Below are 72089 nucleotides of genomic sequence, written 5' to 3'. Positions count from 1 at the left end.
TTCTGAATTTTTAGGGCCATTTGAATCTTGGTCAAATCCTTGGTTTGACCAAGATTTAAACAAGTTTAAAACATGAAAATGAAAAGGGAAGTCTGTATCCTTCTTATTTACTCTAAAATGAAGCTTTTGGGATGTTCTTGAAATTTCCATGTTTGAAACCCAAAACGACTTCCCTTCATGCTAGACTTCATAAGATCGACAAGGGGTAGATACATGATTTGTCTGGTTTGGATATATTTAGACCTTGTTTATCAACTTGAATGCTTACGATATGACATAAGAAGACTATGTGATTTGGTTTTCCATTTTTCTGATTTTTTTGAATTTTGTGCCCACCCATTTGTATCTTCGTCAAATCCTAGGTTTGACCAAGATAATTAAAACAAGTTTAAAACATGAAAATGAAAAGGGGAGCATGTATCCTTCTTAGGCACTCTAAAATGAAGCTTTTGGGAGGTTTTTGAAATTTCCATGTTTGAAACCCAAAACCACATCTCTTCACATGCTTGACTTCATAAGACAGAGTTTAGGGGTTAGGGGTATAGATACATGATTTGTCTGGTTTGAATATGTCTAGACATTGTTTATCAACTTTAATGCTTACTATATGACATAAGAAAAATAATGTCATGTAAATGAGTTAACTTGGATTTCCTACCCTTGAATCCATAGGAAACTTTGTTCTAATGCACTATAATAATCAACCGAGTTTTTACACCAACAGGTCTGTCACTTACGTGTGGTGCCCACGCGTGAGGTCCCACACTTCAGTGAGCACAAGTCACGTGCAATAGGTACGCAAACTCCCAGCCATCTTCTTTGTCAAGAGAAGACGCATCAGGATGCGTATTGGAAGCCTGTGGGTCCTTCTGGATCCTTCGGTTGTCCCTCTCACAAAAAAAAACAAATCTCTCTCATTCTCGGCCTCGCTCGACTCGCTCGCTCGCTCGCACCTCCTGCTCACTGACAAACCCCTGCACAAAAGTCAACATCATCACCCGAAAAAGGGAAGACACCATAATGCTCTCCCTTCTTCTCTCCTTCCGAGTGATCCCTCTTCCTCCGAGTTTCACTCGACGGGCAAACACACATGTGCTGCATAGTAATAATAAAAAGGTAGAAAAATCAACCTACGAATCTATAATTAAATAGGTTAAACTAGGGTTTTGCCCAGTACTACAGATCAAGGTTCAAGCCTTGTTTATCAACTTGAATATGCTTACTATATGACATAAGAAGACTATGTACTTTGGTTTTCATTTTTCTGATTTTTTTAATTTTCTGCGCATTTGAATCTTGGTCAAATCCTAGGTTTGACCAAGATTTAGACAAGTTTAACACGTGAAAACGAATAAGTAAGCCTGGATCCTTCTTAGTCACTCTAAAATGAAGCTTTTGGGATGTTCTTGAAATTTCCATGTTTGAAACCCAAAACGACCTCTCTTCATGCTAGACTTCATAAGATCGACTGAGTTTAGGGTTAGGGGTAGATACATGATTTGTATGGTTTGAATATGTCCAAACCTTGTTAATTTATCAACTTGAATGCTTACTATATGACATAAGAAGACTATATGCTTTTGTTTTTCATTTTTCTGATTTTGTTTGAATTTTATGCCCATATATATGAATCTTGGTCAAATCCTAGGTTTGACAAAAATTTAAACAAGTTTAAATTATAAAAATGAAAAGGTAAGCATGGATCCTTATTAGTCACTCTAAAATAAATCTTTTGGGAGGTTCTTGAAATTTCCATGTTTGAAACCCAAAACCACTTCTCTTCATGATTGACTTCATAAGACAGAGTTTAGGGTTTTAGGGGTAGATATATACATGATTTTTCTGGTTTGAATATGTCTAGACCTTGTTTATTAACTTGAATGCTTACTATACATATGACATAAGAATGCTATGTGCTTTGTTTTTTCATTCTCTTTTGATTTTTTTCTAAATTTTTAGGCCCATTTGAATCTTGGTCAAATCCTTGGTTTGACCAAGATTTAAACAAGTTTAAAACATGAAAATAAAAAAGGAAGTCTGTATCCTTCTTAGTCACTCTAAAATGGAAGCTTTTGGGATGTTCTTAAAATTTCCATGTTTGAAACCGAAAACGACTTCCCTTCATGCTAGACTTCATAAGATCGACAGGGGGTAGATACATGATTTGTCTGGTTTGGATATATCTAGACCTTGTTTATCAACTTGAATGCTTACGATATGACATAAGAAGACAATGTGATTTGGTTTTTCATTTTTCTGATTTTTTTGAATATTGTGCCCACCCATTTGTATCTTCATCAAATCCTAGGTTTGACCAGGATTTAAACAAGTTTAAAACATGAAATGAAAAGATAAGCCTGGATCCTTCTTAGTCACTCTAAAATGAAGCTTTCGGGAGGTTCTTGAAATTTCCATGTTTGAAACCCAAAACCACTTCTCTTCATGATTGACTTCATAAGACAGAGTTTAGGGTTTTAGGGGTAGATATATACATGATTTTTCTGGTTTGAATATATATGTCTAGACCTGGTTTATCAACTTGAATGCTTACTATACATATGACATAAGAATGCTATGTGCTTTGGTTGTTCATTCTCTTTTGATTTTTTTTCTAAATTTTTAGGCCCCCATTTGAATCTTGGTCAAATCTTTGGTTTGACAAGGATTTAAAGAAGTTTAAAACATGAAAATGAAAAGGGAAGTCTGTATCCTTCTTAGTCACTCTAAAATGGAAGCTTTTGGGATGTTCTTGAAATTTCCATGTTTGAAACCGAAAATGACTTCCCTTCATGCTAGACTTCATAAGATCGACAGGGGGTAGATACATGATTTGTCTTGTTTGGATATATCTAGACCTTGTTTATCAACTTGAATGCTTACGATATGACATAAGAAGACAATGTGATTTGGTTTTTCATTTTTCTGATTTTTTTGAATATTGTGCCCACCCATTTGTATCTTCATGAAATCCTAGGTTTGACCAAGATAATTTAAACAAGTTTAAAACATGAAAATGAAAAGGGAAGCATGTAACCTTCTCAGTCACTTTAAAATGAAGTTTTTTGGAGGTTTTTGAAATTTCCATGTTTGAAACCCAAAACCACTTCTCTTCATGCTTGACTTCATAAGACAAAGTTTAGGGTTAGGGGGTATAGATACATGATTTGTATGGTTTGAATATGATGTACTTTGGTTTTTCATTTTTCTGATTTTTTTAATTTTCTGCGCATTTGAATCATATCTTGGTCAAGTTTAACACGTGAAAACGAATAAGTAAGCCTGGATCATTCTTAGTCACTCTAAAATGAAGCTTTTGGGAGGTTCTTGAAATTTCCATGTTTGAAACCCAAAACCACTTCTCTTCATGATTGACTGAGTTTAATTTGGGTTTTAGGGGTAGATATATACATGATTTTTCTGGTTTGAATATATATGTCTAGATCTTGTTTATCAACATGAATGCTTACTATACATATGACATAAGAATGCTATGTGCTTTGGTTTTTCATTCTTTTGATTTTTTTCTGAATTTTTTAGGGCCATTTGAATCTTGGTCAAATCCTTGGTTTGACCAAGATTTAAACAAGTTTAAAACATGAAAATGAAAAGGGAAGTCTGTATCCTTCTTATTTACTCTAAAATGAAGCTTTTGGGATGTTCTTGAAATTTCCATGTTTGAAACCCAAAACGACTTCCCTTCATGCTAGACTTCATAAGATCGACAGGGGTAGATACATGATTTGTCTGGTTTGGATATATTTAGACCTTGTTTATCAACTTGAATGCTTACGATATGACATAAGAAGACTATGTGATTTGGTTTTCCATTTTTCTGATTTTTTTGAATTTTGTGCCCACCCATTTGTATCTTCGTCAAATCCTAGGTTTGACCAAGATAATTAAAACAAGTTTAAAACATGAAAATGAAAAGGGAAGCATGTATCCTTCTTAGGCACTATAAAATGAAGCTTTTGGGAGGTTTTTGAAATTTCCATGTTTGAAACCCAAAACCACATCTCTTCACATGCTTGACTTCATAAGATAGAGTTTAGGGGTTAGGGGTATAGATACATGATTTGTCTGGTTTGAATATGTCTAGACATTGTTTATCAACTTTAATGCTTACTATATGACATAAGAAAAATAATGTCATGTAAATGAGTTAACTTGGATTTCCTACCCTTGAATCCATAGGAAACTTTGTTCTAATGCACTATAATAATCAACCGAGTTTTTACACCAACAGGTCTGTCACTTACGTGTGGTGCCCACGCGTGAGGTCCCACACTTCAGTGAGCACAAGTCACGTGCAATAGGTACGCAAACTCCCAGCCATCTTCTTTGTCAAGAGAAGACGCATCAGTATGCGTATTGGAAGTCTGTGGGTCCTTCTGGATCCTTCGGTTGTCCCTCTCACAAAAAAAAACAAATCTCTCTCATTCTCGGCCTCGCTCGCTCGCTCGCTCGCACCTCCTGCTCACTGACAAACCCTGCACAAAAGTCAACATCATCACCCGAGAAAGGGGAGACACCATAATGCTCTCCCTTCTTCTCTCCTTCCAAGTGATCCCTCTTCCTCCGAGTTTCACTCGACGGGCAAACACACATGTGCTGCATAGTAATAATAAAAAGGTAGAAAAATCAACCTACGAATCTATAATTAAGGGCTCCTTTGATTCAAAGGATTTGCATAGGAATTGTGTAGGATTTGGTTCCTATGGGAAAAATTCCTTTACATGTTGTTTGATTCATAGGAATATATCCTATAGGAAAAATTCCTATAGGAATCTTCTAGGGCTCCTTTGATTCAAAGGATTTGCATAGGAATTGTGTAGGATTTGGTTCCTATGGGAAAAATTCCTTTACATGTTGTTTGATTCATAGGAATATATCCTATAGGAAAAATTCCTATAGGAATCTTCTAGTGTAATTCCTATAGGAAAAAAGCATTAGCTCATACCTCATGGAAAAATTCCTTTGCTACAATCAAACAAACTTCATCTTCCTATAGGTTTTAAGTAGACATGCCATTCCAATCCTATACCTTTCCTATTCCTATGCTTTTCCTATCCTTTAAATCAAAGGAGCCCTAGTGTAATTCCTATAGGAAAAAAGCATTAGCTCATACCTCATGGAAAAATTCCTTTGCTACAATCAAACAAACTTCATCTTCCTATAGGTTTTAAGTAGACATGCCATTCCAATCCTATACCTTTCCTATTCCTATGCTTTTCCTATCCTTTAAATCAAAGGAGCCCTAAATAGGTTAAACTAGGGTTTTGCCCAGTACTACAGATCAAGGTTCAAACCTTGTTTATCAACTTGAATATGCTTACTATATGACATAAGAAGACTATGTACTTTAGTTTTCATTTTTCTGATTTTTTTAATTTTCTGCGCATTTGAATCTTGGTCAAATCCTAGGTTTGACCAAGATTTAGACAAGTTTAACACGTGAAAACGAATAAGTAAGCCTGGATCCTTCTTAGTCACTCTAAAATGAACTTTTGGGATGTTCTTGAAATTTCTATGTTTGAAACCCAAAACGACCTCTCTTCATGCTAGACTTCATAAGATCGACTGAGTTTAGGGTTAGGGGGTAGATACATGATTTGTATGGTTTGAATATGTCCAAACCTTGTTAATTTATCAACTTGAATGCTTACTATATGACATAAGAAGACTATATGCTTTTGTTTTTCATTTTTTTGATTTTTTTTGAATTTTATGCCCATATATTTGAATCTTGGTCAAATCCTAGGTTTGACAAAGATTTAAACAAGTTTAAATTATGAAAATGAAAAGGTAAGCATGGATCCTTATTAGTCACTCTAAAATAAATCTTTTGGGAGGTTCTTGAAATTTCCATGTTTGAAACCCAAAACCACTTCTCTTCATGATTGACTTCATAAGACAGAGTTTAGGGTTTTAGGGGTAGATATACACATGATTTTTCTGGTTTGAATATGTCTAGACCTTGTTTATCAACTTGAATGCTTACTATACATATGACATAAGAATGCTATGTGCTTTGGTTTTTCATTCTCTTTTGATTTTTTTCTAAATTTTTAGGCCCATTTGAATCTTGGTCAAATCCTTGGTTTGACCAAGATTTAAACAAGTTTAAAACATGAAAATAAAAAAGGAAGTCTGTATCCTTCTTAGTCACTCTAAAATTGAAGCTTTTGGGATGTTCTTGAAATTTCCATGTTTGAAACCCAAAACGACTTCCCTTAATGCTAGACTTCATAAGATCGACAGGGGGTAGATACATGATTTATCTGGTTTGGATATATCTATACCTTGTTTATCAACTTGAATGCTTACGATATGTCATAAGAAGACAATGTGATTTGGTTTTTCATTTTTCTGATTTTTTTGAATATTGTGCCCACCCATTTGTATCTTCATCAAATCCTAGGTTTGACCAGGATTTAAACAAGTTTAAAACATGAAATGAAAAGATAAGCCTGGATCCTTCTAGTCACTCTAAAATGAAGCTTTCGGGATGTTCTTGAAATTTCCATGTTTGAAACCCAAAACCACTTCTCCTCATGATTGACTTCATAAGACAGAGTTTAGGGTTTTAGGGGTAGATATATACATGATTTTTCTGGTTTGAATATATATGTCTTGACCTTGTTTATCAACTTGAATGCTTACTATATATATGACATAAGAATGCTATATATGTGCTTTGGTTTTTCATTCTTTTGATTTTTTCTGAATTTTTAGGCCCATTTGAATCTTGGTCAAATCCTAGGTTTGACCATGATTTAAACAAGTTTAAAACATGAAAATGAAAAGGTAAGCATGGATCCTTCTTAGTCACTCTAAAATGAAGCTTTTGGGATGTTCTTGAAATTTCCATGTTTGAAACCCAAAACGACTTCGATCTCTTTATGCTAGATTTCATAAGACTGAGTTTTAGGGGTTAGGGGATACATGATTTGTCTAGTTTGAATATGTTCATAGTACTCCCTCTATAGGAACTTGGAGAAAGCAACTGTTGTGCCACACAATTTTGTTGTTTTCCTATTTTTCTTTCATGAAGCTTTACGATGTGGTTCGTGTGTGGGGATCAAGCTCGTAATCTCGTCTCAATTACACAACCAACTACTCTGCTCATCCTTGCATGTAATTAACCAATATAGGAATTTGATTCCACGGAACTTTTTCAGTACATAAGTCTCCTCCTTAACTCCTCTAGTCTCTACCAAGCCGGCCGCCTCGCTACTTCCCTAGCTTCCTCCCTACAGCACACCTCGCCCCCGTACGCGAGCTAGGTCCAGCCGGAGATGGGGCACAGCCGCCCCCGCTGGAAGAATGCTCAGAGGAAGTCCGGGCAGGAGGACAAGGGTGACGCCATCCCGGATGAACTTCTCGGGCTGGTGTTCCTGCGCCTCACCTCGCCTCTGGATCTCGTCCACGCCGCGTTCGCCTGCAAGAGCTGGCGCAAGGTCATCGCGGCGGAGGACTTTCGTGTCCTCTCCGCTCGCCACGGTGCACCATCCTCCATAGTCGCCGGCCACTACCACATCAGCTTCTCCCATTGTCACTATCGGCCGTCTGGCTTGCTGCCCCACTTCGTTCCCTCTTCCTCGTCATGTTGGGCCGGGGTCGCCGCAAATAATCTCGCGCTCGACTTCCTCCCACGGGCGCCAAACGGCGACCTCAGTTTGGAGCTCGCCGACTCTCGGGGCGGCCTCCTACTCCTTGCGGACTTCGACCACACCGAACACGGAAAGCCTTTCGAGCAACCTTCACGTCTCGTCGTCTGCGATCCCCTGGCAGGTCAGTACGTGACGGTCCCTCCACCCCCTGCTGTTTCGCACACAACATTCGTAAGCTTGTTCCTGGGCGCCGCCCTCCATGGCGAGGACGCTGCGGCGCGCATCAGTCTGTCAAATTACAGGGTGACGTGCCTGATCTATCATGACGGCATGTTCAAGACCTGCGTGTTCTCGCCTGGCCCTGGTGGCCACGCTTGGACCTCCTCCGGCGCCATCGTGCCTCTCCACGCCACGCACACAGGCCTGTCGGATATCCTCTTTGTGGGGTGCAACGCCTGTTTCTTCCAGTGGTACGTGTTCGGTGGGCTCGGAAACTTCATTCTTGCTCTCGACAGAGAATCCGGCGAGCTCTCACGCTTCGAGAGAGCTCGAGACGAGGACTGGCTTCACACCATGCCGATTGAGATGCTGGGCGGGCCCTCGCGCGTGCTGAATTGGTACGTGCTAGAGCTTCCGTGGCCACCTACCTTTCGAGCTTGCTTATCCTAGGATTCTGGCTTCCTGGGTTGGATTAGTGTCGGCCATGGTGCTGTCGACACGGTCTGGAGGTTGAAGACGAAGGGCATCTCAAGGATTTTGTTGTAATTTTGTTTTTGTTCAGGTGTTTTGTACTATTTGATGTTTCTCTTAATGCCAGAGGGTTTATTTGCACTAGTCATACTTGACATAGCTGAACGTTTTGAACATTACATTTAACTTGTTCATCATGATCTGAACTTCTAACATACTCTTAATGCCAGAGGGTTTATTTGCACTAGTCATACTTGACATAACTTCTAACTTGTTTTGAGTAATACGTAGTATGGTATACTAGAATAGGAGGAGTAACACTTTTCGCATTTGGGCCACACTACCTCCATTTCAAGGAATAAGGCGCACGCGTACTCCAAGACGTATCTTTTGGTCAGATTACCTTGACCATTGAATTGACAAGACAATACACAGAGCATTGGGGCGTGCTCGATGGTGCTAGCTGCGGCTATACAGACATGTGATAGGCATCGCGGAAGCGTCGCAAATAGAAAACAAATCATATTTTTTGGGGGAGGATGTTTTGGCTCCTGGTTGCGTATGCTCCCTTTAGTTTGAACTGCAACATCTATATATTTTGAAATGTAAAAAAATTCCAAACAAAATATTAATCTTTTCATCTTCACATGCTAAGAGCGCATAAAGTCTTTCCATAAAAAACTAAATTATCGTTTGGGCTATGTAAAAAAGATAAAATTTATTGCTAAAAATAAAGCTGTTTGTAATACGGAGTACTTGCTTTTGTCTTCTTACATCAACCACAAAAAATATCGGCTTTTCACGAAACTACACGAACACACATAGATTATCGAGAAGTACATGCGGATTTTTTTGTTAGAATTTTTTGAAAATTAAAAATATGTTTTTTTGGGTCGAGGTAGCATATCCGCCCAATAGCCGAATTAAATTTTCGATTTTATTGGACTGACAATTTCATCGGGAAGACATGGATGCGCGCAGACGGCGTGCAAGGCAAGGCATCGATTTGACCGGACGTACTTAGGGCAGGTCAGGCTGCCAGCGTACTTATTTCGGGCAGGTGAGGTACTAGAACTCAAAGTCCTCCTCAGCGTCTCTCTCTCTCTCTCTGTCTTTATTGAGTGTACTAGCGCGCGTTCAGGGACTCAAAGTCAGGGAAATGTTTGAGATGCAAAGTAAGAGAATATTTACCAATATAATTGGTTGATTAGAAGATTAAGTGGTGAAATCACAACAGATTGGAGCAGTACATGGTGGAAACCGCAAAATATCCTTCCAAATGGTGTTTTTGTGCAACATACGAAGTATGAGGTGGTGGAACTTGAGGCCAGTGACTTTACTTACTCCAAAATGCAACTTTACGTACATGAGCCATCGGATCAAGATCCAACGGACATAGTTGATCCAGAATTTGTAGTCACATTTTAAGTTGCTCGAAAAAAATCGAAAACATTACAGTAAGATATATATCTTTCTTAAGTATTCTGGTAAAGTTTTACTTCATTTGAAAATTGAGTTTAATTTTAAGTTTAAAATTTGGATCAACCATGTGCGTTGGATCTTGATCGAATGACTCACGTACAAGTCGCCAGTGAAGTCACTGGATCTCGTTCCTTCGTGGAATCTGCAATTCCCTCGCCTATATATACTATACAAGTCGAAGACTACGACCCTCTATCCCTATCTCCTTCACATCCTCTAAATTCATATTCCCATTTAGAATCGTTGGGCATGGAGGTTCCCCCTGGTAGCTTTAGAGCTTTTGTCGACGATGCTAAATTGAGAAGATCGCTCACCTGCGGTTTGTGCTCTCAATCCGCACAACCTCCATTTTGGCGGGTTAGTACTTTCTTCACTAGGTTCATCAAGATGTATTTTAATTTGGGCTAACGATCGTGTTAATTTCCTTGTATTAAGCAGTGTTGTTTCGTGCAAGAAGGTTGCATGCGACAGCTGCGCTAGGAACCTGCCCGGTGGCGCGTGCCCGGGATGCCAGGGCGTCTTCCAAGGTGAAAGTCCTCCATCTGAAAGCATGGACTTTTCCCGTGAATGTGTTATGGAAAAGAATGTGGTGAGAAGAACGTTCATCTGCGGTTTGTGCTCTCAAATCGCACGACGTCCACTATACCGGGTTAGTACTTTCTTCACTAGGTTCCACCCAGCTGTATTTTTCTTTGGGCCAACAGTCATGTAAATTTCCTTGTATTAAGCAGTGCATTCGCATGGGGGAGGGACATCACATTGCATGCGGAAGCTGCTTAAGAAACCTGCCCAGTCTCGTGTGCCCGAATCGCGACGACATCTACGAAGAGGATGAGGATTTAAGTAGATTTGCCTCCTTGTTTAAGGTGGATTGCAGCAACGATGGTTGCGACATGAGCGGCGACTTGCTCGAATACTTTCAACATGAGGCGACGTGCCCGCATGCGCCAACGAGACGGTAGGTGGTTGATCTTGCCGGTCTCGATGGAGAAGATGATCGCGCTTTGAGGCTAATCTGAGCTCGGTGGAGAAGGACCGCATGGAGTTTCCTTTTCTAGAACTAGAGTTCTTTTTGTACTTTTGGATGTCTTGTCTGTAGTTTCCTTTTACTTGGAGGGTCCTCCTAGCTTGCAGTCTGTAATCCCACCGTCATCATCATAATATAAAAGCAGTGTCGCTGTGTCCTTCGGGACATTTCGTGTTCAAAAATGTATGATTTTAGACATGTCGTCTATTTATGTGTGCGATGTTGTATCATCTATTACCATGATTAGTTTGAACGTGTCCATGTCCTAGAACAAAACTTCGGCATGATGTGTCTTTGATTGTGGCAAAGGAACTTTTCCATGAGGTATTAGCTAATGGTTTTTTCCTATAAGATTTGCACTACAAGATTCCTATATGAATAGTTCCTATGAATCAAATGACTTGTATAGGAATTTTTTCCATAAGAACCAAATCCAACATAATTCCTATGACAATCATATGAATCAAAGGAGCACGATTCCCATAGGATTCAAGTAGGCATGACATCCCAATTCTATGATTTTCCTTTTCCTATGAACCAAAGGAGGCCTAACTAGTTGGCCATACTGAAACAATTGCCAAATAAATGCCGTGCATCCTATGGCCCCCGTGAGTTTGACCTAAATTTGAAATCATGGTAAAAGGTGCTTAAAATAGGCAAATAAAAGCATGTAGTCAATTTTGTTTGGATGTACTACCTAGGGAAAATACCAAACATGACATAATGCAAACTGTGTTTTAGAGAGTAGCCCTTCAAAAAAGTTGGCATCCACTTGTTGATTTTGCTATCGACATGATAAAATAACTGATCAGATGACCAAGTGGTAAAAATTGCAACAGATTAGACCACCACATGGTGGAAACTGCTAAAAATCATGAAAACTGCGAAGAAAAAGTTAAAGTGGTGGTTTGTGCAGCATATGGAGGATTGAGTAGTAGAAGTTGGATGTGCACTACCGTGTGCCCGTGGTAATGTTCGCCTATTATGATGATGGCAAGAAAAAACTCTGCTGAAACTGTCCCGAGCTGATTTGACGAGACAAAATACAGCTACACGGCGTGCAAGGGACGGCTATACAGTACATTAGCTTTCTCGGGTCACACGCCTGCACCACAGGTGCAGTAAGTGCAGCAGAGACCAGAGAGAGAAGGAACGCCCGTATTATATTTGATTTCAATTCATATTGTTTTTTTCCTTGCCTCTCCGTCTTCTTCACCGCCATCTTCTCGGTGTTTTCAAGAGTGATTATCAAGTGGAGAGACAATTGCATTGGGAAAGTCTCTCCACTTGATAATCTCTGTTGAAAAACTCGCACGTCTTGTGAAATGTGAAGGCTGCACGCGTGGGGAAGGGAGACGCAAACGCCGCACCGCATCAATAGTAGTAGTATACCTTTCTCTCCTCAGGCACCCCGGCTGGCCGCCCGCCGCAATAGTTCCTTGCATAGCGCTTGCCGTCTCCTCCAAAAACCCCCAGCGCACTTGCATCCACCATCCACCTAAATCCACCGCCGAGTACCTTTCTGTCCTCACCACCGCCGCTGCGCCTATTCCCCTGTCCAGCAGATCCGCTCCGCTACCTGCTACACACTTCGAGTAGACGACTGCGGTGTTGCGTGTGTCGCCGCCGTGTCAGATGGAGGCGGAGCCGCTCAACTCCCGAAGGCGGGTCGAGCCAGATCGGGAAGAGCCTCCGTCGAGCCTCGACCTCATCAGCCGCCTCCCCGACGAGATGCTGCACATCATCATCTCCCTCCTGCCCATGATATCCGCTGTAAGGACAACATTGCTCTCCAAACGGTGGCGCCACCTCTGGCGCTCCGTCCCACTTAACCTCCTCGTCAGCGACAACGACCTCATCAGCCGCCTACCGGACCAGATTCTCCACATCATCATCTCCCACCTGCCCACTATATCCGCTGTAACCACAACCTTGGTCTCCAAACGGTGGCGCCACCTCTGGCACTCCGTCCCACTTAACCTCGAGATCGACGACCAACTCGCCAAGCAAAACCACAAACGCATCGCCGCGGTCTCCAGTATCCTCGCCGCTCACCCTGGCCCCGCCAGAAGCGTGTCAATCGACCCCTTCAGAACCACTTGCAAGGTCGACACCACGCTCGACAGTTGGTTCCGGTCCAGCACCCTATCTTGCGTCGAGAACCTCAGATTTGATGCTGGAACAGTGATGCGCTCCTTCCCGCTGTCCGCATTCCGCTGCGCGCCCACGCTGCGCATTGTCAGCATTTCTACTTGCTATTTGCCCGAGATTCATGCCAACTCCATGCTTATTTTCCCCCAACTCAAAAGGCTCTTGCTCTATGACGTCTACATCTGTAAGGCGACGAACATCGACCGCCTGTTCACCCGCTGTATTGTGCTCGAGGCACTTCACCTTGAGGGGGTCCACGGGTTCACCCAACTCAACATTCAAATGCCAAATCTTCGTACAATTAGTGTGGCTAGCTATTGGAAACGCAACACCACCGAACTTATTCAGTTAGACACGGTGCAAATTATGGATGCATCTTGCCTCGAGAGATTGGTCATATGCGTTGATGATGTTCCACTACTAATCCAGGTCGCCAACGCACCAAAGTTGATGGTGTTGGGCTTTGCGTCGTACCCTGGCTGCCAACTTGTTATTGGACGCATAAACTTTTTGGTAGAACAGCCTTCTTCTTGTTGAATTAACTCACATTTTTGTTATTTTTTTTGACATATGTACCATTGTCCTGTAGAGGATGATGCCCATAAGCTTGGAAAATTCTCTATGCACAGTGAAGAACTTGGTTCTAAAATCTGACGGCCCTCGTCTGGATCAACTACTTGCATTTCTTAGATGCTTTCCCTGCACGGAGAAGCTATATATCCAGGTAAATTCGTTGTTGTTAACTGTTTACCACTATGAGCAAAAATTGTAGAGTTACATGGAGTTAACCTGTTATTAGCCTAGATCAGTTGAACAATTGTACTAGAAGAACATCCACAATGGAGTTATATTATGTTGGTTCAAAACTAAACTTCTTGTCATACAATGTGTTGTATCTTGTGCATCTGTGAAGTTTCATATAAACACATGATAATATGTGATCTGTGTAAAAGAGAAGACATATGTAAATAGTGTGACTTACTATTTACACATCATTTGTTCTTTTTTTGTGTAGATCACATATTATCATATTTTTGGATGAAACTTCACGAAGCACATGATAGAACACAATGTATGTCCAGACTTTTAGTTTACATTTTTTTTGGAAACTTGGAAGTGTCAAAAGAAAAATGGGGTGCACCCGCAACTAGTTGCGGATTGGAGTTTCCCATGTTGGTAACCTTTCCCCAACTTTACAATGACAATAACAGATGTAAAAAAGTGCATCTATCAAATTGGAACGTGTCAGGGGATTATGTTGTTCCACGATCCTCAATTAACACATGATTCAACTCACCTGAGATATTCATTAGTTGATAGCTATGAAGTACTTTGTTATTGTACTGACTACTTAATTTGACTTCTTTGCAGTTTTATAGAACCGGCAATAAGGTTCATGTGCTGCATAATGAGCCACCTGTCCCATTGAATGCCTTGATCTCCACCTCAAAGAAATTTCGATTTCGACTACCGAGGAAGGAGAAATGATGTTATTGTCTCCGGAGTTCTTTATACGTAACACTAGAATGCTCAAAGTAATGAATTTTGGTGTAAGATATCATCACAAGAAGATCTGGTGGGATACCCAGTTCAAGCAGCTAGACCTGAAGAACACCGCTTATAGAGATGTTGATTTTCAGTTTGGATATTTACCATCCTTAGATAAGTTCAGCTCGGACGGTGTTCTTAGCTGGTTGGTACATGACTTGTCAGTGGCTGATCCCTTTGCTAGAGGGATATATGCAAGAGATGGGCCAATTTCTGCATAGTGTTAGTTTAACTCCCTATATTTTGTACTGGTCTGAACAATATATTTTATCACTCTGTTAATGTAGTTCAGACTTGATGTTATTCTTGTGAACATGGTCTAATATTCTAATGCTTTCGCGATGTATGTACTACTAGTGATATATACAGAAGCTAGCAATTGGTTGACAAAATTTACTAAAAAAAAGCCTGTAACGCATGTTCACATTCAGTTCGTCAATGCTAGTGTTCACAGAGGAAAGGTTTATTGTTCACAGAGGCTGACATGTGGGGCCCATGAGCCAGCAGAGTCCTCAACGTTTCAAAGGCGGCAGGGGATCAAAAAAAGGAAGTAGCCACAAATTAGGGTAAAAAATAACTCCAAGAAAGGAAACTTTTTTGTAAATAGAGGACGACATGCGGGTCCCATTTTGCACGGGATCGAAAGAAAAAAGGCAAGTGACCAAATATCAGGAGCCAAAAATAATCCACGAAAAGAAACTTTTATTGTACATAGAGGATGACATGTGGGTCCCATTTTACAATAGCGGTCTCATATTTTCTAGGCGGCACAGGATCAAAAGAAAAAGGAAGTAGCCAGAAATCAGGGTGTCAAAAAATCCATGAAAAGAAAGATTTCAATTGGGCTGCATCTGGACATCTGGGCCTTCGAACTATCGTGCTGGAAGCCTTTTGACTCGTACAATTTAATCACACTCCAAAACAGGAAAGTCCAATGCTTGGCAAAAACAAAAAACAAGGAGATTCAACATATAAGTTTGTTTATGTAAAAACAAAGATTTAATTTATCCCTTTGCAATAGCTCAGAGCGAAATACACTGTTTATTGTCTGCAAAATAATCAAGATATCACATGTTTCTTGTACGGGGAGGCTGACATCAGGGACCCATGAGCCAGCAGCGTCGTCAATGTTTTAAAGGCGGCAGGAGATCGAAAGAAAAAATAAGCCAAAAATCAGTTGGTAAACAAAACCAAGAAAAGAAACATTTACCTTTCTGAGGGGATGACATGCGGGACCCATGAGGCAGCAGCATCCTCAACTATTCCAAGGCGGCAGGGGATCAAAAGAAAAAGGAAATAGCCAGAAATTAAGTAGGGTAAAAAATAAATCCAACAAAGGAAACTTTTATTGTTCATAGAGGATGACATGCGGGACCCATGAGCCAGCAGCCTCAACGTTTCAAAGTCGGCATGAGATCGAAAGAAAAAGGCAAGTGACCAAATATCAGGAGCCAAAGATAATCCAAGAAAAGAAACTTTATTGTACATAGAGGATGACATGCGGGTCCCATTTACCAGCAGCTGTATCAACGTTTGAGAGGCGGCAGGCGATCGAAAGAAAAAGGCAAGTGACCAAATATGAGGTGCCAAAAAAAATCCAAGAAAAGAAAGTTTTATAGTACATAGAGGATGACATGCGGGTCCCATTTAGCATCAGCGGTATCAGCGTTTGAGAAGCGACAGGGGATCAAAAGAAAAAAAAGGAAATAGCCAGAAATTAATTAGGGGTCAAAAATAAATCCACCAAAGGACACTTTTATTGTTCATAGAGGATGACATGTGGGACCGACCTGCCAACAGCGTCCTCATCGTTTCCACGGGGGCATGGGATCAAAAGAAAAAGGCAAATAGCCAGAAATTAGGGGTCAAAAATAACTCCAAGAAAGGAAACTTTTATTGTTCGTAGAGGATGACATGCGGGACCCATGAGCCAGCAGGTTACTCCACGTTTCAGAGGCGGCATGAGATCGAAAGAAAAAGGCAAGTGACAAAATATCAGGAGCCAAAGATAATCCAAGAAAAGAAACTTTATTGTTCATAGAGGCTGACATGTGGGACCCATGAGCCATCAGAATCCTCAACGTTTCAAAGGCGGCAGGTGATCAAAAAAAGGCAAGTGACCAAATATCAGGAGCCAAAAATAATCCAAGATTTATTGTACATAGAGGATGACATGCGGGTCCCATTTTGCAGCAGCGGTCTCAATGTTTCAAATGCGTCTTGAGATCAAAAGAAAAAGAAAGTAGCTAGAAATTAGGGGCTCAAAAAAATCCAAGAAAAGAAAGTTGATGGACATAGAGGATGACATGCGGGTCCCATGAGCCAGCAGCTTACTCAACGTTTCCAAGGCGGCAGGGGATGAAAAGAAAAAGGAAATAGCCAAAAATCAGAGGGTGAAAAAAAATCCAAGAAAATAAACTTTTATAACACATAGAGGATGACATGCGGGTCACATTTAGCAGCAGGTTCCTCAACGTTTCAAACGTGGCATGAGATCGAAAGAAAAAGGCAAGTGACCAAATATCAAGAGCCAAAAATAATCCAAGAAAAGAAACTTGAATGTACATAGAGGATGACATGCGGGTCCCATTTAGCAGCAGCTGTATCAACGTTTGAGAGGCGGCAGGCGATCGAAAGAAAAAGGCAAGTGACCAAATATGAGGTGCCAAAAAAATCCAAGAAAAGAAAGTTTTATAGTACATAGAGGATGACATGCGGGTCCCATTTTGTAGCAGCGGTCTCAACGCTTCCAAGGCGGCACAGGACCAAAAGAAAAATGAAGTAGCCAGAAATCCAAGAAAAGAAAGATTTCAATTGGGCTGCATCTGGACATCTGGGCCTTCGAACTATCTTGCTAGGCCTTTTGACTCGTACAATTTCAGCCCACTCCAAAACAGGAAAGTTCGGATTTTTCTAAAAAAAACAGGAAAGTCCTATGCTTCGCAAAAACAAAAAACAAGGAGATTCAACATATAAGTTTGTTTATGTAAATATAAAGATTTAATTTATCAGTTTGCAATAGCTCAGAGCGAAATACAATGTTTATTGTCTGCAAAATAACATATCACATGTTTCTTGTACGGGGAGGCTGACATCGGGGACCCATGAGCCAGCAGCGTCGTCAACATTTCAAAGGCGGCAGGGGATCGAAAATAAAAAAAAAACAAAAATAAGTTGGTAAAAAAATCCAAGAAAAGAAAACATTTATCATTCTGAGAGGATGACCTGCGGGACCCATGAGGCAGCAACATCCTCAACGTTTATTGTTTATAGAGGCTGACATGTGGGACCCGTGAGCCAGCAGCGTCGTCAACGTTTTAAAGGCGGCAGGAGATCGAAAGAAGAAAAAAAAGCCAAAAATCAGTTGGTAAACAAAATCCAAGAAAAGAAACATTAACCTTTCTGAGAGGATGACATGCGGGACCCATGAGGCAGCAGCATCCTTAACGATTCCAAGGCGCCAGGGGATCAAAAGAATAAGAGGAAATAGCCAGAAATTAATTAGGGGTCAAAAATAAATCCACCAAAGGAAACTTTTATTGTTCATTGAGGATGACATGTGGGACCGACCTGCCAACAAATGGCCCTCATCGTTTCAAAGGGGGCTGGGTATGAAAAGAAAAAGGCAAATAGCCAGAAATTAGGGGTCAAAAATAACTCCAAGAAAGGAAACTTTTATTGTTCGTAGAGGATGACATGCGGGACCCATGAGCCAGCAGCTTACTCAACGTTTCAAAGGCGGCAGGGGATCGAAAGAAAAAGGCAAGTGACCCAATATCAGGAGCCAAAAATAATCCAAGATTTATTGTACATAGAGGATGACATGTGGGTCCAATTTTGCAGCAGCGGTCTCAATGTTTGAAATGCGACTTGAGATCAAAAGAAAAAGAAAGTAGCTAGTAATTAGGTGGTCAAAAAAAATCCAAGAAAAGAAAGTTGATGGACATAGAGGATGACATGCGGGTCCCTTGAGCCAGCAGCTTACTCAACGTTTCAAAGGGGGCAGAGGGGATCAAAAGAAAAAGGCAAGCCAAAAATCAGAGGGTAAAAAAAAATCCAACAAAGGAAAGTTTTATAGCACATAGAGGATGACATGCGGGTCCCATGAGCCAGCAGGTTCCTCAACGTTTCAAACGTGGCATGAGATCGAAAGAAAAAGGCAAGTGACTGATGGCGTGTAACTCACACGTTCGTTGGGAACCCCAAGAGGAAGGTATGATGCGCACAGCAGCAAGTTTTCCCTCAGAAAGAAACCAAGGTTTATCGAACCAGGAGGAGCCAAGAAGCACGTTGAAGGTTGATGGCGGCGGGATGTAGTGCGGCGCAACACCAGGGATTCCGGTGCCAACGTGGAACCTGCACAACACAACCAAAGTACTTTGCCCCAACGAAACAGTGAGGTTGTCAATCTCACCGGCTTGCTGTAACAAAGGATTAACCGTATTATGTGGAAGATGATTGTTTGCGTAAAACAAGAGAACAAGATTGGCAAGAGATTGTATTTCAAAGATAGAGAATTGGATCGGGGTCCACAGTTCACTAGAGGTGTCTCTCCCATAAGATAAACAGCATGTTGGGTGAACAAATTACAGTTGGGCAATTGACAAATAAAGAGGGCATGACCATGCACATACATATTATGATGAGTATAGTGAGATTTAGTTGGGCATTACGACAAAGTACATAGACCGCCATCCAAAGATGCATCTATGCCTAAAAAGTCCACCTTCGAGGTTATCATCCGAACCCCTCCCGGTATTAAGTTGCTAACAACAGACAATTGCATTAAGTATTGCGCGTAATGTAATTAGTGACTACATCCTTGAACATAGCACCAATGTTTTATCCCTAGTGGCAACAGCACATCCATAACCTTAGAGGTTCTTGTCACCCCTCCAGATTCACGGAGACATGAACCCACTATCGAGCATAAATACTCCCTCTTGGAGTTACTAGCATCAACTTGGCCAGAGCATCTACTAATAACGGAGAGCATGCAAGATCATAAACAACACATAGACATGAATTGATAATCAACATAACAAGTATTCTCTATTCATCGGATCCCAACAAACGCAACATATAGAATTACAGATAGATGATCTTGATCATGTTAGGCAGCTCACAAGATCCGACAATGAAGCACAATGGGGAGAAGACAACCATCTAGCTACTGCTATGGACCCATAGTCCAGGGGTAGACTACTCACACATCACTCCGGAGGCGACCATGGCGGCGTAGAGTCCTCCGGGAGATGAATCCCCTCTCCGGCAGGGTGCCGGAGGCGATCTCCTGGATCCCCCGAGATGGGATCGGTGGCGGCGGCGTCTCTAGAAGGTTTTCCGTATCGTGGCTCTCGGTACTGGGGGTTTCGCGACGGAGGCTTTAAGTAGGCGGAAGGGCAGGTCAGGAGGCGGCACGAGGGCCCCACACCACAGGGCCGCGCCGCCCTAGGGTGTGGCCCCCTCGTGGCCCCTCTTCGTCTCCTCTTCGGACTTCTGGAAGCTTCGTGGCAAAATAGGACCCTGGGCGTTGATTTCGTCCAATTCCGAGAATATTTCGTTACTAGGATTTCTGAAACCAAAAACAGCAGAAAACAGAATCGGCACTTCGGCATCTTGTTAATAGGTTAGTTCCAGAAAATGCACGAATATGACATAAAGTGTGCATAAAACATGTAGATAACATCAATAATGTGGCATGGAACATAAGAAATTATCGATATGTCGGAGACGTATCAGCATCCCCAAGCTTAGTTCTGCTCGTCCCGAGCAGGTAAAACGATAACACAGATAATTTCTGGAGTGACATGCCATCATAACCTTGATCATACTATTTGTAAAGCATATGTAGTGAATGCAGCGATCAGAACAATGTATATGACATGAGTAAACAAGTGAATCATATAGCAAAGACTTTTCATGAATAGCACTTCAAGACAAGCATCAATAAGTCTTGCATAAGAGTTAACTCATAAAGCAATAATTCAAAGTAAAAGCATTGAAGCAACACAAAGGAAGATTAAGTTTCAGCGGTTGCTTTCAACTTGTAACATGTATATCTCATGGATATTGTCAACATAGAGTAATATAATAAGTGCAATAAGCAAATATGTAGGAATCAATGCACAGTTCACACAAGTGTTTGCTTCTTGAGGTGGAGAGAAATAGGTGAACTGACTCAACATTGAAAGTAAAAGAATTGTCCTCCATAGAGGAAAAGCATCGATTGCTATATTTGTGCTAGAGCTTTGATTTTTGAAAACATGAAACAATTTTGTCAACGGTAGTAATAAAGCATATGTATCATGTAAATTATATCTTACAAGTTGCAAGCCTCATGCATAGTGTACTAATAGTGCCCGCACCTTGTCCTAATTAGCTTGGACTACCGGATCATCACAATGCACATGTTTTAACCAAGTGTCACAAAGGGGTACCTCTATGCCGCCTGTACAAAGGTCTAAGGAGAAAGCTCGCATTGGATTTCTCGCTATTGATTATTCTCAACTTAGACATCCATACCGGGACAACATAGACAACAGATAATGGACTCCTCTTTTATGCATAAGCATGTAACAACAATTAATAATTTTCTCATATGAGATTGAGAATATTTGTCCAAAACTGAAACTTCCACCATGGATCATGGCTTTAGTTAGCGGCCCAATGTTCTTCTCTAACAATATGCATGCTTAACCATAAGGTGGTAGATCTCTCTTACTTCAGACAAGACGAACATGCATAGCAACTCACATGAAATTCAACAAAGAGTAGTTGATGGCGTCCCCAGTGAACATGGTTATCGCACAACAAGCAACTTAATAAGAGATAAAGTGCATAATTACATATTCAATACCACAATAGTTTTTAAGCTATTTGTCCCATGAGCTATATATTGCAAAGGTGAATGATGGAATTTTAAAGGTAGCACTCAAGCAATTTACTTTGGAATGGCGGAAAATACCATGTAGTAGGTAGGTATGGTGGACACAAATGGCATAGTGGTTGGCTCAAGTATTTGGATGCATGAGAAGTAATCCCTCTCGATACAAGGTTTAGGCTAGCAAGGCTTATTTGAAACAAACACAAGGATGAACCAGTGCAGCAAAACTCACATAAAAGACATATTGAAAACATTATAAGACTCTACACCGTCTTCCTTGTTGTTCAAACTCAATACTAGAAATTATCTAGACCTTAGAGAAACCAAATATGCAAACCAAATTTTAGCATGCTCTATGTATTTCTTCATTAATGGGTGCAAAGCATATGATGCAAGAGCTTAAACATGAGCACAACAATTGCCAAGTATCACATTACCCAAGACATTAATAGCAATTACTACATGTATCATTTTCCAATTCCAACCATATAACAATTTAACGAAGGAGAAACTTCGCCATGAATACTATGAGTAGAAACTAAGGACATACTTGTCCATATGCTACAGCGGAGCGTGTCTCTCTCCCATAAAGTGAATGCTAGGATCCATTTTATTCAAACAAAACAAAAAACAAAAACAAACCGACGCTCCAAGCAAAGCACATAAGATGTGATGGAATAAAAATATAGTTTCAGGGGAGGAACCTGATAATGTTGTCGATGAAGAAGGGGATGCCTTGGGCATCCCCAAGCTTAGACGCTTGAGTCTTATTGATATATGCAGGGGTGAACCACCGGGGCATCCCCAAGCTTAGAGCTTTCACTCTCCTTGATCATGTTGCATCATACTCCTCTCTTGATCCTTGAAAACTTCCTCCACACCAAACTTAGAACAACTCATTAGAGGGTTAGTGACAATAAAAATTAACATGTTCAGAGGTGACACAATCATTATTAACACTTCTGGACATTGCATAAAGCTACTGGACATTAATGGATCAAAGAAATTCATCCAACATAGCAAAAGAGGCAATGCGAAATAAAAGGCAGAATCTGTCAAAACAGAACAGTTCGTATTGACGAATTTTATTAGGCCACCAGACTTGCTCAAATGAAAATGCTCAAATTGAATGAAAGTTGCATACATATCTGAGGATCATGCACATAAATTGGCTTAATTTTCTGAGCTACCTACAGGGAGGTAGACCCAGATTCGTGACAGCAAAGAAATCTGGAACTGCGCAGTAATCCAAATCTAGTATGAACTTTTCTATCAACGACTTTACTTGGCACAACAAAACACTAAACTAAGATAAGGAGAGGTTGCTACAGTAGTAAACAACTTCCAAGACACAAAATAAAAACAAAGTACTGTAGGTAAAAACATGGGTTGTCTCCCATAAGCGCTTTTCTTTAACGCCTTTCAGCTAGGCGCAGAAAGTGTGTATCAAGTATTATCAAAGGGTGGTGCATTCTCAGCGGGGTGTGGAGTTTTCTCAACTATGCATCTTATATTTTCTATGTGAGTTTCAGAGGCTCCCTTTTCATTAGTCTTGGGCTTGCTACTCTCATCAAACAAATCTTCAGGAACAATCCAATCAAAATTCTTTTCTAGTGCCTCACACATTCCCAAGAGCTTGCAAGGTATTGATGTTTTAATATCCCCCTCATAATTAACTTCATTAGTGTACTTTTGTCTATCCTTTTCCATCCTCTCAAGGGTACTGGCAAAGTTGGTATAAGAGCCTAGCATATTATATTTAGTGAAGACTTTTCTAGCTTCTCTCGCTATTCCCCCAAATTCTTTAAGAAGGGTTTCTAATACAAAATCTTTCTTTTCTCCTTCTTCCATATCACTGAGTGTAAGAAACATATGTTGAATCACAGGATTAAGATTAACAAATCTAGCTTCTAACGCGTGTACTAAAGAAGCAACAGCAATTTCATAAGTGGGGGCAAGTTCTACCAAGTGTCTATCTTCAAAATCTTCGACCGTACTAATATGAGTGAAAAAAATCTTCTATATTGTCTTTCCCAAGGATAGACCCTCGGCCTACCGGTATATCTTTAAGAACAAACTTAGGAGAAAACATGATGAAATAAGTAAAGTAAATGCAAGTAACTAATTTTTTTGTGTTTTTGATATAGTAAACAAGATAGCAAATAAAGTAAAACTAGCAACTAATTTTTTTTGTATTTTGATTTAGTGAAGCAAACAAAGTAGTAAATAAAACTAAGCAAGACAAAAACAAAGTAAAGAGATTGAGAAGTGGAGACTCCCCTTGCAGCGTGTCTTGATCTCCCCGGCAACGGCGCCAGAAAAAGAGCTTGATGGCGTGTAACTCACACGTTCGTTGGGAACCCCAAGAGGAAGGTATGATGCGCACAGCAGCAAGTTTTCCCTCAGAAAGAAACCAAGGTTTATCGAACCAGGAGGAGCCAAGAAGCACGTTGAAGGTTGATGGCGGCGGGATGTAGTGCAGCGCAACACCAGGGATTCCGGCGCCAACGTGGAACCTGCACAACACAACCAAAGTACTTTGCCCCAACGAAACAGTGAGGTTGTCAATCTCACCGGCTTGCTGTAACAAAGGATTAACCGTATTGTGTGGAAGATGATTGTTTGCAGAAAACAAGAGAACAAGATTGCAAGAGATTGTATTTCAGTATAGAGAATTAGACCGGGGTCCACAGTTCACTAGAGGTGTCTCTCCCATAAGATAAACAGCATGTTGGGTGAACAAATTACAGTTGGGCAATTGACAAATAAAGAGGGCATGACCATGCACATACATATTATGATGAGTATAGTGAGATTTAGTTGGGCATTACGACAAAGTACATAGACCGCCATCCAGCATGCATCTATGCCTAAAAAGTCCACCTTCAGGTTATCATCCGAACCCCCTCCAGTATTAAGTTGCTAACAACAGACAATTGCATTAAGTATTGCGCGTAATGTAATTAGTGACTACATCCTTGAACATAGCACCAATGTTTTATCCCTAGTGGCAACAAAGACATCCATAACCTTAGAGGTTCTTGTCACCCCTCCAGATTCACGGAGACATGAACCCACTATCGAGCATAAATACTCCCTCTTGGAGTTACTAGCATCAACTTGGCCAGAGCATCTACTAATAACGGAGAGCATGCAAGATCATAAACAACACATAGACATGAATTGATAATCAACATAACAAGTATTCTCTATTCATCGGATCCCAACAAACGCAACATATAGAATTACAGATAGATGATCTTGATCATGTTAGGCAGCTCACAAGATCCGACAATGAAGCACAATGGGGAGAAGACAACCATCTAGCTACTGCTATGGACCCATAGTCCAGGGGTAGACTACTCACACATCACTCCGGAGGCGACCATGGCGGCGTAGAGTCCTCCGGGAGATGAATCCCCTCTCCGGCAGGGTGCCGGAGGCGATCTCCTGGATCCCCCGAGATGGGATCGGTGGCGGCGGCGTCTCTAGAAGGTTTTCCGTATCGTGGCTCTCGGTACTGGGGGTTTCGCGACGGAGGCTTTAAGTAGGCGGAAGGGCAGGTCAGGAGGCGGCACGAGGGCCCCACACCACAGGGCCGCGCGGCCAAGGGGGGGCCGCGCCGCCCTAGGGTGTGGCCCCCTCGTGGCCCCTCTTCGTCTCCTCTTCGGACTTCTGGAAGCTTCATGGCAAAATAGGACCCTGGGCGTTGATTTCGTCCAATTCCGAGAATATTTCCTTACTAGGATTTCTGAAACCAAAAACAGCAGGAAACAAAGAATCGGCACTTCGGCATCTTGTTAATAGGTTAGTTCCAGAAAATGCACGAATATGACATAAAGTGTGCATAAAACATGTAGATAACATCAATAATGTGGCATGGAACATAAGAAATTATCGATACGTCGGAGACGTATCAGTGACCAAATATCAGGAGCCAAAAATAATCCAAAAAAAAACTTGATTGTACATACAGGATGACATGCGGGTCCCATTGTGCGGCAGTGGTCCCAACGTTTCAAATGCGGCTTGAGATCAAAAGAAAATGAAAGTAGCCAGAAATTAGGGGGTAAAAAAAACTCCAAGAAAGGAAAGCTTTATCGTTCATACAGGCTGACATGTGGGACCTATGAGCCAGCAGCTTACTAAACGTTTCAAAGGCGGCAGGGGATCAAAAGAAAAAGGAAATAGCCAAAAATCAGAGGGTGAAAAAAATCCAAGAAATCAAACTTTTATTGTACATAGAGGATGACATGCGAGTCCCATGAGCCAGCAGATTCCTCAACGTTTTCAAACGTGGCATGAGATCGAAAGAAAAAGGCAAGTGACCAAATATCAGGAGCCAAAAATAATCCAAGAAAAGAAACTTTTTTGTACATAGAGGATGACATGCGGGTCCCATTTTGCAGCAGCGGTCTCAACGTTTCCAAGGCGGCACAGGACCAAAAGAAAAATGAAGTAGCCAGAAATCAGGGGGTGAAAAAAATCCAAGAAAAGAAAGATTTCAATTGGGCTGGATCTGGACATCTGGGCCTTTGAACTATCCTTCTGGGCCTTTTGACTCGTACAATTTCAGCCCACTCCAGAACATGAAAGTTCGGATTTTTCTAAAAAAAAAAACAGGAAAGTCCTATGCTTCGCCAAAACAAAAAACAAGGAGATTCAAGATATAAGTTGTAAAAATAAAGATTTAATTTATCCGTTTGCAATAGCTCAGAGCGAAATACACTGTTTATTGTCTGCAAAATAATCAAGATATCACATGTTTCTTGTACGGGAGGCTGACATCGGGGACCCATGAGCCAGCGTCGTCAACATTTCAAAGGCGGCAGGGGATCGAAATTAAAAAAACCAAAAATCAGTTGGTAAAAAAATCCAAGAAAAGAAAACATTTATCGTTCTGAGAGGATGACATGCGGGACCGATGAGGCAGCAGCATCCTCAACGTTTCCAAGGCGGCAGGGGATCAAAGAATAAAAAGGAAATAGCCAGAAATTAATTAGGGGTAAAAAATAAATCCACCAAAGGAAACTTTTATTGTTCATCGAGGATGACATGTGGGACCGACCTGCCAACAGCGTCCTCATCGTTTCAAAGGGGGCAGGGGATCAAAAGAAAAAGGCAAATAGCTAGAAATTAGGGGTCAAAAATAACTCCAAGAAAGGAAACTTTTATTGTTCGTAGAGGATGACATGCGGGACCCATGAGCCAGCAGCTTACTCAACGTTTCAAAGGCGGCAGGGGATCGAAAGAAAAAGGCAAGTGACCAAATATGAGGTGCCAAAAATAATCCAAGAAAAGAAAGTTTTATAGTACATAGAGGATGACATGCGGGTCCCATTTAGCAGCAGCGGTATCACCGTTTGAGAGGCGGCAGGGGATCGAAAGAAAAAGTCAAGTGACCAAATATGAGGTGCCAAAAAAATCCAAGAAAAGAAAGTTTAATAGTACGTAGAGGATGACATGCGGGTCCCATTTAGCAGCAGCGGTATCACTGTTTGAGAGGCAAGCAGGGATCGAAAGAAAAAGTCAAGTGACCAAATATGAGGTGCCAAAAAAATCCAAGAAAAGAAAGTTTTATAGTACATAGAGGATGACATGCGGGTCCCATTTAGCAAGAGCGGTATCACCGTTTGAGAGGCGGCAGGGATCGAAAGAAAAAGGCAAGTGCCCAAATATGAGGTGCCAAAAAAAAACTCCAAGAAAAGAAAGTTGATTGCTCATAGAGGATGACATGCGGGTCCCATTTAGCTGCAGCGGTCTCACTGTTTGAGAGGCGGCAGGGGATCGAAAGAAAAAGGCAAGTGAACGAATATGAGGTGCCAAAAATAATCCAAGAAAAGAAAGTTTTATAGTACATAGAGGATGACATGCGGGTCCCATTTAGCAGCAGCGGTATCACCGTTTGAGAGGCGGCAGGGGATCAAAAGAAAAAAAGAAATTGCCAAAAATCAGAGGGTGAAAAAAACCAAGAAAATAAACTTTTATAGTACATAGAGGATGACATGCGGGTCCCATTTACCAGCAGCTTACTCAACGTTTCAAACGAGGCATGGGATCGAAAGAAAAAGGCAAGTGAAAAAATATCAGGAGCCAAAAATAATTCAAGAAAAGAAAGTTTTATAGTACATAGAGGATGACATGCGGGTCCCATTTAGCAGCAGCGGTATCACCGTTTGAGAGGCGGCAGGGGATCGAAAGAAAAAGGCAAGTGAAAAAATATGAGGAGCCAAAAATAATTCAAGAAAAGAAAGTTTTACTGTACATAGAGGATGACATGCGGGTCCCATTTAGCTTCAGCGGTATCACAGTTTGAGAGGCGGCAGGGGATCGAAAGAAAAAGGTAAGTGACCAAATATGAGGTGCCAAAAATAATTCAAGAAAAGAAAGTTTTATAGTACATAGAGAATGACATGCGGGTCCCAGTTAGCAGCAGCGGTATCACCGTTTGAGAGGCAGCAGGGGATCGAAAGAAAAAGGCAAGTGACCAAATTTGAGGTGCCAAAAAAAACTCCAAGAAAAGAAAGTTGATTGCACATAGAGGATGACATGCGGGTCCCATTTAGCAGCAGCGGTCTCAACGTTTCCAAGGCGGCAAGGGATCAAAAGAAAAAGGAAGTAGCCAGAAATCAGGGGGTCAAAAAAATCCAAGAATAGAAAGAATTTTGGTTCATAGAGGATGACATGCGGGACCCATGATCCTGCATCGTAAACGGCTCGATTGGAGAACGTTGAACGAGATGGCGCGATCTAGAAAAAAAATAATGCCAGAGAGGCTGCCATCTGGGCCCTACATCCCTCGGCGGTGCGGATTTGCGTTGACTCGGCCGGCGAACCCGAGATTTCGAGATGCACCACGTCCCGGGCCACCATACGCGACGTTTTGGCCGCTTTCGTCGGGCTAGGTGGCCTCAAAAACGAGAAAAAAAAAGTTTTGACATGCACCACGGAGGAACCCAAAATCGTCGGCCATGGTACACCAGCAACCACGGCGCGACTTCAACTTCGTCGGCCATGGCAACTTTTCTTGTAGTGCGGATGCGAGTCATCAGCGCCTCTGTCGCCGATTTCTCTTCTTCGGTAGCTTCAGCGTCCCAGGATCGACGGTGAAGAATTTTGGCTTTTCCATCAAAATGAGCAATGTTGTACTCCACTGAATCAGCGCCTTCTTCGTGTACATAGAGCCATCTCTTGCGCCACCCTTGGACGGAGTCGGGGAATTTGACGTCGAAATACTCGACGTCAGGGCGAACACAAATCACAATGCCGCCGATGTTATAGGCGACGCCATGGGAGCCATTACGGCAGAGGCAGAAGATGCGCTTCCACAAAGCCCAATTAGGTTGGACCCCGAGGAAGCATTCACACAGAGTAATAAAAATCGACACATGAAGGATGGAATTGGGCGTCAGCTGGTGTAGCTGAAGCCCATAGACAAAAAGGAGACCCCGGAGAAACTCGTGGATGGGGGGAGAAAGACCGCGGATAAGATGGTCAACAAAACTGACCCGATACTCCATTGGAGGCGATGGATAGCTCTCCTCCTTGGGGAAGCGCAGCGAGTTCTCCTTCTTGGTGAACCCCAGTTTCTTTAGCAGGTTCAAGTCTTGGTTGGAGATCTTGGATCTCTCCCACTCAAGATCTTCGGCGGCCATCTTAGACTCCGGCGTGTTGTGCCTGGTCAGACGCGCGCGCGGTGGCATCAATGAGCTTGGCGGCGAAGGGTGTGAGTGCGGTTGAGCACTTGAAGCAATGGGAGCAATGGAGGATTTTGCAGAGGAGAAGCAGAAGTGCGGCGCGAGCGAAAGGACTAGAGGAGGAAGACGATACCTTTATATAGAGGTGCGGTGAATCGACGCGCCGTTGGATTGAGAGATTGCGGGACAGATGATGTACACGTGGACAAGGGGTAAAAAGTAATTTCATACAGACGAGAAATGATAGGAGCTACAGTACGTGCGCCAGAAAAGGTGGAGGACGTGTGTCCCCCACTTGCACGACGTGTCAATTTAATGCGATCGTGGCTATCGTAAGCAATGATGTCACCTTGGCAAGAGAAAATTTCGACAATGAAGCTTGACAAGAATTTCGACAGCAGAAGATTATTGATTATTTCGGGAGCCTTTGATCAAATACAAGTTTTTGCCCAAATGCTCGGGGGCTACTTCGGAAAAAAGAAATATTCAAGTATGACAAAATAGAAATGGAGAGAGCCTATGATCAAATACAAGTATTTGTTCATAGCCTCGGGGGCTACTCCCATCGGGAGCGCTGGTCGCGCACCCGATAGATATAAAAAGCTCGAGAAAGGATAAACAAATATAGCGACATGAGGTACTAATTTGTTGAGCCTACAACCAAGTACAAGTCCTTGGCTGTAGCCTCGGGGGCTACTCCCATCGGGAACGCTGTTCGCGCGATGAAATTATAAAAAAAAAGAGGAAGAAGTGAGCATATTTCGAGTTATATAAATAACTCTACATATACTCCCATCGGGAAAGCAAAATAAGTCATCAATTGACTCAATAAAATGTGCTATTCCAACAGCCGAAAAAGCACTCGACAATATATTCTCAGAGCGCCAAAGTAGCGAATAATCTCTGAATGCCGCAAAACATTGCGAAGGTAAGACCCCATATCCGTTCTGAGCGGCGTGGCGCCGTCTCTGACGTCGGTTTGCTACTTTTTTCCGTATCAACAGATACGAAGAAAAATCCTAACGGACGCGTTAGGTACCCGACAAAATATGACTGGGACTCGACAGAATGGTAAGACCTTAAGCGGCACCTGTCGAAGTTTACACCAGTATCCCGAGATCATGTCCAGGGACGTGATCTTGAAGTAGGTTTTTGCGGATTGCCACTAGAGCAGTTAACTAGTACCTGATCCGTCAGATGAACTAGCCCCAACTACCATTATCCCTGTACAATATAGAATTGTGTAGATAAAGATATGTGATGAATTCGATAGATGTATTGAATGAATAAAGTTGGAGATTTTTCCTGACTCTGCGATTCAAGCAAAATCTCGGGGGCTACTGACATAGGCATCCCCAATGGGCATGCCGAAGAAGGTACCCGGGGTTTAATGAAGGCCCATTACCCGAAGAACAAGAAGGTTCGGAAGCCCAAGATACTATTAAGAAAAGCTAGATTTGTAATAGGAAGTATTACTTGTAATCTTGCGGGACGGGTTAGAAACCCTCCCGGACTCTGTAAACTTGTGTATTACGAAATCCTTGGCTCCACCTCCTATATAAGGGGGAGTCGAGGGACAAAGAGAGGATCGAATCTACTGTCAATACAACCCTAGTTTTCATATTCGTCGAGTACTTTTCGGCTGAAACCTTCGAGATCTCCTTGCCCTCTACATCCAACGAAACCCTAGTCTACAATCTGTAGGCATTGACAAGTTAATACCTTGTCAGGTGTCACTGTCGTATTCCCCCTTTGCGGCTCGCCGTCGTCTGGCTTTGTCGATTCTGCTTTGGGTAATCTCGTCTCGAGCATCTCTTGAACGGTGTTTTGAGCCTCCGACTTGTGGTGAGGCTTTTTCTTTTCGCCGAACCAATTTATCTCCCAGGATTGCAAGGCTTTCTAAAGCGCCCCGATGAGCCTGAACCATGGAACCTTCGGGTTGCTGGTTAACGAGGTACGCCGCGAGATTAGCGGTTGCTGCCTCGACGCTTTTTGGCCTCAGCATTCCTGCGATATCCATGGTCATGAATGACTTGGATAAGTTTGATGTTATCTCCCTGGCATCGTCTTCCGAAAGCCTGGATAATCTCGATCGGTGCTTCCCCGCACCTTGACTGCTTCGGGAAGCGCTTCCTCGCGAACCTCTTCGTTGTTCACTGGATCGTTCCGCCGCCCGCATGCGTCTCTCGAGGGTGGTTTGCTCGAGAGATAGCCGCTCCCGATTGTTGTCCAGTATTTCACGAAAGGCGTTGAGGGTTCCAACCGAATCTCCGACGGGGAGTGGTGTGTTGTTTTGCACGGCCGTGCGGATAGCTGCCCATTCTTCCTCTGCGATGGTGTAATCGCTATCATGGTTACTGGCACTGTTTCCGAAGCTTCATCGTCTGCTGGAGCGTGGGGTGTGATCTCCTTCTCCCCCGTTCCTTGCGTTTCCTGTGTTATTGACAGCGAAAACTTGGTGGCGCGCTGCTTTCCAGGTACCTTTTTTGACGGTGTTGTCGACACTGTCCTCTCCCGATGAATACTAGGCGCTACAGATGAACGGTGTGTCACTCGATCCCAATCCGTGCCTTGTGTCGCAGTTCAAACAGTAGTATGAGGTCATCTCTGACGGTGCGGGGTTGTCGGATCCGACCGACATTGAAGATGTCGATCGAGGAGTCGACGGTGTGGACGAATCAGTCGAATCCGTCAACCCAGCCGAGAGGTCGATTGATGATGACATGATCGGCCCAACGACCGATGAGGGAGGCTTCCTGAGAGCGTGCGGCTCGAGCAGTCGAAGGATTCCTTCTGCGTTGACGTTGTAGTGGACGTTCCCGAACGCCATCTCCATGTTTCCTTGCAAACCCGAAAAAGTCGAGCGAGAAGAGTCGCTGTGCGGGGTGAACTCATAGGAGCCGAATCGAATCGGGCTTCCCAGGATCGGTGATGATGATGACGGCGTCGATGAAGCCGTCGACGACATGGTTGGATCTGCCGATGACGGATCTTGTGCCAACAGGGTTCCCACAGACGGCGCCAATTGACGAGGGTGCTCCTCGACAATGCCCTCCGGTTGGGGCTTAGGGTTGACGGAATCCTGTAGGCTGACACGAGACATCGGTTAACAGACAAGCGAGGAGAGCAATTTACCCAGGTTCAGGGCCCTCGATGAGGTAACACCCCTACGTCCTGCCTGTCTGATCTTGATTACGAAAATATCGGGTTACAATGGGGTGCCGAAGGTTTCAGCTGAGTTTTCGTCGAGAAGCTAAGTGCTACGTTGACCTAGCTCTGGACTTACGGTGGCTATGGCTGCTGAGATTGATTGTCTCCCTCGACAGTCCCTCTCCCGGCCCTTATAAAGGGGGCCAGGTCTCAAGAGATCTACACGAGTACGACTAGGTTTACAAGAGACCTAGTTCTAAACTTTCCTTGTTCGATCGATCCTTGTCTTGGTCTTCAATCTTCTTCGGCACCGACCTTGTGGCCCACCTTGCCTTCGATTGTCTTCATGGGCCTCCAGCTGGGCTACACGGGATAGGTCAATTCTAGTTACCGAAGGGTAATGCCCACGTCAGCAGTTGTTCATGTACTCGTGGTGCAATGTTGTGATTCACTACTATAACTATATTAGTCCTGTTGATTATGTGATATATATTAGTTGTCGTGTGAATTGCTATTTCGTCGAACACTTTGTAAGCAATGTTTATTTTGTGGTGAACTCACTACATAGGCTACGAGGTTACCGTATCACAAAAACAGCCTATAACCAAACAACGGTCGATTAGACGAAACACAAAAATGAACACCAATCAATGAGGATTTGGCTTCTCCTATGATATTCAGGTGAAATTGTCGACAACCAATTTAGATGCAGATCGTGAATTAGAGGTTGCTCTTTCATACACAGCTTTCACATAGGCAACTTCCCTAAATGCACGAAAAGCTTACGAGTATCCAAACACGTCATGAACGAATTGAACACGGTTCTTGTTGGATCTGTTTGTCTGAGCGAGGAGCTTCCAACTTCATCATCATCAAATACAGTTTGGCTGGCGGGATAGCGTTCACGAACTCTGCAAGAAAACATAAGCCAAAGCTTCGGCTAGCACACACTTTGGCATAGGGCCGTCGCATTCCGGCAATGATCCGGTGACGTTTACGCGGCGCACGGCCGATATATCGTTTCAAAGATCTCTTGCTCCACTCGAGCGAACCAGCGCACGGCCGGGCATGCACGCGCGCGCGTGTACGGAAAAGCGAGGACTCGATATCTCAAGCCGCGAAACGAGCCTGGCTGCTAAAGTCGATATCGATCCATCGGTCATATGAGGGCGACGGCAGGGGGCGGCGCACCAGCACAGCCCCGCCGCCATTGGACGCCGGACGCCGGACGTGGCCGTGCGTGTGTCGCTGCCGCACGTCCAGTACGGTCGGCATCACCGGCAGAAAGGTTACACACTGGACGCGCACCGAGTCGTCGATCGTCGTCATCGTTTGGAGGACGAAGGAAAGGCGATTCCTACTGTGCTTAGAGCATCTTTACCAGAGCCCGTAAATCCCGCCGGAACCGAACTTTTCCGGCGGATTTACGGGTTCGGACCGAAACTGGCGCAGATCAGCGTTTGAAAAAATGGGCCGGCCCGAATTGGAAGTTCAGGGGGCCGAACAACTCCTCGCACGGCCCCTATTAAAAGGGTTCACCGAGGGGAGTTCGGTTCGCAAACCCTACTCCCCTCCGCCGTCTTCTCTTCCTCCGCCGCCGCTAGTCCCCCGCTCCGACGAGCAATCCACGCGCAGCCAGCCACCGCACCTCCACCCTCCGCCGCGCGATGGCCTCCCGTGGAGGTGCTGGCAGCCCAGCCGCGAGATTGGGCGGCGGGGACTCGCCGCCGCGTCCGCCCGTATTCCGCACCGAGGAGGAGCGGCAGAAATGGGTCCACTCGGAGGGCGCGCGCAAGCGCAGCGCCCGCCGGTGGACCAACAGGGGGATCACGCCCCCAGGGAAGCTCGCCAAGTACGCACTCGGAGGCGAGGGGTCCTCCACCGGCGGTTCGCGACGCCTCCGTTGGTCCGAGTCGGAGGAGGAAGAGGAAGAGTCGGAGGAGGAGGAGGAGGAGGAAGAGTCAGAGGAGGAGGCGGAGATGGCTGTCGTCGCGCAGACGGCGGCGACGGTCGTGTCCGCCGAGGACTACGTCCACGACGAGGAGGAGGAGTCGGTCGTCGCTCAGGTGGAGGCCGTGTCCGCCGCGGAGGCCCGTCGACGCTGGCGCCGCGAGGAGGCCGACGCCGTCCGGCAAGTCCAGGAATACGAGGCGGCGCGCCGTGAAGAACGCGCCCGCCGCTTCCAGCTGGAGATCGTCGAGCTCGACGACGACTAGGAGCTCCAAGCGTCCGCCGCCTCGCCTTCCACCGCCGTCGTCGCGCGTAGAGGCCGCCTGGCCGATTTTTGGGCAAAATTAGATCGCGCTGCTGCGGATATTAGTTAATTTAGGTTATTAGTTTGAATTATGTAAAGTTTGGTGCTCAATCGGAGCAACAACTATCATCTATATGTGTTCATCGATGAATTCTCCCGCGAGATATCTAATTTCATGTTTTCAGTTCGTCTTTACGGTTTCTGTTCTGCACCACTGCCAAAAACGGACTAACTCTCGTTTTCGGGAGACTGAATCCTTTCTTTTCGGTTTCAACTTTTTTGGGCTCTGCTAGAGATGCTCTTAACCGACGAATCGAGCTTAAACCTCGACCAAATATATCTACTGCAACTATACATGTCGTTATTCTCCTGGATTTAGACTATGCGAAGTTTTTTCTTAAGAAGAAACTTGAAACTAAAGCCGAGCTACATTCTAACCTTTTATTTTTGAACACTCGAAATTCGTATTTCATTTTATTAAATCTGAAATAAATTTATAGAAGTAGACATTGATGTCTACTACAAACGTGTAAACTCTCAGTACAAACTAGTACTTTGTATTTTAAGCTACATAAAGAAAAAAGCTAAAATCTGATAAATTTTATGCACATCTCAACACTACATAATTTATCAGATCTTATCATTTTTGTGTAGCCTAAAATACAAAGTAGTTCGTACTTATATTTTGCTGGTTTTTAGTGTACATCATTGACGGGTTGTAGTGCATATCTCTACAATTTTTCCAATTTTCTTTTAAAATTTTAAATGTTTGAAAATAAAAAGGTACATGTAACTCGGCCTCCATATTAATCATTATTGAGATACAATGGCGTCGTCCCAGTATCATACGATTTCAGGAGCCACACATGGCGTCCCTAACCTAGCAACAAAGCGTGACGAGCTAAATTATGAGATAGTATTCAGCTTTCCCCATGCAAGGAACTCTAAGTAAGGAATTCCGAAAAGTATAGTTGCACCATTTTGTCCCGCTTTGTAAATAAAGTCACACATGGTCGAACTGATACGAGTGATGAGAAGAGCCTCTTGCAAAGCAGATCAAAAATAAAATTAAAAGTACAACATGAGACAAGACTTGCCACAACAGGAGCCGAAGAGTGTAGCTTGATCTACTGAATAACCGAAGCATAAACTCCACCAGTTCCGTCGGATATATCTTGGACAACTTGCCTGCAATCATACACTATCATGATATGTCTCGATCCCAGATCATCAGTAATCCCTATCGCCTCTCTGCAAGCCATAGAGTTGGAGGGTTGACAATTAAGGGAAACACCACTACCGATGATCCTAACTATTGCCCGGCATGATTCCTCACTACTGTGGCCACCGAACCAATCATACTCAATGGCGGAGATAGGAGACCAGCAGGGGCCCTGCCCTCCCCCCCCCCCCCCCGATGGTGCAGAATTTTTTTGTACACCCCCTATTTTCCTTGCTAAAAAATGTTCAAAAGTCTGTAATTTTACATTTCAGCCCTCCCCAACAACTGACAAGAAGGAATTTTTCCAAATGTCCCCCTCATTCTCTTTTCCCGCCTCCGCCCCTGATCATACTGTTACGAGAAACAAGTCAATCGACATTTACCTTTGCAGTATTTTCAGGTGGAGGGATCCACTTAGTTCTTGCACTCACCTGATTGAGGACATGATTAGGTTCGCCGGCAATGATGTCTTCTTGAGGATTTCCGGGTCATTGAGGTAACTTCTCACGAAAAAATGAGTAGAGAGAGGACTATGGTAAACCCCATCATGGATCGCCTTCCTCCTTGATGTCCATATGGCCCATAAATTTACGATACAAAGTCTTCATGAGATAGCCCCTCATAGCGAAAATCCAGCTCTTCGCGTTGGATTCAGTGGTGGCACACATATCGCTCTGATGGTGCATCTAGCGTCGGTGGAGTAGTGCGTCCCGTGGATCTTGTGGAATCATGTCTGTTTTCGTGTTTGTTTGTGTGGTTTTCGGTCTCACTCTTCCGATCTAGGGATCTCATCTTTGGCGATGGTTGCAGCTCTAGTGTGTTGATCCTTTGGGATCTTAGCACGATAACTTCATGTTTGTCTATTACAACAAGCTTACTACGTTAAGCTTTGCACGGCTGCAGTGATGGAGGGGCGAGAACGGCGGCGCGCCTTCGGTTCATGCTAGTGTATGTAGTCGTCGCTAGGTGGTGTAAAGACCAATTTGTATTTTTCGTTTACTTTTAGGGTATTTTGTGCTACTATTTGATGATAATTAATAGATCGGTGGTCTTTTTTCCAAAAAAAAAAAACATATCCGGCCAACTAACGCCCATACACACCTCGCCAAAGATGCGAAGCTGAGAGCAATGGAGTTTTGCTTTCCGGGTTTCTTTTAGAATACGTTAAATGTGTACTATGTTTATTCAAAAAGCGGTTTGAGTACAAAAAACGTCACCACTCGCTGCGAACAACGAGAATAGCACGAACTTCACCCCGGTTAATCCAATGATAACCACGACACATACACAACAACAATAACAAAACGAAAGAGCATGTCCTAACCTAAGCTACAAAGCCGCATTTCGACCGATGCTTGACAACTCTGAAGAACGACATCTTCAAAAGGACTCTCCTTATCGACGCACTATCAAAAGTATAGCGGAACTTCAACGGTCTCTAGAAGACATCGTCTTGGACTCACTAGCAATGACGTGCATGGCAGATGAAGATTAGCTTTGAACAGCGGCGAGCGCAAGAGGTATGGCTTTCGGGGTTTTGAGTTTGGGCTTATTGCGCAGCCACTAGGCAAGCGCAAGGTGAGAGGCCGGAATACGCCGTGACACAGACTGGGCTATAGCTAGCCCATCACAGTCTACTTTTTTTCTTTGCGGGGACATCATAGTCTACTTGATCTGTCGAATGTATGAACGGCCTACCACAAATTCTCCATATACCTTGCTTTCTGCTGGAATACCAAAAGAATTGCCCATCACAGTCTACCTGCCCTGTCGAATGTATGAACGGCCTGCCACAAAGTCTTCGTATACTTTCCTTGCTGGAATACAAAAAAAAAATGCTGGCTCGAAAGTTGGTGCTTTTCTTCTACCGGGACCTGACTTGAAAATTGAAAAGCTGGTATTGTTCCATCTGTTCTGTGGATGAGATGGTCTGCCTTTTCTGAAACGATTCTTTCTCTCGCTCAGTAGCTCACCTGCAGACTCATCAATCACAGGTATACAGTTGAGGTTTGAGAAAACCATCCTGATAACTTTCAGAAGACGTTTGGCACCACCAACGATCAAATTAACCAGCAAACAGTTCAGAAAAACCCTCAAGCTGCACTACCTTTTCCCATCCTTCAATTTGACCTTACTTCTGAAGTGCGTGCGATTCAAGTCTCAGATAGGTAAACAGCATACATATGGTAAAGTGAAGTGGATCACTGAAGCTGAGCGACCACATCTGAAAGTGAGACGGTTGTTCCCGAATCACCAGCTCCTACGCCATTTTCTCCACAATCCAACCGCCAGAAAGCAACCTGGATTCAGTGAGGAGCGGTTGGCGCGAGCGACCTAAAGGGCTGACACTGACGAACGAGTAATGACTGCTCAGCAAACTCGAGTTCACAACTTCAGATCGCACCGCCGAAGATTCAGATCAAGCCAAGCATACGGCAGTCGTCAGCGACGCCGCTGCCGGCCGGAGTTGCAGTTGATGTACTTACTGTAATAATACCAGTACCAAACATCAATTTATAGCTCGTCCGCTTGCACGTCAAATGGACATAAAAGGAGATCGCGATATTCAGGTGCCAGAAAGAATTGACAGTGGATACGACTATGTGACACAGGAGGCCACCAGATTTATTCCTGGATATATATATATATATATATATATATATATATATATATATCTGTACATATGCTACATCTCTGTCCAGCTATCGTCGTACGCGACTTGTGCTCCAAGCAGAGATGATTTACAGAGGCAGTTCTTGCTGAGCAGTGTTGCTGCTGATCCTGCTTCTCCCTTTGCAACTCCAGCACGGCGATGAGGTGATGCGTGAGCTTATCAACCTTGCTGGCTTCTTCTATCTAACTTCAGTAGGGTTTCTATCGACTGTAAGAAAGCTCTCAAACTACACACCGGACTTGATAAGTGGCAAGCATAACTACAGGGCCATGTACAGCGTATACACAAGGAGACTGGAGGCCGGTGAACAGTTCATGGAGACCCAGCCAGACTTTACACGGCGGCATCATCGGGTTTTTCCAGTTAACGAGACCTGCAATGCATCGCTGCCAATCAGTGCTTGAAAATACTATTTGCATTTGCGAAAACCTCATCCTTGAATGCACTCAAATAATGCAATGTGAATGTTTGCTCGGACATTGAACGACAAGTCTATAATTTTGGTATTCTCCATTAAGAGGTATGCAAAAGACTGAAACGTGTAAAATGCAAAGCATGGACCATAGCAATAAGAACTAAAATCTGAAGTTAAAGAGCAGGTCCTAATGCAACAATTCCTACCAAAAGGATATCCTCGTCAGTTCCAAAAGATTTGCGGGCCTCGTCTAAGCTTTTCATTGGCACCATTTCACGCTTTCTGTAAGGAAAAAAAAAAGCTGAATTAGAGTCTCATGCACATAAAAGCTCAGATGGAGAACAGTGGAAATGTAAGTTTTGTTCATTAAATTTTGCAGCTATTGTTTGCTAATTGTGCTCAAATAAAGATGGAGGCTGCCATCAAGCACACAAATCGCTCAAAAGCAGATTGTTGCAAGACTGCTTATTATCATTTTCTCTTCTAATTTTTGTATCCCAGCTCAACAAGAGGCTAGTTCTAAGGAGTTATACTCACACACTTGGATAAGAATAATATACATCCATGTGTCAGATGTCAAAAGATCATATCGTTCAATAACTGAGTAAGAGGTACCTAGAACTGGCCGGATCCCTTATCTCAAACTCGCAGGCATCAGCATCATATCCACATATTACAACATAATGCCCTGCCAAGAGGAACAGTATTCACCTGGTTTATTACATTTATAGAAACTATATGGTGACATAATGTAATCTTTGTTGCATTTCAAACTTTATGGATGAACTTGCAATCTGAAAAAGCAGACAATCAAACACTCACCCATGTAATCAGAATCCTCATCGAACTGTTGCACATCATGTACATCATTCATCCAAGAGGAACTGCATTAAAAACCCAGTTATTATTGCACTGTCAATGTGCATTACAAATAAAGCTGGACAAAATATTTTCTCAGTTTGACTCCCTAATTTTGATCTTCAAATTTTACAATTAAGCAATTTGTGGGAAATATGATTTGTTGAGACATACATGGATACATCCATAATTTTTATTCCCTGATGATCGTTTACACAATTCATCTGCTTAATCGTCATATTGCCACAAAACATGCCACATTTGCAAAAGATATTAAACTAATGGTGGCTAATCAAAATAATGTGAAATATGGAGAATTGGGTTTGAGTCCACAAGTATACAGAAATGGTAAAGTCATCATGAGAAGTGTATTGACCAAATTTAATATTTTTATTAATTTAATTGTTTAAGAAGCATCAATGCCCGGTTGATGATTCGAAACAACAGAAGTAAAACTAAAGGATAAATATTTTATACCAGACATAAGAAAAATATCTTACATTAACTTTGATTTATCCACTAGTGCAATAGCTATGCAGTGCCCGGATAACAGTAGAAAAGCAATATCATACGCACTGATGGATCTGCACTGAGAAGAAACATAAATTGCAAAAACTTAAAACATGTATGGCAAGTACAAGGAATACATAATTTTCATGATGCGTGTTTTGAGCGTACTTGAATACTGATTCCAGCATCAAGGGCTTTTCCAAATAACTCGTCCACGCGATCAATATCTTCTTGCAATTGCTCCTATCATAATTAGTTGGCAATCAAAAGATTACTACAGTGGATTTCAGATGAATCGATACAGAAGTAGGCCACAATACATACCCTATAAAAGGTTTCTGCAGAATATTGCGGATTTGCTCCAATTGTCACAGTGAAGAACGAAAAAACAACTGAGAACTTGTGTAGTAGATATGCCAAGTCGACTGTCCAAACGCTGGATAAACCAAAGATGTTAGTACATCAAAGTACGAAATTTGAGAATTTTAAATAATTAGTTCAGCTAATCCGTAATGATATGTGTGTATGTGTTTTCTGAGGGAGAATGTGTGTATCCACTTCACTTTCCCGTATCGAGACTTGAATCGCACGCACTTCAGAAATCAGAAGTAGGGTCAAATTGAAGGATGGGAAAAAGGTTGTGCAGCTTGCTGTTTTTTTCTGAACTGTTTGCTGGTTAATTCAATCGTCGGTGGTGCCAAACGTCTTGGTTTTCTCAAATCTCAAATCCGTACTCAACAAAGCGACAAAGTTTATAGTAATATTTGTAGCTTGATGGCTTAGAGCCTACTGTTTACAGAATTACAGTAGTTCACGTTTCAAGGATTCCTGGGCCCTTCTAGATGTAAATAAACCTTCATAGTGTGACAGTACCTTTTTCTCAACAAAGCAACTCATGCATTTTGTCTGGGTTAGGAGCCTACCGTTTACAGAATTATAATAATTTACAGTTTAAGGATTCCTGGGCCCTTTCTATTCTTCTACATGTAGTGTGAGGGTAGCATTTTATTGTCCTTAACAAAGTAACTCATGTGTTTTGTATGTTCTTAACAGTTAACATCCTGGACATTCCACTCTTTAGGCCAGATATTCCAGAACCACCCAACTATTAGTATTCAGTTTGTAATTGGCCTTTCTATACGCACTATGATCAAAAAATATTCTGAAATCTGATTCCCATCTGGTTGACATGTCTGATTATCTATCAAGTTCTTCAGGTACATACACTATTTTGAAATAGCATATGTAGCACTAATTAATATTGAGTTGTTTCATTACCTGAAGCATACAGCGATTACCACTGTTAATCTGTACTGAACAAAGCAACAAAGTTTATACTCCTTGACCATTATTACCTGTAGTCATTTTTGTAGCTTGTTGGCTTAGAGCCTAGTGCTGACAGAATTACAGTAGTTCACATTTTAGGGATTTCTTGGGCATTCTAGATGTAAATAAACCTCAGTGTGACAGTACCTTTTTTTCTCAACAAAGCAGCAACTCATGCGTTTTGCCTAGCTTAGCAGACTATCGTTTACAGAATTACAGTACATCACATTTTAATGACTCCTAGGGCCTTCTAGATGCAGATAAACTTTCATAGTGTGACGGTGCCATTTTCTTCTCCCCAACAAAGCAACTCATGCGTATTCCACCCAACAATTAGTATTGCATTTGTGATTAACCTTTCTACACGCACTATGATTTTAAAAAAATGAAGTGATTAAATTACTACTCTTGCAGCTCCAAGTAATTTAGCGAACCCACATATGCAGTAGTAACAAACTCCAAATACTACCTGACAGGTAATTCCGCTTTAAAAAGAAGTATTTTCAGGTGGGAATTAAAAACCTTGTGGTGCGGCAGAGCTTCTCGAGATGCGCAATGCCGTCGCAGCAATCCACCCCGAGCGTCCTGAGCACCATGAGCACGCAAGCGAGGCCGCAGTCCCAGGTGAAGGCCTGCTGCACGTGCGGAACCTAGCACCATGAGCAAAACCAATAGAAATGTCAAACGAGACTGGCCATTAGGAGATTCAGCAATCGTTACATGTACAGCAGAGGCGGCACAGTCAGAAACAGTTTTTAGGACATCAAGACAATCGTAAAGATAGGGAGGAGGAGGAGGAGCTGACATCGATGGAGCAGGACCGGCGAGCTAGTGGGAGTTGGCCGTCGGGAGGCAGCGGCCCCTCGCCGGCGTCGTCCCCGGGCATCTTGAACAGCTTGTCCGAGATGAAGCAGAGGGGCCACATGACATCATCAACCGCAGCAGCTCAGCCAGGCGGACAATCCTCCTCCTCCTCCTCCTCGCCGTCCGTTCCCGGCCCGAGGAGGATGAGACAGAGCAGCGGAAGAACCCCCTCCCTCGGATAAAAAGCGCGGAAACAGTGGGGTGGGAATCGCGGAATGATTAGTGGGTGGGCTGGATGGTATGATTATAAAGAAACGGTAGGCGCGCGCGCGCGGCGTCGGCGTCGGCGTCGGCGGGCGGCGGCGCGCGGCACGGGCACCAGAAGAATCGGTGGGATGGGAACGGGGGCGGCGCGCCTTAAAAAGATGGTGTCTTGTGTAGGCGAGGCGAGGTAGGAGGAGTTGGAGGGAAGAAGGGATTGGCGACGACGGACGGGACGGGAGTGGGGAACCGGCGTCGTGGGAGGCGCGTATAGGCCGTGCCGGTGTTGTTGTTTTCTTCTACCGCCCGGCCGCGCGCGCGGCGTGATGCGACGCGATGGCAATCATGCGGTGGTTGCCGGATCATCCACCAAAGGCTTGGGTTGCGTTGCGTTGCGGGGCCGGGAGATGGTTATTTAAGGCTGGATTGACCGGAGCCGCCGAGTTGGCTGCCGGTCTGCTCTGCTGGTGCTGCCGTCGCCGCCCAGACCTAGGCGGTGACCCGGTCCAGCCGGGGCCCTGAGCTGGGGCCAACAGAGCAGATCAATCAAATGGCGTTACTTTTGCTCAATGTGGACAATGTTTGCAGTCATTTTTAGGCAGAATCTTGCCATCTAATTTGAGGCATGGAAAGTTAGCACAAGGGAAATCTTTTCCTTGTGTTTAAGTTCATTCTCTCACGGAAACGTGCACTCACGACTCTTTCTGCAGCCTGGTGCATCCATCATAAACAAAAACTCATGTAAAAGGATTAGAAAGATCCTGAGAATAATTGAGCACATCTGGCAGACCGAGATATTCAAATCGGCCCCCAAGAGCACATGCTTGTATTTTTATTTTTTTTTTTGAGAAAAAAAAGAGCACATGCTTGTTGTGAAGGAAAAATATGAGGCAAAAAATGTCCATGCCTTAAGTGTACATGCAATTTTTCATGGAGAATAATTGGTTTTGTGTCATGTGCAAAAATAATAATACATGCTTCATTAATAATTTCTAGAGGGTGTGTGAGGAGGAGTTCTTGTTCATGCTATGATGCCTGTGGGTACATCATGTTTGGAAAAATCATGAAATGTTTTCCAGAAGAATGATAGGGTTAGGGACATTTTTTTTTTTTTTGAACTGGAGCGGCCCCGAAGGGCCTAGATGCCATTAATAATCAACGGTGCAAGTACAAGATACATCAGGGACCTCCAATAAAGAAAAATTGCAACACTGTCCCAAGTTTTTTCAGGAAAGACCTTACATATATTCTGGAAAAAGCAATCAGGTCCTTTGCACTTGCCGGAGAAACAGGAGCTCAAACCACGGCCATCCTCACCGGTGCCGGGGACGAAACCACTTGGCACCAAGAGAACGGGAAGCGCCGCCGCGAGCTCGATGGGGGACCTCCGCTTGGAGGTTGAAGAAGCCTTCAACGCCGGCTTCGAGAGAGACCACCGGTTGGTCAACTGGGTCGGACACCGAAACTGAGGGCGCCGAGAATGTTCACCAATGATCTTCAGCATCGCCACTCCAGAGCAGCCCCAAACAAGGCCACGAAGCTCCGCCCGATTCCTCTTCAAATCGCCACCATGGAGCTCTGAAGAAGAAGTCGAAACCTCACCTGCAACCACGCTTGAGCTGCTGGGGAAGACCTTATTTATGGAGTAGCCAGCAGCTTCCCGCCCAGCCGCATGTGGCTCCGACCAACGGAGCTCCGCGTCGAGGAGGAAGACTAGCAGGCAGCACCAGATCCGGCCAAGGAGACCTAGCGCCGTCCTCCCGGCATGTCGCCGACGACCGGCATCTCGCCGAAACACAGAACTACAACTGAGCATGCTACTAGAACTACTGCTATTTACAACTCCGGCGCCACTCCTTAGCCCCGACCGGACGGCAACGCCGTCGGCGAGAGCGTCGGGAAGGCCCGGCCTTGCAAAGCCGACTTTCAACGGTGGCAAGAAACGGAGGTTTCCAGAGAGAGAGAGAGAGAGAGCCTGGGTTAGGGACATGAATTGACTTAACATACAACACAGTACCCATTTTTTAAATTCCCAACTGAAATGAGTGTGCCAATTCCATGGTAGCCAAACACATGGGTATCGAATCTCAATTGAATTCCATGATTGTAGAATGAAACGATAGTTGTCAAACGAGCTCTTAGTGATTTAGAGTATCTCCAGCCGCGCCCCCAAAGCGGCCATTTGGGGAACGCGGCTGGAGATGCTCTTAAAATATACTATCTGTCCCAAAATGTAAGACGTCTCAGGATTAGTTAAAAGTCAAACGTTACTAACTTTGACAAAATATTTAGGAAAAAATATTACATCTACAATATCGAATGAACGCATTGAGAAAATATACTTTTATGGTGAATCTATTGATATTTATTCAGTATTGTAAATATTCATATTTTTGTGTATAAGATTTAGTTAAAATTTTAAAACATTGACTTTTAACTAAACCTTAGGCGCCTTACATTTTGGAACGGAAGAGTACTTACTTAACTTTCAGGAGCATATGCTAAAGCCAGAACGTCTACCCCATAGTGAGAGCAGACCTCGCTAGAATGATCTAAAGATCATAAAATTTCAAGACCGCTTGGAAAGTTGACGACAATCATCATTCTATAATAATAATAACAATAATTACTATTATTATGTCCATTGTGGTTGCAATTTCCATTAAGATTGCCATAAATGTATGTATGTCTACGAACCAAATAAGGCCGGGAATACTGAGGGCTTATCTTCCACCTTAGAGCTTGGCCAGCATGCTGTGGGCTTGTAAATGTTTTGTGAGTGCATATGTATACTAGCAAACCCAAGAGACGATGGCTCACCTCTTCTCCCATTGTCCCTACTTCAAGAGGCTTTGGAATATGGTGGACGGTGGACGTCTCTCTCAAATCTTGGTGGACCATGATGACTTGTGCGGCCAACCCAAACCGTAAGGCCATGAAGTTCCTCACAATGCTTGTGACTTGGACTATTTGGAAGAAGCGAAATGCAAGGGTGTTTAACAACAAAGCGACACCTACTACCATCTTACTTGCCACCGTTAAGAGAGAAGTAAAACTTTGGGTTGCCGCGGGGGCAAAGCATTTGAGTTTTGTAATAACGGGAGAGTAATCCCCTTGGGACCTTTTTTCGTTTTTTCTCTTTGTTGCTTTGTTGTTGATCTTGTCGAGACTCTTCTACTTAATTAATGAATGGAGGCAAATCTTTTGTCTTCCACGTTCAAAAACAATGTATACTAGCTAGGAATAATAGTTACGCGGTTGTTTATTTATGTAAGTAGATGTGTTTAATATATTGTCTTGAAACTGATTTGCCTTAGTCACTTCTACGTAGTATAATTTTCTTCTTCACCAATGGCGATCTGCCACCCTTCTTACGACTATTGGCTCGTTGTGCATTCTATTTGTCTACTTATGAAATTATTTTATAAAATACCGTAGACGAACTTACAAATACGTAAATACATTCACCCATATAAACGCACACTCCTTACCCTATATGAGCACTTGTCTTTTTTTTTCGAAATGGGGGATGTGCCCCAGCCTCTGCATCAAAAAGATGCATACGGCTGCTTTATTACCTTATTCAAGTCCAGTTTTAACCTTATTACAACTCAAGTCTCATGTCAAGTTGATCTGAAAATCAACCAACGCAAGAAAAATAAAGCAAAAGACAAAGCGGCATCACAAAGTGATCCTATGATCAAGCCGCCACCCACACCGGCTGAAGAAATCCCGTGCTACCGTCTCCAGTCGGTTGCACCCATACTCCATGACATCCCGCTGCTCCTCGGACTGGAGATAAGACCACGTACGGATCCAGTGAATAACCATAGGGAGAACCTGCAAGAAATGTTGTTTTGTCGGTTTGTTAAAAACAGTATCATTGCGCATATTCCAAATAGCCCAAAGAACAGCGCATACTTCCACCCTAATTTGAACCAAATCCTTCTTGGCAATACCGCTTAACCAATTACCAAAGAGATTTGTCTTGAATTGGTGATGTTATCACATGGACCTTTGTGCTTAGATACAACTCTTGTCTGGATCTCAATGTTTGATGCAGAATCTAAACAAGTATTCTCACTAGTCTATAAAAGTACAACTTTATACTAACAAAAATTTCACATGCTGAATTGACATATAGTTCAAATGAGTACTTCTAAAATATTATTTAGTACAATACAAAAATGTTTTTCATGATGTATCTAACGAAATCAGCTACCGTCAATGTTAACTTTCTTCTGAAAACTTGATCACTCGTCACATTGTTGGATTTTCGAAAAAGATATAGGTATGGGCAACTTGGACTACGGAATGGAAGACGCAACAGACCTGTGTGTGTGTACGCGTTGGTGGTAGTGGCTTCGAGGCGATGGATAAGTTCGACTCTTGTCGTGAGCCCACACTGCCCATGTTGACGTCCCTGTTTGCTACGGCATCATTCGCTTGTCGCGCCCCCAGCGGATTGACTCGAGAAAGCGATCAGTGTTTCTTGGCGTCAGCTCCGAGGCAGTGAGCTGATAAGCATCGGGGAGAAGATGATCTGGGCTACAGAACGGCAGCACCATCGATGTTTTTTTTTCCTTCTAAAACTTGGACTCCTACTGCCAGTACTGAGCCCAAATGTGCTGGACCGTACTGAGTAGGGCGTGTCCTTGCTGGGTTGGCAGGCATGGGCCTAGCCTTTCTTCGGTTGTCCTGCAATGAAGCAGAAAGCCCAAGCTTTGTAGTTGAAGGGGAACTTCTATACGCCGACCTGGTCGGCGCGTACGGGGTGCCGCACACCCCCAGCGACCAGGTCGGGTAGTTTGGGCCGCGGCCCATTAGCTCAGGTACGTTTTTTTTCTTTTTTTTCTTCTTCTCTTTCTTCTGTTTTTTTCTGTTATTAATATTTTTCTTTTTCAAAATCTAACATTTTTTATGAAATTATTGTTCAAGATTTTTTTCAAAATATGAACATTTTTAAATTCAACAGTTTTAAAATTTGAACGATTTTATATTTTGAATATTTTTCAAAAAAAATATATTTTTCAAAATTTGAACATTTTTCACGTTTGAACGGTTTTTTAATTTGAACGGTTTTTAAATTTGAACATTTTTCATGTTTGAACAATTTTCAAGTTTGAACGATTTTTAAATTTGAACGGTTTTTAAATTTGAACATTTTTCATGTTTGAACAATTTTCATGTTTGAACGATTTTTAAATTTGAACGGTTTTCAGATTTTGAACGGTTTTTTATATTTGAACATTTTTTAAATTTAATTTTTTTAAATATTTCTATTTTTTGAATCTGAAAAATAAAAGTAAAAAAAGGAAACAGAAAAAACGAAAGAAAAACGAAAACAGAAAAAAGAAAACAGGAAAAAACGAAACAGAAAATAAGAAAAAAAAGAAAAGATAAATCGAAAAAGGAGGCAGCCCACACCTAACTGGGTTGGCCAGTACCGCGCGCGGGGTGTGCGGCGCGCGGTACGCGCCGACCTGGTCGGTGTATAGGGTTTGCCTAGTTGAAGGAATCGGTCCTGTGGATCTGTTGATTCCAGCCCAAAAAATGATCGTTTTGCTCTGGCTTACTGGCACGGCCGCACGGGAGCTCTCCACCGGGGCCCTATATGGGACTGCCTGTACGCCGCTTCAGTGCGTGCGGGATTAACCGCCGCACGCACAGCTCCACTGCGCGCCTGCTCGCTCGTGGGCCGGTCCATGTAAAGTTTTTGCTAAATTTTGTTTTTTCTCTTTTCTCTTTTTTTAAATTTTTAATTTTGAAAAACCTCAAATTTGAAAAACTTCAAGTTTTTTGTTCAAAAAATTGTTCTTAATTTTGTGTTCAAAAACAAAATGTGGTAAAACAATTGCTCGAAAAACATTGTGTTCATACTCTTTTTGTTCAGAAATAAAATTTTACTCATACTTCAAATGAAATACTCATGTTTTTTTAAAAAATTAAAAAACAGAAAAAGAAAACAAAGAATTCGGAAATGTCCAAAAAACAGAAAAAGAAGAAAAGAAATAAGCCAAGCAGGGAGAACCGTAGAAACAAAAAACGCGCAGAACATCCAAAAACCGGACTGAACCATTGACATACGGTGCTAATGGGTCGTGGCCCATGTCACCCCATTAGCGTGCGGGGCATATTACCACACGCTAATGGGTGATGTCTAGGCTTGGCCCAAGTATTCACCTCCTACGTCGTGCGATCGATAGACGAAACCGACCGTGTCATTGGCTCTTCCGGTTTTCTGCTACTTATTCTTTTCTTTTATTAGTCTGACCAAATTTAGAATCTGAATAGTTTTGAAATGTAATAATTTTTTAAAATCTGAACAAAATAGAATTCTGAGCAAGTTGAAAAATTGAACATATTCAAAATTTGAGCAGTTTTCAAATGTAAACATTTTGTAAATCCGAACATTTTTGAAGTAAAACGGGCGGTAAATAGAAAACCAGAAAAAAAACCTGAGCAGATTCAAAACTAGTATAGAAAATCAGAAAAAGGAGCCAAAACCTCACGCTGCGCTAGAAAGAATCTGCTAAAACCTAAATGGGTCAGGCAAAGATCACCCAGGGGTATGTGGCATGCATGATACACGTCGCGTTAGGTGGAGCGAAAGGAGGCGGAGCATGCACCGTCGAAACCATGGTCGCGACCCATTAAGAACACCGTCGTGGTCTTACGTCCTCTCTGTCGCCCTTCTGGTCCCTAGTTAACACCGACACTCCTCTTTCCAGTCGATCTCCCCTCCTACACCGCCAGCCGCTACAGCCTGCTCCAACCACATGTGCCAGAAGTTGAAAGGACGAGATGTCGCCTAGAGGGGGGTGAATAGGCGATTTAAAAACTCTTACGGATTTGACTTATAAGAATGCGGAATTAAACTAACGTTTATTTTACAAGCATAAAACCTAAATATGCTAGGCTCAACTAAGTGCAACAACAACTAGAGCTAAACAAGATTGGCATAATATATATATGAACAACAAGTGATAGCACGAGATAATAAGTACTTCAAACTCAATGGCTATCACAAACGAAAGTAAGCTCGGGTATAGAAATAACCGAGGCACGCGGAGACGAAGATGTATTCCCGTGTTCTCTTCCTTTGCAAGAAGGTACGTCACGCTTGGAGAGGTGGGGATCCCATGAAGGATTTCCCAACGCCACGAAGGCTCACCTTCTTCTCCGAGCCAAACCCATGAAGGATAATGGCCCTTTCCTTATGGTTAGCTTTTCCTCCACTCCGGAGATGGCAAGCTCCACAACCACTTCACAAGCTCCACGAACAAAAAGCCCGAGCCTCTTCACAATCTTCCACGAACAGGTCACCGGGACAGCAACCAAGCCAACTAGAAGGTCACCCTCCAAGAGTAACAAGCCCACGGTCTCTCACTCAAACTAATCGTGGTTGAGAGCTCAACACTATGCAATGATACAAAGCAAGAACACCAAAGGTGTTCAAATCCTTCACACTCGAATCCCATCTAAGCAACAAATGCTAGGATGAGATTAGAGAGGAAGAACAATGGAGGAAATCAATAAATGACTCCAAAATCTAGATCCCAAGAGTTCCCCTCACTTAGAGGAGGAATGGATTGGATGAGGTTGTAGATCTAGATCTCCTCTTTCAAATCCCCCAAGAATATGCAAGAATCATATGAGGGAAGGGAGAGGAAGCAAGCTCAAGAAGGTTCAACAATGATGGTCAAAAACGTGCTCAAGAACCCTAAAAACAATGGGGAAGAAGCCCCTTTTATAGCCCCTAAAAAATATGACCGTTTGTGCCAAAATCGAGCCAACCCAGCACTGGACCCGGCCCTGCCGAGCTGGCTGCCGACCTACCCGGTAGCAGCACTCGGCATGCCGGGCCAGGTACCGGGCTGCCCGGCAGCAGCACTCGGCCTGCCGAGCCACACACCGAAAACACGATAACTTTTGCACTCAGACACCGATTTCGATGAATTTGGGCTCATTGGAATCACGACAACGAGATCTACAACATTATGCATAGAAACATCATGGTACAACCATTGAGTAAGAAAAATAATATAAAAGGTTTGACCTATCTATAAAACATCAAACCGGTAAAACCTCCAAACATGAAAAACGCAATAGAAGATGCATACGAATTCCGTTTTCGATGAACTTGGGCTTGTTGTAAAGCCAGAAACAAGCTCAAGAACCTCACATAGAGAAACACCAAGAAGCAACAATATTTATGGAATGCAAAGCATGCAAAGGTTTGAGCTCCCTAAGATGATGTGATCAAGTTACCCAACCGAAAGCCCCTCTTGATAGTGCGGCTATCTATCCTATAACACGGTCTCCCAACAACCACCTTGAGACCGGTAAAAGGAAAACCTAGCAAGGTCATACCTTTGCCTTGCGCATCCCGCTTGATCTTGATGATAATTCTTCAAGCTCCACTCAAGCCGGAATACCTTACTTGATCATTGTTGCTTCGTGAAGGCTCACAAATGCTCCCCCATATACACCATGATGGGATAGCTCCATTGATGCATATCTTCACATGTCCATTATCACCAAATGGACTGCAAGCTTCAAGCATAATATCCTCTTGAGATCCTCAACTTGAACTTGCGCAACTCAACCTTGATGACGATCACCACTTGATCTCATTCTCTCATGGGCTATATGAGATCTCACTTTTGATGCATGCCCATGGAAAGATACCTAACCCACTGATGTCTACGGGTGCTTCTATTCTTGTAGACAGTGTTGGGCCTCCAAGAGCAGAGGTTTGTAGAACAGCAGCAAGTTTCCCTTAAGTGGATCACCCAAGGTTTATCGAACTCACGGAGGAAGAGGTCAAAGATATCCCTCTCAAGCAACCCTGCAATCACGATACAAGAAGTCTCTTGTGTCCCCAACACACCTAATACACTTGTCAGATGTATAGGTGCACTAGTTCGGCGAAGAGATAGTGAAATAGAAGTGGTATGAATGAATATGAGCAGTAGTAACGGCGCCAGAAAAATGCTTGCTGGCGTGCAGTTGATGGTAGTAATATTGCAGGAAGTAAAGATGCAGTAAAACATTAAACAAGCGATGATTGCAGTATTTGGAAACAAGGCCTAGGGATCATACTTTCACTAGTGGACACTCTCAACATTGATCACATAAATAAATAAGTTCTCTTCCTTTGTGCTACATATACTCTTGTTTGATAATGAACACCATTCGTTGCGTAGGGCTACTAGAGCACCTCAATGCCGGAGTTAACAAGCTCCACAACATTCGACATTCATATTTAAGTAACCTTTAGAGCATAATAGATCTTTGCAATTTAAACCGAGTACTAACATAGCATGCACACTGTCACCATCACACTACGAAGGGGGAATAAATCACATCAATACTATCATAGTAATAATTAACTCCATAACCTACAAGAGATTATGATCATAACCTACGCCAAGTACTACACGATGCACACACTGTCACCATTACACCGTGAAGGAGGAATAGACTACTTTAATAACATCACAAGAGTAGCACATAGACTAATAGTGATACAAAGCTCATCATATGGATCTCAATTATGCAAGGCAATTCATGAGATCATTGTATTGGGGTACAGAGAGAGAGATTAACCACATAGCTACCGGTACAGCCCTTAGCCTCGATGGAGAACTACTCCCTCCTCATGGGAGACAGCAGCGTTGATGAAGATGGTGGTGGTGTCGATGGAGAAGCCTTCCGGGGGCACTTCCCCGTCCCGGCGGCGTGCCGGAACAGAGACTCATGTCCCCCAGATCTTGGCTTCGCGATGGCCGCGGCTCTAGAAGGTTTCTCGTACCGTGGCTTTTCCGTCTCGAAGATTTAGGTCAGGGACCTTTATATAGGCGAAGAGGCGGAGTCGGAAGGCTGACGAGGCGACGACACAGTAGGGGGGCGCGGCCCAGGCCCTGGCCGCGCCGCCCTATCATCTGGTGGCCCTGTGGCCCTCCTCTGCTGGCTCTCGGGTGTTCTGGAAGCTTCGTGGAAAAATAGGATGCTGGGCATTGATTTCGTCCGATTCCGAGAATATTTCCTTACTAGGATTTCTGAAACCAAAAACAGCAGAAAACAACAACTGGCCCTTCGGCATCTCGTCAATAGGTTAGTTCCGGAAAACGCATCAAAACGATATAAAGTGTGAACAAAACATGTAGGTATTGTCATAAAACTAGCATGGAACATAAGAAATTATAGATACGTTTGAGATGTATCAAGCATCCCCAAGCTTAGTTCCTACTCGCCCTCGAGTAGGTAAACGATAACAAGAATAATTTCTTAAGTGACATGCTACCAACATGATCTTGATCAACATTATTGTAAAGCATATGAAGTGAATGAAGTGATAGTAAAGATAATGACTAAACAACTGAATCATATAGCAAAGACTTTTCATGAATAGTACTTTCAAGACAAGCATCAACAAGACTTGCATAACAGTTAACTCATAAGCAATAAATTCTTAGTAGAAAGCTTTGAAACAACACAAAGGATGATTAAGTTTCAGCAATTGCTTTCAACTTGTAACATGTATATCTCATGGATAGTTGTCAACATAAAGCAGTATAACAAGTGCAATAGGTAAACATGTAAGAATCAATGCACAGTTGACACAAGTGTTTGCTTCTAAGATAGAAGGAAGTAGGTAAAATGACTCAACATAAAGTAAAAGAATGGCCCTTCGCAAAGGGAAGCAGGGATTAAATCATGTGCTAGAGCTTTTTAAGTTTTGAAATCATATAGAGAGTATAAAAGTAAAGTTTTGAGAGGTGTTTGTTGTTGTCAACGACTGATAGTGGGCACTCTAACTACCTCATCAACCAGACTTTCAAGAGCGGCTCCCATGAAGGACGTTATCTCTACCAGCAAGGTAGATCATCCCTCTTCTCTTTGTTTACACATGTACTTTAGTTTAGTTTATATTTTTTATTTTTTTAGATGACACTCCTCCCAACCTTTGCTTTCTCAAGCCATGGCTAACCGAATCCTCGGGTGCCTTCCAACAATCACATACCATGAAGGAGTGTCTATTTGCAAAATTAAGTTGCTTACTGATAGATCAGAGCAAAACATGTGAAGAGAATTATTAATGAAGGTTGATTAATTGGGGGTTGGGAACCCCGCGCCAGCTCTTTTTGCAAAATTATTGGATAAGCGGATATGCCACTAGTCCATTGGTGAAAGTCTGTCCGAAGTAAATGACAATATCGAAAGATAAACACCACATACTTCCTCATGAGCTATAAAACATTGACACAAATAAGAGATAATAGCTTTTGAATTGTTTAAAGGTAGCACATGAAGTATTTGCTTGGAATGGCAGAGAAATACCATGTAGTAGGTAGGTATGGTGGACACAAATGGCATAGATTTGGCTCAAGGATTTGGATGCACGAGAAGAATTCCTCTCAATACAAGGCTAGGCTAGCAAGGTTGTTTGAAGCAAACTCAAGTATAAAACGGTGCAGCAAGACTCACATATGAACATATTGTAAGCATTATAAGACTTTACATCGTCTTCCTTGTAGTTCAAACACCTTAACCAGAAAATATCTAGACTCTAGAGACCAATCATGCAAACCAAATTTTAACAAGCTCTATGTAGTTCTTCATTAATGGGTACAAAGTACATGATGCAAGAGCTTAAACATGATCTATATCAGCACAACAATTGCCAAGTATCAAATTATTCAAGATATTATACCAATTACCACATGAAGCATTTTCTGTTTCCAACCATATAGCAATTAACGAAGCAGTTTCAACTTCGCCATGAACATTAAGAGTAAAGCTAAGAACACATGTGTTCATACGCAACAGCGGAGCGTGTCTCTCTCCCACACAAGCATGAATTTATTCAGAGAATGAAAATAACAAAACAAAAATAAAAGCACACAGACGCTCCAAGTAAAGTACATAAGATGTGACCGAATAAAAATATAGTTTCAAGAGAAGAAACCTGATAAGTTGTCGATGAAGAAGGGGATGCCTTGGGCATCCCCAAGCTTAGATGCTTGAGTCTTCTTGAAATATGCAGGGATGAACCACGGGGGCATCCCCAAGCTTAGACTCTTCACTCTTCTTGATCATAGTATATCATCCTCCTCTCTTGACCCTTGAAAACTTCCTCCACACCAAACTTAAAACAAACTCATTAGAGGGTTAGTGCATAATCCAAAATTCACATGTTCAGAGGTAACACAATCATTCTTAACACTTCTGGACATTGCACAAAGCTACTGGAAGTTAATGGAACAAAGAAATCCATCCAACACAGCAAAACAGGCAATGCAAAATAAAAGGCAGAATCTGTCAAAACAGAACAGTCCATAAAGACGAATTTTACAGGGGCACTTAACTTGCTCAGATGAAAATTCTCAAATTTAATGAAACTTGCGTACATATCTGAGGATCACGCACGTAAATTGGCAGATTTTTCTGAGTTACCTACAGAGAACCCTGCCCAAATTCGTGACAGACAGAAATCTGTTTCTGTGCAGTAATCCAAATCTAGTATCAACTCTACTATCAAAGACTTTACTTGGCACAACAATGCAATAAAATAAGATAAGGAGAGGTTGCTACAGTAGTAACAACTTCCAAGACACAACAAAACAGTAGCAAAATAAAAACATGGGTTATCTCCCAAGAAGTTCTTTCTTTATAGCCATTAAGATGGGCTCAGCAATTTTAACGATGCTCACATAAGAAATAAGAGTTGAAGCAAAAGAGAGCATCAAGAAGCAAATTCAAAACACATTTAAGTCTAACATACTTCCTATGCATAGGAATCTTGTAAATAAACAAGTTCATGAAGAGCAAAGTAACAAGCATAGGAAGATAAAACCAGTGTAACTTCAAAAATTTCAGCATATAGAGAGGTATTTTAGTAACATGAAAATTTCTACAACCATATTTTCCTCTCTCATAATAACTTTCAGAGGCATCATGAACAAACTCAACAATATAAGTATCACATAAAGCATTCTTATTCACATGCATAAAAGTATCACTACTCTCCACATAAGCATAATCAATTTTATTAGTTGTAGTGGGAGCAAATTCAACAAAGTAGCTATCATTATTATTCTCATCATCAAATATAGGAGGCATATTGTAATCATAATTAAACTTATCCTCCATAGTAGGCGGCACCAAAAGACCACTATCATTATAATCATCATATATGGGATGCATATCATAATCAACATAAACTTTCTCCTCAATACCCGGAGGGCTAAAGAGATCATTTTCATCAAAACCGACCTCCCCAAGCTTAAATTCTTCCATAGCATTAGCAACAATGGTGTTCAAAGCATTCATACTAATAACATTCCCATTAGCATGCATAAGTTCCATGGGTTTTCTAATTTTCTCTTCAAACACATCATGTCCTAATTCAAGATAAAGTTCATAAAGATCTCTCATTTTGTTGTTGTCTTCCATTAAGCCTTACTAGTGTAAAACAAGAGACAAAAAGATGCAATTGCAAGATCTAAAGAAAATAGCTTCGAGCACACGCACAACGGCAACAGAAAAGTACTTAGTTACCTGGGACCGGAGTATGAGTGCCTTTTACCTTTCCTCCCCGGCAACGGCGCCAGAAAAGTGCTTGATGTCTACGGGTGCTTCTATTCTTGTAGACAGTGTTGGGCCTCCAAGAGCAGAGGTTTGTAGAACAGCAGCAAGTTTCCCTTAAGTGGATCACCCAAGGTTTATCGAACTCAGGGAGGAAGAGGTCAAAGATATCCCTCTCTAGCAACCCTGCAATCACGATACAAGAAGTCTCTTGTGTCCCCAACACACCTAATACACTTGTCAGATGTATAGGTGCACTAGTTCGGCGAAGAGATAGTGAAATACAAGTGATATGAATGAATATGAGCAGTAGTAACGGCGCCAGAAAAGTGCTTGTCAAGGCAGCTTGATGGTAGTAATATTGCAGAAGTAAAGATGCAAAGAAACAAGAAACAAGCGATGATTGCAGTATTTGGAAACAAGGCCTAGGGATCATACTTTCACTAGTGGACACTCTCAACATTGATCACATAAATAAATAAGTTCTCTTCCTTTGTGCTACATATACTCTTGTTTGATAATGAACACCATTCGTTGCGTAGGGCTACTAGAGCACCTCAATGCCGGAGTTAACAAGCTCCACAACATTCGACATTCATATTTAAGTAACCTTTAGAGCGTAATAGATCTTTGCAATTTAAACCGAGTACTAACATAGCATGCACACTGTCACCATCACACTACGAAGGGGGAATAAATCACATCAATACTATCATAGTAATAATTAACTCCATAACCTACAAGAGATTATGATCATAACCTACGCCAAGTACTACACGATGCACACACTGTCACCATTACACCGTGAAGAAGGAATAGACTACTTTAATAACATCACAAGAGTAGCACATAGACTAATAGTGATACAAAGCTCATCATATGGATCTCAATTATGCAAGGCAATTCATGAGATCATTGTATTGGGGTACAGAGAGAGAGATTAACCACATAGCTACCGGTACAGCCCTTAGCCTCGATGGAGAACTACTCCCTCCTCATGGGAGACAACAGCGTTGATGAAGATGGCGGTGGTGTCGATGGAGAAGCCTTCCGGGGGCACTTCCCCGTCCCGGCGGCGTGCCGGAACAGAGACTCCTGTCCCCCAGATCTTGGCTTCGCGATGGCGGCGCCTCTGGAAGGTTTCTCGTACCGTGGCTTTTCCGTCTCGAAGATTTAGGTCAGGGACATTTATATAGGCGAAGAGGCGGAGTCGGAAGGCTGACGAGGCGACGACACAGTAGGGGGGCGCGGCCCAGGCCCTGGCCGTGCCGCCCTATCATCTGGTGGCCCTGTGGCCCTCCTCTGCTGGCTCTCGGGTGTTCTGGAAGCTTCGTGGAAAAATAGGATGCTGGGCATTGATTTCGTCCAATTCCGAGAATATTTCCTTACTAGGATTTCTGAAACCAAAAACAGCAGAAACAAAGAATCGCCCTTCGGCATCTCATCAATAGGTTAGTTCCGAAAAACGCATCAAAACGATATAAAGTGTGAACAAAACATGTAGGTATTGTCATAAAACTAGCATGGAACATAAGAAATTATAGATACGTTTGAGACGTATCACCCACATAGACAACACAAGGGCACATATATGATGGGTGATGACGCGTGAAGCACACGTCCGTTGGGAACCCCAGAGGAAGGTGTGATGCGTACAGCAGCAAGTTTTCCCTCAGTAAGAAACCAAGGTTATCGAACCAGTAGGAGATGAAGGCCATGTGAAGGTTGTTGGTGAAGGAGTGTAGTGCGGCGCAACAACAGGGATTCCAGCGCCAACGTGGAACCTGCACAACACAATCAAAATACTTTGCCCCAACTTAACAGTGAGGTTGTCAATCTCACCGGCTTGCTGTAAACAAAGGATTAAATGTATGGTGTGGAGAATGATGTTTGTTTGCAAAGAATAACAGAGAACAATGATTGCAGTAAGTTGTATTTCAGATGTAAAAGAATGGACCGGGGCCCAGAGTTCACTAGTGGTGTCTCTCCAATAAGATAAATAACATGTTGGGTGAACAAATTACAGTTGGGCAATTGATAAATAGAGAGGGCATAACAATGCACATACATATCATGATGACTACTATGAGATTTACTTAGGGCATTACGACAAAGAACATAGACCGCTATCCAGCATGCATCTATGCCTAAAAAGTCCACCTTCGGGTTAGCATCCGCACCCCTTCCAGTATTAAGTTGCAAACAACAGACAATTGCATTAAGTACTGTGCGTAATGTAAACAATACAAATATCCTTAGACAAAGCATTGATGTTTTATCCCTAGTGGCAACAACACATCCACAACCTTAGAACTTTCTGTCACTGTCCCAGATTCAGTGGAGGCATGAACCCACTATCGAGCATAAATACTCCCTCTTGGAGTCACAAGTATCAACTTGGCCAGAGCCTCTACTAGCAACGGAGAGCATGCAAGAACATAAATAACAAATATATGATAGATCGATAATCAACTTGACATAGTATTCCATATTCATCGGATCCTAACAAACGCAACATGTAGCATTACAAATAGACGATCTTGATCATGATAGGCAGCTCACAAGATCTAAACATGATAGCACAAGAGGAGAAGACAACCATCTAGCTACTGCTATGGACCCATATTCCAACGATGAACTACTCACGCATCAGTCCGGAGGCGGGCATGGTGATGTAGAGCCCTCCGGTGATGATTCCCCTCTCCGGCAGGGTGCCGGAGGCGATCTTCAGAACCCCCCGAGATGGGGTTGACGGCGGCGGCGTCTCTGGAACTTTTCTCGTATCGTGGCTCTCGGTACTAGGGTTTTTACGACAGAAGGAATAAATAGGCGAAGGGGCAGAGTCGGGGGGCGCCCGAGGGGCCCACCCCATAGGCCGGCGCGGCCAGGGGCCCCACCGCGCCGCCATGTGGGGTGCCCGCCTCGTGGCCCCTCTTCGTCTCCTCTTCGGTGTTCTGGAAGGCTCCGTGGAAAATAAGACCGTGGGCTTTTGTTTCGTCCAATTCTGAGAATATTTCCTGTGTAGGATTTCTAGAACAAAAAACAGCAGAAAATAGGAACTGGTGCTTCGGCATCTTGTTAATAGGTTAGTACCGGAAAATGCATCAAAATGATGTAAAGTGTATATAAAACATGTGAGTATTGTCATAAAACTAGCATGGAACATAAGAAATTATAGATACGTTTGAGACGTATCAAGCATCCCCAAGCTTAGTTCCTACTCGCCCTCGAGTAGGTAAACGATAACAAGGATAATTTCTGAAGTGACATGCTACTATCATAATCTTGATCAATACTAGTGTAAAGCATATGAGATGAATGAAGTGATTTGAAGCAATGGTCTATAGTTTGTTAACAAATAGATAATGACTAAACAACTGAATCATATAGCAAAGACTTTTCATGAATAGTACTTTCAAAACAAGCATTAATAAGTCTTGCATAAGAGTTAACTCATAAAGCAATAGATTCTTAATAGAAGGTTTTGAAGCAACACAAAGGATGATTAAGTTTCAGCAATTGCTTTCAACTTGTAACATGTATATCTCATGGATAGTTGTCAACATAAAGTAATATAACAAGTGCAATAAGTAAACATGTAAGAATCAATGCACACAGTTGACACAAGTGTTTGCTTCTAAGATAGAAAGAAGTAGGTAAACTGACTCAACATAAAGTAAAAGAAAGGCCCTTCGCAGAGGGAAGCAGGGATTACTCATGTGCTAGAGCTTTTTATTTTGAAAAAATGGAAACAATTTTGTCAACGGTAGTAATAATTCATATGTGTTATGCATAAAACCTCCTATAAGTTGCAAGCCTCATGCATCGAATACCAATAGTGCCCGCACCTTGTCCTAATTAGCTCGGACTTCCATGGATTATCATTGCATTACATATGTTTCAACCAAGTGTCACAAAGGGGTACCTCTATGCCACCTGTACAAAGGTCCAAGGAGATAGATCACATTTGTTCTCAATTTTGATAGATCTCTGATGACCCACAAGTATAGGGGGTGTATCGTAGTACTTTCGATAAATAAGAGTGTTGAACCCAACGAGGAGCAGAAGGTGTTGACAAGCAGTTTCGATGAAGGATTCACTGTAAATGCTCACAGACAAGTATTCAGGGGGTTTTGATATAGCAGATGAATAAAGTACGAGTAAGTAAAATGCGAGAGAAATAATTGCAGCGAATGGCCCAATCCTTTTTAGCACAAAGGACAAGCCGGTTTGTTTACTTATAATGACCAAATGTTCTTGAGGACACACGGGAATTTAGTCTAGTGTTTTCGCTTCATACAGCTAATTAATCTTCATTGTTTTGATAAGTGTTGTGTGGGTGAACCTATGCTAATGCACCGCCCTTCCTAGGACTAATACATACTTGTGATTATACCCCTTGCAAGCATCCGCAAATACAAGAAAGTAATTAAGATAAATCTAACCACAACCTTAAACTCTGAGATCCTGCTATCCCTCCTGCATCGATATACCAACGGGGGTTTAGGTTTCTGTCACTCCGGCAACCCCGCAATTGGCAAACGAGTACAAGATGTATTCCCCTAGGCCCATAAAGGTGAAGTATCATGTAGTCGACGTTCACATGACACCACTAGAAGAATAACACCACAACTTAAATATCATAACATTGAATATTACTCAACCATAATTCACTACTAACATTTAGACTTCACCCATGTCCTCAAGAACTAAATGAACTACTCACGAGACATCATATGGAACATGATCAGAGGTGATATGATGATGAATAACAATCTGAACATAAACCTTGGTTCAATGGTTTCACTAAATAGCATCAACAAAAAGTAGAAATCAACACCGGGAGAGTTTCCCCTATCAAACAATCAAGATCCAACCCAAATCGTTACAGCGGTGACGAGGTGCAGCGGTGGAGATGGCGGTGATGATGATGGAGATGATGACGATGGTGATGGAGATGATGTCCAGCTCGATGACGGTGACGATGGCGTCGATTTCCCCCTCCGGGAGGGAATTTCCCCGGCGGATTCCTGCCCGCCGGAGAGCTCTTTTCTCTCTGGTATTTTCCACCCTGCAGAGGCGGCTGTGACTATTCGCGACTATCCTCTGGAGCTTAGGTTTTCGGGGCGAAGAAGTACGCGAAGGAGAGGAGGCCAGAGGGGGTCGTGGGCCCCCTCCTCACAAGGCGGCGCGGCCAGGGCAGGGCCCGCGCCGGCCTATGAGGTGGGCCCATGGCGGCCCTCCTCGGCTCCTCTTTCTGGCTCCCTTCGTCTTCTAGAAAAATAGGATTTTTCGTATAATTTCCGTCAATTGTTGATCTTCCGAAATACTGCATTCTGACGGCGCTTTTTCCAGCAGAATCCTGACTCCGGTGCGCGATCCTCCAATAATCATAAAACATGCAAAATAGATGAAATAACATAAGTATTATCTCTAAATATGAAATATATCAATGAATAACAGTAAATTATGATATAAAATAGTGATGCAAAATGGACGTATCAACTCCCCCCAAGCTTAGACTTCGCTTGTCCCCAAGCGAAACTGAGCTCAGTAAACAAGACCACATGTTTATGGAGTGAAGAGTCGATAAATAAAATACGGACAAGAAGCATCATATTAATTCACACAAGGCATTCTAGTGAACAACTTCCCAATATGATTCAACTTGAAACAAGTAAAAGGAGATCACAAATAAAGGTGCATGGGAAATCATAATTGGTGATGGCAAACTTCGTTCTTGGTCAAAGAACATTTAACAGATTGTACTTATTTATCGAGCAGTGCTCTTATATTAAGTCTTATAGCAAAATTTGCATACTCAATCATAACAATCTTCTTATAATCATTGATAATCTTCAAAGCTATATTCATCAGATAAAACTTGTACTAAACAAGGAAGAATAAAAGGCATGATTAAATATATCACAATATAGATGGTTGGATCACAACAACTCAAATGCTTGCTTAAGATGGAGGGAAATAGGTTTACTGACTCAACATAAAGTAAAAGACAGGCCCTTCGCAGAGGGAAGCAGGGATTAAATCATGTGCTAGAGCTTTTCAAATTTTGAAATCATATAAAGAGCATAAAATTAAAGTTTTGAGAGGTGTTTGTTGTTGTCAACGACTGGTAGCGGGTACTCTAACCCCCTTGCCAGACAAACTCTCAAAGAGCGGCTCCCATAAAGTTTTATTTTTGGTTGACACTCCTTCCAACCTCTGCTTTCACAAACCATGGCTAACCGAATCCTCGGGTGCCTGCCAGCAATCTCATACCATGAAGGAGTGTCTTTTTATTTTAGTTTTATTTAGATGACACTCCTCCCCACCTTTGCTTTCTCAAGCCATGGCTAACCGAATCCTCGGGTGCCTGCCAGCAATCACATACCATGGAGGAGTGTCTATTTGTAAAATTACGAAAGTTAATTAATTTGGGACTGGGAACCCCATTGCCAGCTCTTTTTGCAAAGTTATTGGATAAGTGGATGAAGCCACTAGTCCATTGGTGAAAGTTGCCCAACAAGATTGAAAGATAAAACACCACATACCTCCTCATGAGCTATAAAACATTGACACAAATAAGGGACGATAAATTTTGAATTGTTTAAAGGTAGCACATGAAGTATTTACTTGGAGTGGCGCAAAATACCACATAGTAGGTAGTTATGGTGGACACACATGGCATTGGTTTTGGGTTAAAGGTTTGGATGCACGAGAAGCATTCCCTCTCAGTACAGGTCTTTGGCTAGCAAGGTTAATTAGCAAGCATGAGAGTTGAGGGAAGCAAACAAATATACATGTGATAGAAACAATCATGCATCTTCCTTGTAAGCACAAACAATTTTAACTTCATAATACTAAGCTCATAGCTAACAAGAAAGAAAGATAATGAAACAACATATCTACATGTATTTGTTCTCTACTTAAACTCAAAGTGTTGTTGCTATTGACCAATGCTAAGTTTGCCAAAACCAAATAGATTTACTCAATGCTCCCAAAGTGATACCAATACTAACAACAAGATCAATCACATAATAGAGATTGCAAACTAAAATAAGATGTGCAATATGTAAATGATAAAACTTCCCATTAATATTCCATAACGATAACTCACACCAAGGGATACATAGATAACCAACTAAAGAGAGATACTTCCATACCGCAACACATCTTATATGATAACTTCCCTACTCATGATATGACACTACTTGATAATAAAAAGGTAAAAGATAGTGATGATGTGATACCGCGGCACTCCCCCAAGCTTGGAACAAACCAAGGGGATGCCAATACCGATGATGAATTACTCCTTCGGTGATGATGGTGAATCCTTGCCATCATCAGACTTCCAAGGAAGAGGCTCTCCATCAACAAAAGACATCTTGGTCTCTGGAATCCTGAAACTAGCAGCATAACTTATGCGTTTAAACCTGTTTTCATACTCACAGTTTTGATTCTGAACATCATAGAGTTGAGCTTGGAGTTTGTTGGTGGTGTCGTGAAGCGAGAAGATATCGTCCCACAACTTTACAGTCTCCTTCTTGTGTCCAGCAATAAGTTCAGACACAATCTTGTGGAAGATGTCCACTTCACGCTCAGCCATCTTCTTGTAGTTGAAGACCTCTTGTTCTAGTTTCTCCACCCTGTCTTCCAAGCTTCCTTCTCCTTTAGGACCCTGGACACCTTTGATCTGCAACTCTCCATCTACGAGCAGCAATTCCTTGGGGTGCATCTTCAGCTTGTTCATGTACGGGTTAACGACGTCCTCAAAGAAGTTGTCCTTCGGAGTTCCCGACGAAGACATGGCGGCTCTAGATCCGAAGCAGATGGCAGAAAACAGCTTGAAACAAAACGCGACGAGAAAACGATATACGGACCTCCAGGGGTCTGGGGGATTATATAGCAGTAATTTTTACGACAGAAGGAAAGTACCAGGTCGAACCAGAGTCGGCAAGGGGCAACGAGGGGCCCTCCTCACAGGGCGGCGCGACCAGGCTGGGGCCCGCGCCGGCCTGTGGCGGCACGCCCTCGTGCGTCTCCTCCACTCCGTTTCGATCTCGTAATTTTTCATATTTTCCAAAAGTTGCAAAAACATTGTTCGGAAAGTTAAACGCGGACTTTTTCTTACCAGAACTGTTACCTATTCAAAGTCGAACTCGGCAGAACTGTCAGTTTGACCTTTGATGAAAGCTTCCGGAGTTACCACTTGAATAACATCAACATCTTCATTATAAGAATCTCCAGAAATATAGTGCTTGAGTCTTTGTCCATTCACTACTTGTGTGGCATCACCTTGCAGAGAGCTAATTTTAATTGCCCCTGAACGATACACCTCCACAATGACATATGGTCCTTCCCATTTTGAGAGCAATTTCCCTGCAAAGAATCTGAGACGAGACCGATACAATAGGACTTTATCTCCAACATTAAATTCTCTTTTGATAATTCTTCTATCATGCCATTTCTTAACTTTCTCTTTAAAGAGTTTAGCATTTTCATAAGCTTCACTTCTCCATTCATCTAGAGAACTCAATTGTAGCAATCTCTTCTTACCGGCAAGTTTGAAATCTTTATTAAGTCCCCTTACAGCCCAATAAGCTTTGTGCTCTAGTTCTAAAGGTAAATGACAAGCTTTCCCATAAACCATTTTATAAGGCGACATACCCATGGGATTTTTATAAGCAATTCTATAAGCCCATAGTGCATCCTTCAATTTAATAGCCCAGTTCTTTCTAGATTTATTAACAGTCTTTCCCAAAATAGATTTAATCTCTCTATTTGATAATTCTACTTGCCCGCTAGTTTGAGGATGATAAGCGGAAGCAATTCTATGATTAATACCATACTTAGCAAGAGTTTTTCTAAAACCTCCATGAATAAAATGAGAACCTCCATCAGTCATAATATATCTAGGTACTTGATGTTTACGCCCCCTCCTTTTCCTGTAGACAGTGTTGGGCCTCCAAGAGCAGAGGTTTGTAGAACAGCAGCAAGTTTCCCTTAAGTGGATCACCCAAGGTTTATCGAACTCAGGGAGGAAGAGGTCAAAGATATCCCTCTCATGCAACCCTGCAACCACAAAGCAAGAAGTCTCTTGTGTCCCCAACACACCTAATAGGTGCACTAGTTCGGCGAAGAGATAGTGAAATACAGGTGGTATGAATATATATGAGCAGTGGCAACGGCACCAGAAAAGTGCTTTGCCCAGGACAGTAAACAAGCAGGAGTAACGCAGCAGTAGTAACGCAAGAAACAAGAAACAAGCAATGATAGCGATATTTAGGAACAAGGCCTAGGGATCATACTTTCACTAGTGGACACTCTCAACATTGATCACATAACAGAATAGATAAATGCATACTCTACACCCTCTTGTTGGATGATGAACACCATTGCGTAGGATTACACGAACCCTCAATGCCGGAGTTAACAAGCTCCACAATTCAATGTTCATATTTAAATAACCTTAGAGTGCATGAAAGATCAACACGACTAAACCAAGTACTAACATAGCATGCACACTGTCACTTTCACGCTACGAAAGGAGGCATAGATCACATCAATACTATCATAGCAATAGTTAACTTCATAATCTACAAGAGATCACAATCATAGCCTACGCCAAGTACTAACACGGATGCACACACTGTCACCATTACACCGCAAGGTGAGGAATAAAACTACTTTAATAACATCACTAGAGTAGCACATAGATAAATTGTGATACAAAACACATTGCAATCATAAAGAGATATAAATAAGCACTTCACTATGCCATTCATAACAGTGAATAAGTATTCTGTGAAATATAGCCTAAGAGACCCACACGGTGCACACACTGTCACCTTTACACACGTGGGACAAGGAGTCTCCGGAGATCACATAAGTAAAATTCACTTGACTAGCATAACGACATCTAGATTACAAGCATCATCATATGAATCTCAATCATGTAAGGTAGCTCATGAGATTATTGTATTGAAGTACAAAGGAGAGAGATGAACCACATAGCTACCGGTACAGCCCCGAGCCTCGATGGAGAACTACTCCCTCCTCATGGGAGACAGCAGCGGTGATGAAGATGGCGGTGGTGTCGATGGAGGAGCCTTCCGGGGGCACTTCCCCGTCCCGGCGGCGTGCCGGAAAAGAGACTCCTGTCCCCCAGATCTTGGCTTCGCGATGGCGGCGGCTCTGGAAGGTTTTCTCTGGTTTCGTCAAACGTGATAGGGTTTCGCGACGGAGGCTTTAAGTAGGCAGAAGGGCAAGGTCGGTGGACTTCTGGGGGGCCCACACACCAGGGCGGCGCGGCCCCCCCTCTGGTCGCGCCGGGCACACGTCTGGTGGCCCTGTGGCCCCCCTCTGACCTCTCTCGGGTGTTCTGGAAGCTTCGTGTGAAAATAGGATGCTGGGCGTTGATTTCGTCCGATTCCGAGAATATTTCCTTACTAGGATTTCTGAAACCAAAAATAGCAGAAAACAGGAACTGGCACTTCGGCATCTCGTCAATAGGTTAGTTCCAGAAAATGCATAAAAATGACATAAAGTATGCATAAAACATGTAGGTATCATCAATAATGTGGCATGGAACATAAGAAATTATCGATACGTCGGAGACGTATCAGTACTCCAAATCTAGGAAAAATAATATCTAAAAGCATTTTTAAAGAAGTCTCACCATCAACACTTTTTGTGGGTATAGCTTCTACCCATTTAGTAACATAATCAACAGCGACGAGTATATGAGTGTTACCTTCTGAAGAAGGGAAAGGACCCATGAAGTCAAATCCCCAACAATCGAATGGTTCAATAACAAGAGTATAATTCATAGGCATTTCATTGCGTCTGGAAATATTACCAACCCTTTGACATTCATCACAAGATAAAATAAACTTCCTTGCATCTTTGAAGAGAGTTGGCCAATAAAAACCTGATTGTAGTGTAGGATAACGTTGCATAGAAAACAAAAATTTTCCTACCGCGAACACGCAATCCAAGCCAAGATGCAATCTAGAAGATGGTAGCAACGAGGGGGTATCGAGTCTCACCCTTGAAGAGATTCCAAAGCCTACAAGATGAGGCTCTTGTTGCTGCGGTAGACGTTCACTTGCCGCTTGCAAAAGCGCGTAGAAGATCTTGATCACGATCGCTTCCGGTGCCACGAACGGGCAGCACCTCCGTACTCGGTCACACGTTCGGTTGTTGATGAAGACGACGTCCACCTCCCCGTTCCAGCGGGCAGCAGAAGTAGTAGCTCCTCTTGAATCCGACGGCACGACGGCGTGGTGTCGGTGGTGGTGGAGAAATCCGGCGGAGCTTCGCTTAAGCGTGCGGGATGTGGTGGAGGAGAGAGACCGCTAGGGTTTGGGGAGAGAGGGGGAGGCTAGGGCGCCGGACAAGGGCAGCCCTAGGTGGTGCGGCCAAGTGTAGGCAGCCCCCTCCCTCTCCTCCTCATTATATAGGTGGATATCCCCAAGTGTTGGTATCCAAGTCTTCGAATAAGACCCCAACAATGAAACCTCCCATATGTAGGAAAACCTACCCAAGGTGGGAATCCCACTTGGGGTGGGATTCCCCCTTTCCATGAGGGGGGTTGGCCGGCCACCCTAGGGGAGTCCACCTTGGACTCCTCCCCTTTAGGGTTGGCTGGCCATGCAAGGTGGAGTCCCTCCGGGACTCTACTTTCCATGGTGATTTCTTCCGGACTTTTCTAGAACCTTCTAGAACCTGCCATAAATGCACCGGATCATTTCCAAACTTGGAATATGACTTCCTATATATGAATCTTATTCTCCGGACCATTCCGGGACTCCTCGTGATGTCCGGGATCTCATTCGAGACTCCGAACAAATATTCGAACTCCATTCCATATTCAAGTTCTACCATTTCAACATCCAACTTTAAGTGTGTCACCCTACGGTTCGTGAACTATGCGGACATGGTTGAGTACTCACTCCGACCAATAACCAATAGCGGGATCTGGAGATCCATAATGGCTCCCACATATTCAATGATGACTTTAGTGATCGAATGAACCATTCACATATGATACCAATTCCCTTTGTCACGCGATATTTTACTTGTCCGAGGTTTGATCATCGGTATCACTCTATACCTTGTTCAACCTCGTCTCCTGACAAGTACTATTTACTCGTACCGTGGTATGTGGTCTCTTATGAACTTATTCATATGGTTGCAAGACATTAGACGACATTCCACCGAGAGGGCCCAGAGTATATCTATCCGTCATCGGGATGGACAAATCCCACTGTTGATCCATATGCCTCAACTCATACTTTCCGGATACTTAATCCCACCTTTATAACCACCCATTTACGCAGTGGCGTTTGATGTAATCAAAGTACCTTTCCGGTATAAGTGATTTACATGATCTCATGGTCATAAGGACTAGGTAACTTATGTATCGAAAGCTTATAGCAAATAACTTAATGACGAGATCTTTATGCTACGCTTAATTGGGTGTGTCCATTACATCATTCATACAATGATATAACCTTGTTATTAATAACATCCAATGTTCATGATTATGAAACTAATCATCCATTAATCAACAAGCTAGCTAAGAGGCATACTAGGGACTTCTTTGTTTATCTACATATCACACATGTACTAATGTTTTGGTTAATACAATTATAGCATGACATATAAACATTTATCATAAACATAAAGATATAAATAATAACCACTTTATTATTACCTCTAGGGCATATCTCCTTCAGTCTCCCACTTGCACTAGAGTCAATAATCTAGTTTACATTTGTAAAGATATAACACCTTGGCCTTCCGGTGTTTTATCATGTATTGCTCACGGGAGAGGTTTTTAGTCAACGGATCTGACACGCTCAGAAACGTATGTATTTTGTAATTCATTTGCGTCTCAACGCATCACTCATTTCCAAATGAGTCGGCATTAAATATGTTTGATCTTCTGGTGGAACCTTAATTCCGCTGTCTGAAATATGTCACTAATATTGTCACATACAATATAGCTTCAAAATTCTGACTCTGTCGGAACTACACCAAGTTCTCAAAGAACCTCTTGACTTTAACATCCTTTGTCATTTGTCAAAACAATGACATATTATGCCTTCTTTTGTAGAATCCGTCACAATATTTAGAACTCTTCTAAATCTAGCATAGACAACTTCTAGCTCATTGTGCTACCTTTTAAACAACACTTAGTCTAATTTGAGATTGAAATTATATTTTATATGTGACAAAACCAATATCGGTGTAACACCTTACAGCGATTTGTTTGTCATTTCTTCATACAAAAATATATATATATATCCTTAGTTCTTCTAAAGTACTCAAGGATATTCTTACTGTCGTCCAATGATCATCATATGAATCATTCTGGTATATGCTCATAACACTTTATAGCACATGATATCTGATTGTGTACATATTATTCATGATCTATAATCACTCATGTGTTTTTACTCATTGAGTGTCAGATACATTCAAGTCTTGTTAAACCTTCACATGACAAGAACATTTTCTTAATATTTCTATATTGAACTACTTCAATATCTATCATATGTACTTTGACTTAAACTTATTTATGTGTTTCAATCTATCTTCATAGATCTTGACACTAAATTTGTTTCAGTCCATATCCTTTCATTGAAGTTAATTCTCAATGAAACCTTTTAATCAAGTATATAATTACATCATTTATAACCAACTATATGTCACCTACATAAAGTATTATAAATGTGTCTTAGCGCTCCCACTTAATTTCTTGCAAATGCAAGCCTCTTCATCGTCTCTGATGAAATCAAAAAATCTTTGACTATTTCATCTGGTGAAGATTCCAACTCCGTGATATTTACTTCATCCAATTGAAGTTTGTATACCTATCTAGTATTCCACGGACCAGCAAAACTCTTGGTTGTATCTTGTATACATACTTCTGTTAAGTAGTGTATTTTGCCATCCTACTAGCATATCTCATAAAAGAAATATGTAGTGATTACTAGAATAATCCACATAGACTATAAGCATTGCTACGGAAGATCTAATCTTATCGTAGTCAACTCTTTGAACTTTGTCGTAAACAATTTTTCGACAAGTCGAGCTTCTTTAATGATATTTCATCCAAGTCTATAGATCCATTTACTTTCAAAAAGTATTCATCTATTATGGATTTCATGGCGTATGGCCATTTTAACGGAGTCAGGGCCCATCATAACTTCTTTGTTTGTAGTTGGTTTATCATTGTTCAAAATCAGTCCTTTGTCCACAAATCATTTATTTGATCACAAAGTAAACCATACCTACAAGGTTCAATATGTAATTCGATCTCCATGGCTAAAACACTTTGTAGTCATGGGAGCCATGATCGTCGTGACCGCTTTCGAAACCAATTCCGATGCTGCGCTACTCTGATCATTATGCTCAGGTTCATAAACCTTATCAAAATATATTGTCCTCCCACTTAAATACTTCACTAGAAACAATTTCTCGGAAATAAGAAACATTGACAAACACTTTTGTCTTTGTCTCGTGGGAAGAATTCCCAATTAATTCTTTGGGATAACCAACAAAGACATTCATCCGATTTTGGTTGTAAACTCTTAGACCAAAATTTAAAGAAAAGACTATTAGGGTTTATACCCATACCATAACTTGTATGGTGTCATTTCAACGAATCATGATGATGCTCTATTCAGTGTAAAAGCGGTAGTCACTAAAGCATAATCCACAAAAATATAATGGCGTCATAATATTTTATCTCATCATTAATCCAACAAGGTTTGGATACATCTCTTGGATACTTCATCATCACTATGATACTTCAAGAAATGTGAGTTGTAGAACAATTTCATAACTCTCTTAGATGTTCGCTAAAACTCGTAATTCAAATATTTCCACTATGATCCAATCATAGATATTTGACTTTTCTATTACGATGATTTCCACTTCATGCTGAAATTTATTTGAATCCATTCAAATATTTCAAACTTCTTCCTTATCGAATATATCCACATATATATACTCAATTCATTGTTTGAAGTTTTCATGAAGTAGAAGAATCTCCCGCACACAACTATGTCCAGTGAACCACATACATCATCATGTATTTTTCCACTAATTTAGTTGCTCGTTCAACTCTTGGCCTATGAACGGTATTTTAGTCATTTTCTTTTAAAAAAAATTTGCAAGCGCCAAATGATTCAAAAATCAAATGACTCCAAAAATCCATTTGCATGGAGTTTCTTCATGCGTTCTTTTCTAACATGACCTTAATGGCGGTTCCACAAATAAGTGGAATTCAAATCATTTGCCTTATGGCATTTTAGCGTCAGTGTTGTGTATATGTGTTTCACCATTAAGATTTATAATAACTTATCCATCGTACATGGAGTAATGTCATAATTTGAACAACTCATTGTTTTCATTTGACCAGAGCAAAATAACAATTATTAAGTTCCTTATTATAAATTCTAAGGGCTAGATAGAATGCCAACGATGAACATAATAATACTTTATTTTGTTCCAGACGTGCATTCCTATCATATTTCTTGTCAGTCACTTAGGCCATTGTATTCTTGTATTGCGTTGTTTTGTATGACACTTCATACCAACCAATATAGTACTAATACCCAAGAATTTCAAAGTGTGACTTAACTAGGAATACAACCATAACATGTATATCATTTATATACACCTGAGCTAGACTTTCTAGTCTTTTCTTTTCTTTTTGCCAAAATATCTTTTGCAGTTTCTCTTTTAGCTTTCCTCATTATTCAGAAAAACACTTCAACATCATTAACTTCTAGGTTTGTTGGTCAAATACCAATAACCTTGAGGTTCTTACTTTGAAGTTGATCATCATATGACAAGTGTTCCAGATTTCACTATTAGTAACTTTGTAATATGATGAACAATTTCACTCATAATT

General features: G+C 42.3%; 1 protein-coding gene across 1 annotated transcript; it reads right to left on the bottom strand.

The window, feature by feature from the left end:
* Window positions 1-38289: 38289 nt before the first annotated feature.
* Window positions 38290-42942, bottom strand: LOC127322520 (guanylyl cyclase 1). The gene is made up of 9 exons (XM_051351159.2): window positions 42309-42942; window positions 42026-42153; window positions 40502-40613; window positions 40346-40420; window positions 40168-40256; window positions 39632-39693; window positions 39425-39497; window positions 39016-39091; window positions 38290-38767 (listed from the first exon to the last, which is right to left on the bottom strand). Exons 1-9 carry the CDS (start codon window positions 42426-42428, stop codon window positions 38741-38743), a joined length of 762 nt encoding a protein of 253 aa, XP_051207119.1. The 5' UTR covers window positions 42429-42942; the 3' UTR covers window positions 38290-38740.
* Window positions 42943-72089: the final 29147 nt, after the last annotated feature.

The sequence above is a fragment of the Lolium perenne genome, chromosome 1, assembly GCF_019359855.2.
Source record: "Lolium perenne isolate Kyuss_39 chromosome 1, Kyuss_2.0, whole genome shotgun sequence".
Classification (NCBI taxonomy): domain Eukaryota; kingdom Viridiplantae; phylum Streptophyta; class Magnoliopsida; order Poales; family Poaceae; genus Lolium; species Lolium perenne.
This window is presented reverse-complemented; position numbering and strand designations above follow the sequence as displayed.

Excerpts from the sequence above, each read along its gene's own strand:
- LOC127322520 (XM_051351159.2), bottom strand. The coding sequence starts at position 42,428 with ATGTGGCCCCTCTGCTTCATCTCGGACAAGCTGTTCAAGATGCCCGGG. Across the intron at positions 42,154-42,308 it reads GCCGGTCCTGCTCCATCGAT|GTTCCGCACGTGCAGCAGGC; the intron begins GTCAGCTCCTCC and ends TCATGGTGCTAG. Across the intron at positions 39,694-40,167 it reads GTGGATAAATCAAAGTTAAT|TTCCTCTTGGATGAATGATG; the intron begins GTAAGATATTTT and ends TTTTTAATGCAG.